The sequence below is a fragment of the Gastrolobium bilobum genome, unplaced genomic scaffold (assembly GCF_033153095.1).
Source record: "Gastrolobium bilobum isolate Gb01-03AN ecotype WA unplaced genomic scaffold, APGP_CSIRO_Gbil_v1 utg63717, whole genome shotgun sequence".
Classification (NCBI taxonomy): Eukaryota; Viridiplantae; Streptophyta; class Magnoliopsida; order Fabales; family Fabaceae; genus Gastrolobium; species Gastrolobium bilobum.
The window spans coordinates 8,340-80,428 of NW_026899875.1; the positions used below are offsets into that span (position 1 = coordinate 8,340).

At 33.2% G+C, this 72,089-nt stretch overlaps 4 protein-coding genes across 7 annotated transcripts; 2 read left to right on the plus strand and 2 right to left on the minus strand.

Moving 5' to 3' along the window:
- Positions 1–7,275: 7,275 nt before the first annotated feature.
- Positions 7,276–10,566, plus strand: LOC133294065 (uncharacterized). Its single transcript, XM_061492718.1, has 2 exons — positions 7,276–7,986; positions 10,001–10,566. Exons 1-2 carry the CDS (start codon positions 7,534–7,536, stop codon positions 10,358–10,360), a joined length of 813 nt encoding a protein of 270 aa, XP_061348702.1. The 5' UTR covers positions 7,276–7,533; the 3' UTR covers positions 10,361–10,566.
- Positions 10,567–11,572: 1,006 nt separating this feature from the next.
- On the minus strand, positions 11,573–19,061 carry LOC133294064 (diacylglycerol kinase 1-like). Its single transcript, XM_061492716.1, has 13 exons — positions 18,918–19,061; positions 17,998–18,205; positions 17,758–17,880; positions 17,479–17,607; positions 17,051–17,136; positions 15,878–16,001; positions 15,151–15,199; positions 14,856–14,938; positions 14,215–14,282; positions 13,498–13,572; positions 12,883–12,970; positions 12,643–12,759; positions 11,573–12,267 (listed from the first exon to the last, which is right to left on the minus strand). The coding sequence occupies exons 2-13, from the start codon at positions 18,190–18,192 to the stop codon at positions 11,944–11,946; spliced, it is 1,461 nt and encodes a 486-aa protein (XP_061348700.1). The 5' UTR covers positions 18,193–18,205; positions 18,918–19,061; the 3' UTR covers positions 11,573–11,943.
- A 21,924-nt stretch (positions 19,062–40,985) lies between these two features.
- Positions 40,986–53,734, plus strand: LOC133294063 (uncharacterized). 2 transcript variants are annotated; one of them, XM_061492714.1, is made up of 5 exons: positions 40,986–41,161; positions 41,750–43,067; positions 44,424–44,693; positions 45,638–45,793; positions 53,371–53,734. In XM_061492714.1, the coding sequence occupies exons 1-5, from the start codon at positions 41,154–41,156 to the stop codon at positions 53,488–53,490; spliced, it is 1,872 nt and encodes a 623-aa protein (XP_061348698.1). In that variant the 5' UTR covers positions 40,986–41,153; the 3' UTR covers positions 53,491–53,734. The 2 variants fall into 2 exon arrangements, with proteins under 2 accessions (XP_061348698.1, XP_061348699.1); XM_061492715.1 differs by having other exon boundaries at positions 41,774–43,067.
- Positions 53,735–56,482: 2,748 nt separating this feature from the next.
- LOC133294062 (ubiquitin carboxyl-terminal hydrolase 14-like) lies at positions 56,483–68,834 on the minus strand. Of its 3 annotated transcripts, none has more exons than XM_061492712.1 (20): positions 68,523–68,834; positions 67,910–68,081; positions 67,623–67,735; positions 67,170–67,506; positions 66,275–66,369; positions 65,350–65,483; positions 65,210–65,266; positions 64,868–64,945; positions 64,486–64,540; positions 64,358–64,399; positions 63,524–63,604; positions 61,790–61,988; positions 61,639–61,696; positions 61,437–61,559; positions 60,801–60,892; positions 60,613–60,702; positions 58,610–58,777; positions 58,385–58,488; positions 58,088–58,211; positions 56,483–56,984 (listed from the first exon to the last, which is right to left on the minus strand). In XM_061492712.1, the coding sequence occupies exons 1-20, from the start codon at positions 68,628–68,630 to the stop codon at positions 56,806–56,808; spliced, it is 2,409 nt and encodes an 802-aa protein (XP_061348696.1). In that variant the 5' UTR covers positions 68,631–68,834; the 3' UTR covers positions 56,483–56,805. The 3 variants fall into 3 exon arrangements, with proteins under 3 accessions (XP_061348696.1, XP_061348695.1, XP_061348697.1); XM_061492711.1 differs by having other exon boundaries at positions 58,385–58,512; XM_061492713.1 differs by lacking the exons at positions 56,483–56,984; positions 58,385–58,488 and having other exon boundaries at positions 58,087–58,211.
- Positions 68,835–72,089: the final 3,255 nt, after the last annotated feature.

A 72,089-nucleotide genomic window follows, 5' to 3' on the forward strand; every position in this document is an offset into this window, starting at 1 on the left:
GTTTGCAAAGCAGAAATTTCGTCGAAAATATGATCTTTTTTAGTATTGTAAAAAGTACATAAATAATTTTGTTAGAAATTTTAAGTTTAATTTAATTTGTAAAATATAATAATTATATTTATTTTAAAAATGGAATAAAATGGTAAAATTATCTCATTAACTCTCTATTTTTCTTCCTTACCATTTTTTTAACTTCCAAACAAGGGAAGGGAATACCCTTCAATTTTCTTCCCTTCCTTCCCCTCCCTCCTTGGATCCCCTTCCTTCCCTTCCCTTCCAAACTTCCAAACAAAGCCTTAGTGGTGCATGAGTAATTCTTTTTAGTGCTGTTATTATCCCTTTGTTTTTGTTGTTACCTATAGAATATAGATGGCTGTGGAGGATGAGAATTGGTAAAACGTAATGTACTATATGTACTAAATGGATTGAAATTTTGCACAAGCCTGATTTCTTTTTATGCAAGGTAGTTTATTGGACTAGCGAACAAATAAGTGAAAGGCATCATTTTATGAGAGTTTCTTCTATTATTAAAGTGCTCAGATAAATCTTTTTTAGTTATTGTACACTGAGATGGTTGAAGATCCTACAAAGAAGTAACATTTAATTCTCAAACTTGATGAGTTAGGACCAATAAACAAAGAAGGAATAGTTATTTCTTTCCTTCAAGTTTAATTATTAATTTTCCTTTGTTACTGTTCAATAATTAGTCATATTATGCTCTCAAATAGGAAAATCTATAATCGAGGCTGATTGTCTGTGTTTTATAAAGAAAATTTATAGCAGGCTAATTGTTCTTATCATTAACAGTAAAGTTTAAGAAATTAGTTTATATTTATTATTAACGTTAACACTTCTCTATTTAATTTCTTACTGTTTAAACATAAAAACAAAATATAGTTTAAAGAAGTCATGTAAAATTCTTTATAATAATTAAATTATAGAGGATGTTACACTTTGTATGTTAATTTTTCGAAATCTCTATAAATTAAAGGTCATTAAATTTATTTTCAAACCATGATAACTTGCTGATTATTTTTCATTTTGTTTCCTATTTATACGAAAAAGTACTGACATGTAAATAATTATTTTCAAAAATTGACATTTAATTAACCTTATCATTTTGAATTAAATATATAAAATCAATTACAGATAGTGCTTCTAGGGAAAATCCGGGGAATCGTTGCTTGTGGTGGGGAGCTACAAGACTCAATCTAGGGATTGATTAATTTCAAAGGTTTCGACAAAAAATGAATTTTGTCAAAAAGTTAACAAATATAATTTTGTATATGATTTATTTTTTATAAAGATTTTTGACGGAATTCATTTTCCATCGAAATTTTTCTACGGAATCTAATTTCCATTGAAAAGTTCATAAATATAATTTCTTTTTGAATTTATTTTATGATAAGGGTTTTCGACAAAATTTATTTTTCGTCGAAAAATTCAAAAATATATTTTCTTTTTTGATTTAATTTTTATAAGGATTTTCAACGGAATTCAATTTTCGTTGAAAATTTTCGACGGAATCTGATTTCATCAAAAAAATCATTAACATAATTTCTTTTTTGATTTACTTTTTTACAACATTTTTGACGAAATTCATTTTTCGTCGAAAATTTTTGACGAAATTTGATTTCCGTTGAAAAGTTCATAATTAGAATTCCTTTTTTGATTTATTTTTTATAATGGTTTTCGACGGAAATCATTTTTCGTAGAAAATTTTCGACGGAATTTGATTTCCGTCGAAAAGTTCATGATTCTAATTTCTTATTTGATTTAATTTTTATAATGGTTTTCGACGGACTTCGTTTTTCGTCGAAAATTTTCGATGAAATTTGATTTCCGTTGAAAAGTTCATGATTCTAATTTCTTATTTGATTTAATTTTTATAAGGGTTTTCGACGTAATTCCTTTTTCGTCGAAATTTTTTACGAAACTTGATTTCGGTCGAAAAGTTCATAATTCTAATTTCTGTTTTGATTTAATTTTTAAAGGGTTTTCGACGGAATTTGGTTTTCGTCAAAAAAATTTTACGAAATCTGATTTTCGTCAAAAAATTCATCATTATAATTTCTCTTGTGATTTATTTATTTATATCATTTTTGACGGAATTCCTTTTTCGTCAAAAATTTTCGACGGAACTTGATTTCTGTCAAAAAGTTCGTAATTCTAATTTCTCTTTTGATTTAATTTTTGTAAGGGTTTTCGACGGAATTTGTTTTCCATCGAAAATTTTCGATGGAATCTGATTTCCGTCGAAAAATTCATAAATATAATTTTTTTGGTGATTTATTTTTTTATAACATTTTTTACGGAATTCAATTTCCTTCAAATATTTTTGACGAAATTTGATTTCCGAAAGTTCATAATTATAATTTCTTTTTTGATTTAATTTATATAAGGGTTTTCGACGAAATTCATTTTTCGTCAAAAAACTTTGACGGAATCTGATTTTCGTCGAAATTTCATAAATATAGTTTCTTTTATGATTTATTTTTTCATAATATTTTCGACGGAATTCATGTTCAGTCGGTAATTTTCGACATAATCTATTTTTCGTCAAAAATTTTGGCCAGAATACATTTTTCGTCAAAATTCCCGTGGTTAATTTTGACGGAATTTTTTTCGTCGAAAAATGAGACTTTTCTAATAATGTACTTGTTAATGAAATTATTCATATGCTCAGAAGTTCAAAAGTCCAATAGCCAAGAGAGTGTTGAATAATGGTTTCTACTTTCTAGGAATCGAGTTAGTAATTTTATCTACGGAAACAATGGATAAAGACAACTGGCAAGGGGTAGTTCGGGTGGAAAGTGCAAATCAGAAATGTATATGTGAACAAGAAGGGGATAGAGTAAACTCAGGATTCTAAAGATTAACTTGTGCATAATAAATTAACTATGTATTCCGTTATAAAATACTGTTCAAGTCGTGATATGTTGTGTTCCATATTTTGTAACATTTTTCGATACTCAAATGTGCATTGAAAAGATTCAAAGATTGTGTTGTATTGCATTTTTAATTCCACCTATTAGATAATATAAATATTTGAAATATCTTATATTTCTTTGCAAATTTAATAAATATTATAAATTTAACTTTATTTTTTTATTAAATTATTAAATATTAAGTATATTATACACTATATATAGGGGTGATAAACGAACCAAAGGCTTTTGGCTCGGCTCGTGAAGGCTTGAGCTTACATGTCTAAAATTGGTTGTTAGAACCAGGCTTGGACTTGTATAAAAGCTCGTTTAATAAAAAGGCCTCAGGTCCCGATTCAAAAGTTCGGCCTTAGATCCTCTCGGGCTGTCATAGTATATTAATTTTTATTTTTATTATATTTTTTATACTACTTTTAGTAGCCCTCTCTCTCTCATCAATCTATTTTATCCCATTTTATTGGTTAAACAGACTTTTTGAAGATTTTGTTTTATATTATGCTATTTAAATGTACATTGAATTTATGAATATTTATGGAATTACTTGTACGGTTGATTGTATATTCTATTTGGATAAATTTTGTTATCTTATTTTTTTTAAACAGGTTAACCAGTTAACTAAGCTTTTACTTTTTGTAAATAAGTCAGGCCATAGGTTGATAATTATATTTATAACAGGTAACATGTTTGGGTCAGGCTGACACATTTAAACACAGGCTTAGTCTTTCAAGATCAAAGTTCGACTTGACTCGACCCGTTAAAACTCCTAACTATATAAATTAAAAATATTATTTAATGTCAAAACATATTCTAACATATTTAAATTTGATATTTTAAAAATTAACGTATCAATATCGTATCGTATCTGATTTCTACTCCGTAGGCATATATTGTTTCGGCCTTTTATCAAACCCAACGGCAATTGAGTGGAGTGTGAGACCATTTAGAGCAAACATTCTGCAAATCATGAGTGTAATGGTCATATCCAAGTGATCATGGGATGCAATCCCATTACCTAGGCTGGGGTACAATGTCCGGCGTACCGACTTGAATGCTTACAACTTCTCCAATCACGGTACCTGAGTGCCAAGTACTCCCAAAACTCATCTCGGTGGTCATCCAGGAGCTAACTCCGAAATAAAAAGAAATAAAAAAACATTGCGGTTTGCCTATTCGAAAGGTTCGGGGAGTGATATTCTTAAGAAAAAAATATCATATAATTATATTATTTAATCACAATTATTTATAGTGATGAGATAAAAAAGAGAAAAATATATAATTTTTAAATGAATGATTATATCCGCCATAGCCAAGCCAAGGCACCTGCTTGTTTTTTTTTACTTATTATAAAGCCGGCAAAACGGGCTCGGCTTGGTGGGCCAACCCGCCCCATCAGCTAAACGCGGCGGGGCGGGTAGAGTTTTTCAACCCATCTCAAAAGCGGGGCGGGCTCTTTTTTTGGCGGGTTGATGGCGGGCATAGGCGGGCCGAGGCGGGTCAGTGTAAAATAGGCTAGGGCTGGCGGGCCAACCCGCCAAACGGGGCGGCGCGGGCTGACTCTTTTTTTGGCGGGTTGATGGCGGGGGGGCGGGGCGCCCACTTTGCCACCTCTAACTTATTATATAATTAATTATAATTAACTAAGGAAAAAATTATAATTTGGCATCACCTAATTAAATAGAAAATCAAATATTCAATACAAAGTAACAACAAACCATCCGAGTGCAAACAAATAATAAAGAACATGTATAATATGGTTATTTTTATGTTTTGCCTTTTTTTATTTTTGATCTTGTATATTTGTTTTTCCTACTGCTTTATTGTAATCAGTTATGTTATTTATTTTTACTCTTATTATTTAAAAAAAGAAAGACTTCTAAACTTAATCACAAAAATGATTAGTTAACCTATTTCAAAACTTGGGCCCTTCTAAACCAAATAAACACATTTTAAAGTAGGAAAAAGGGTTTGTCCTTTTAAAGGACATGAGGTTGTATCCTTTTAATTTTTGACGCTATATCTTACTGATAAAACATAGTTATAATATGAAAAATAATTTTTTTTCACTATTTTCTCAGTTACTTCAACTGACTTGGAGAGAGAGAAAAAATAATTTTTCGTATTATAATTATGTCTTACCGGTAAGACATAATGTTAAAAACTAAAATGACACAATTTATGTCCTTTAAGAGGACAAACACTTAACCCTTGAAAGTAACAATCATGAAACCAAATGAATAACAGGATTATAATTATGGAATACGAAGGTACATTGAACTATTGTATTTTGGATTATTGCACACACAAAGAATAGTCAAAAACCTAATTCCAAAATGTGAGAATTTTTCATCGTGTTTATGGCTGTTGCAAACAAGTGCAATGTTCTCTAACGTGAGATATTAAAAATTTAAGGAATAAAGATAATGAAAGAGGAGACGAAGGACAACGCTTATCATACATATAATTATTATATTTGTGTGTTTTCATATCCTTAGGATAATGTTTGGTTCATTACTTATTATATTGTGGGAGGAAAGTGAAACTCTTATGTTTGAAATGTTTACCCAAAAAGTTAATGTATTTTTATATGTTTACTTTGATATATAATCAACGATAATTGTTCATTTGAATTTTCAATATCATGTGGCATTATTTAGTACATAATTTAGATAATTATATTAGAATTTATAGTAAATTATTTTCTGATAAATTTGTGACTAATTATCATACATATTTTGATATGTCAAAATTTTTGACACCACTTAAATTTTTGGATCGACTCCACCACTAGATTATAATCAAATAATATAGAAAATTACTTTTCTTGTGTTACATAAAAAAAATTATCTCCTACACTCATATTTTTCAAATGGGTCCCACAAGATTTTTTTTCTATAGGCTTCAATTTTTTTCTCTCTCATAATTATTGTTTGAGCATGACATAATACTTCTTTTATGCAACATAAGAGAAATATTACTCAATAATATAATCAAATAACCACTTTTTCAATTAGAAATATATTCCCTCTACTCTACACCGACTATAAAAAGGACAAGTTAGCGTTCCTTTTATTTTACTTTATAGAGGGAACAGAACAGGATTTCTTGCAAGACCTGCATTCTCTACTTCTGTTAAGTAGGTGATCTGTTACACCTGGAAACCACCACATTAATAATAAAAAGTACCCCCCAAATCTAACACTGACAACCCAACTCGCATCCCACCGACATCTTCTCCATAACGCAACGTTGCAAACGCGGAACGTGACAACATCGTTGTGCCAAGATTGTTATCTTGGTCTTATATCTTCCGGAGATGTATATCTCTGATTTTAATATATCTTATTTTAGTAAGATTATAAGTCATAATTATGATAATAAAAATAGAGAAGATGAAATTTGATTATAATTAATGGATATTCGTTAAACAGAAATTAGAAAATAATCATTTCAATTCTAATATAATTTTTATTACTAAGAAAATATAATTTGAATAAATTTTATATTCCATTCTTCTATTAATATTAATAATTATTATTAATATTTTTATTCTATATTTTACATTCTTTCTAAATTAAAACTATGTGTTTTTTCTATTATATATAAATATATATATATATTATAAAAAATATTAGTTATTTTAAATCACATAAATTTATATCATTTTAAGTTAAATTACTGTGTTTTGCTAATTTTTATCTTATCTCTCTTCTAAAAAATTAGGAGTAAAGAGATAAAAAAAGTACTGTGAAGGAGAAAGAAAGTAATATATAATAATTTCATTTAAAATGACATAAAATTATGTATTTTAAAATAATAAATATTTTTCTCGTATTTTATTAATCTATTAATACTCCATAAATAGTAAGTCTATAAACATAAATAATATTTTTATCGATATTAATAATATTTATAGAATATTTACCATATAATACGACAGGGAAGATCTATTACCATCTTTTCGTCTTGTAAAATTAAAACTTGAGTTCGATTCTAAAATAATTTATCAATGAAAAATATATTTACCTTGAAAGACATATAAACTTGAGTTTGAAAGATTCCTCAATATCATTTCATTGTATTTATTTATAATTTACAAAATTACAATCATTAATTATAAAAATTAAAAATTAAAAATCCTATTATTAAGAAAAATATGAATCAAATCCTCACTGGTTATATAATTCAAATCCACAAACAAAAAGAGATATACATATCTTCTTCTTTTTTATTGAAATCAATATTTTTTCTAACTTTACATGAAAATGAATCTTTCTTTATTTAAACTTTAAAAAAATAAAATAAATAATAATAGTAACTAACATTGAACGTTCTTCCGATCTGTATTCCCCATGAGACAACAAAACACAAACACAAATTCAATATTCTTCGCCATTCTTGTTTCTCCACAACCCTTTTTCATTCCCCTTCCCCTTCCCCCAACAATATAACACTTTCTCTCTTTCTCTCTTTCTCTCTCTCTCTTTCTGTTGCTTTTTTCTTTTTTCCTTTCTCATAATTCCCTCCTTTGCATCTCATAATCCCAACAACACTCATCTCCAACCGCCACCTCTCATTGGTTTGAGCGATGGCGCCCCGTCTCTTGTCCTGCTTCCGCAGCAAGGGCAGCCCCGGCAGCGACGCCGCCGTCGAGAGGCACGTGACGGCGGACCTGACGGCGGAAGAGCAGAAACGCGGGGGACCCGTGCTGGTGGAGATGTTCTCGTCGCAGGGATGCGCGACGTCGCTGGCGGCGGAGCTGGTGCTGTCAAGGCTGGGGAGGGGTGATTTTGAGCTGGAGGTGCCGGTGGTGGTGCTGGCATTCCACGTGGACTATTGGGATTACATGGGCTGGAAGGACCCATTTGGGTCGAGCCAATGGACCGTTAGGCAAAAGGCCTACGTTGAAGCCCTTGGGCTTGACACAATGTTCACGCCCCAGGTTGTGGTTCAGGGTAAGGCCCATTGTATTGGAAATGACGAGAATGCCCTCATCGATGCCATCACCAACGCTTCTAGATTCCCTGCTCCAACCTTCCAGGTTACCATTATTATTTTTTATTATTATTTTATTTTTTTTGTGCTTGCCCTTTTGTGTGGTTTAATCATTAGGAACATTTGTGGGAATCAATTATCTCATGTTAAAATTTAAAATATGTGAAAATTTTGTTAGGTTTTTATTAAAATTTGTGAATATTTATAAAGAGAAAGATATAAAATTTTCGACTGCACAAGAGAACGATAACTTTACCCTTTAGAGGATGTTTGGTATAAGTATTTTGATTGGAATAATGGGAAAGTGGGGTTGGGTTTATTTTTTTACCGTGTTTGATATCAGAAAACATAAGAAATTCCTAAGCAAATAATTTCCTCAGCATTTAAGTTTGTAACTACAGACTGTAAAAAAAAATCCCTCCCCTGCACATGATATTTTTTTTTCCCTTAAGTTCAGATTCTGATTTTTACGTTTTGGGACCAAAATGCCCTCTTGTTTCAAGAATGACATACAATATTTTCAAAAAATGATAGGGTAATTTGGAAAATTCAATTTACATTTCCATCAATATTTTACGATCAACCAAATATAGCATTAGTTAAATTAACCTAATTTTTTCGGCAATATTTTGAGCTATCAAACACCTTTTTGTTACTTTTTCGATAAAAATATTTTCCTACCATATTCCTATAAATCTTTTTTTTCCGATAAAAAAAATATCTCTAGTACCAAACGCAGTTAATGTGAGATTCTAATAATCAAGTTTCAAATTCACTCATCAATCATCATGTCCTATAAGTTTTATGGATCTAATGTAAAGTTAGCATTGGTAGCTAAGATAAAAGGGAATTTAAGCTTCAAATTACGGTGACGAAATCTCAATAAATTAAAATATTTTTTTATTCATTTCCAAGAACGTTTTCGGTAATATTTTTGTTTGTGTACATGTGCATGTGTGTGAGAGTTGAAATCTCTGTTAATGTTCTATTCTATAGATAGATCATATACTTTTAACAGAACTGAAACAATTACTTTAAGAGGAAATTTTTTAATTGAAGTTAATGAAGGGAAAAATTAATAGTGTTGTTCTATGCTCTCCGAGATCCCATTGTTTTACTAATATGGATGTCTATGCTTTACAGTTTACACCATTTTATGCTTTTTACTTTGATGAAGTTCGATTGTTAAAGCAGAAAGTTAGTAAACTGCTCTTAATTTCTATTATACCATAAAGTTAGATTTGGCAGGAAGGTTAGTTTCGCAGGAAGGTTAGTTTGGCCAAAAACAAAAGGAAGGAATCTTGGTGGAACAAAGAATTCCCAGCTTTATTATGAGTTGATTATAGGGTTTTTTTTTTTTTTTTTAATGTTTATGTTTATATACTTTTCTTTATTGTTGATTAGGCGAAGCATGTAGATTTTTAAGGGCCAAAAGTTTCATATTGATGTGATCTAAAATTTTCATTTTGTTTTTTCTAACGATAAAAGTAGTAATAATAATAATAATAAGGCATCCCTAAAGAAAATAATATTTGTAGCTTAAAAGCCACAACATCACTTGAGTCTAAAGTAAACTAGAACACTTTTTGTTATCAAAAAAAAAAAAACTAGAACACTTTTAGCCTGAGATCCAAAACAGACGTTCACATTTTATTTTTTTCTTTTGACACACACTTCTTTAATTCGGTTCGTTAAATCTATATTGGGGGTGGTTCTCCCAACATCATTCTCTCCATTCCCAATTCGAACGTGTGTGATTTTCAGTTACAATGGCACCATCCCACCCAACAACCCCAAGTGGGAGGAGGCCTATTGCTCACCTAATGCGAATTAAAGTGTTTTATTTTATGGGTTCAGGAAGTTATTTTGTTCTTTTTATTACCTTCCTTTTAATAGGAGTTGGATCAAAGGCATACATTTGCTTGTTTCTAGCCTTGAGTGATGTTATGCATGCCAACACCAATCATGTTTATGAAGAAGATATGTGTGTGTACAAGAAGTTTGTTTGTTTTTTTTTTAAAGACTAATTTTGTTAATCAAGCAAACTTGTGTCCAAGCAGGCAACTTTCTCAAGGCCTACACCAGATTCTTTGCAAGTGTCTCTAACAGGAGCATTGAGGACCAAGGTGGAAAATCATGGTGCCAATGTCATGGTAGCATTATATGAAAGTGGTTTGGTTACTGACTGTCCTAGAGGGGAGAACAAAGGGCGTGTTCTATCCAATGACTATGTTGTTAGAAAGCTTGAAAAGCTCTGCACTGTCAAAGATGTCTCTGCCAAGAAGACAGTAACAGGAACTGTTAATTTTTCCTTGTGGGAAGGATTTAACAGCAGCAAATGTGGTGTGGCTGTCTTTGTTCAGAGCAGCTCTCACCAGATTTTTGGTTCAATGAGTTTTCAGCTGCCGGATGATATATGATATTCATTCCTTAGTTTTATTTGTTCTGCATACTATCACATTCAGGTTCATTGTTATTTGTTAGGCTATATGTAAATAATTTGTTCTGGTTAAGGACAATGTTGGTTTCATTTTTCTTTATCTCTTTATTTTTTTACCCTTTGTGCTTTGTCCTTCTTTACTATTGATTCTATTATTACGAGATGGAGAGAAAAATTTAAAACTGTGGCGTGCACTATTTTATTATTTGGATTTGGGGCTTGGCTCTGACGTTGAATAAGTTGCCTTCTATCTAATTGTTGTTGCTATATTCGATTGTATTATTACTCATTTGACAATTCCGCTAGCATGTTGCAATGGCAACTTTTTGCATTGCTTCTTCTCCATCTGTTCCATCCACATTCGATCTATTTTATAGTTGCCTAAAGACACGTTTTGTTTAATTAACATAGAGTTTTATTAATCTATTGTTACGGTAGAGAAATAACTTCTCTTTCCTGTAACAGAAGAAAAATATTTCTCATTAACATATTATGTTGTCAATATTTTTTTGCACAACTCTATTAACAGGAATAAGAGCGTGTTTGGATTGGATTCTAAAAAAAGTTATTTTTATACTCTGCTTATTTTAAAAGTTCTTTTTATAGAAGTTAAGACTATTTAAATTTTTTAAAAAATTATTTTTTGAAAAAAAAAAATTTGGCTTTTGACTTTTGCTTTTTTTGAGAAGCTAAAATTTTTAGCTTCTGAGAAAAGTAGATTTTTGGCTTTTTTATGACTTATGCTTTTTTTAAAAGCAGCATCCAAATGCACTTTAAAATAAAAGTGCTTTTTTTTAAGAAAAAAAGTAACTTCTGACTGAAAAAAAGCTCATCCAAACGGACCCTAAACCACCCCCTTTTGTCCTTTTTATTTTCATTTAAAACTCATCAATTTCATCCCTAGACCACTAATTCAAAGAAAAAAAAGCCTCAAGACAAAACCAACTGTGCATTTGTATCAAGATATGATGCTATGTCAGCAAATGATGTATCATTTGTAATTGTGTTAGCGATTAGAACGGATTCGGTGTGTTAAGAGAAAAATTTAGGACCATAATCAAATATAATAATGGGAAAAAAGTACAAAACTTAATAGTTAAAGAGAGAAAGGCATATTTTAAATTGAATTTAATTAGTTAAACAATTTTTGTTTATGGTACGAAATCAAATGAACTATGAACATGAATATTTGTTTGGCTGGCGGAATCATTGGGTTTTCTGCACAAGGAACAAAACCTACGAGGATTTGAGGATATCACTTACAATAATACCTCCACTTCCCAAAACCTGAGCTAAGGTATGTGTAACTTCAATCACCAGAAATAAACCCCACCAGATCCGCAGCTTGTTTCAGTTGTAACTTCATTCGCACGTTTATTCTTGAAAGGAAAAATGGATTTTGTTATAATCAAAATGTACTCAAACCCAAAAGCCCTGTACACTATAATTAAGAGTAAGGAAAATTATATCAAGAAAACCAAATATTTCACTGCTTTTCCCTTTAATTCCTACCATTGTTGCCTTTTTACTACCACACATTGAGCAATGCTACTCCTCTGTACACTAACTTATATGAGCTATATCAATTCCATCAGGATATTTGAATGTATCAGCTGCCCCAAACTTGCGACGCTCTTCCCAATTTTCCGATGATTCTTCATCACTATTTTCTTCTTCTTCCTGGTCTGTGGTGGGTGAGGAGGGATCATGCACACTTTTAGAACGGCATAATGGAGTTGCAAGCATGCTCACTTGACCATGGTGAGATATCTCAACAACAATTGTGTCATCATATTTTGGGAGGGGTTGTTTCCATGGTTCTCCATCAATTCTCATATATGTACAGTCAGCTGCACCCTTATGGAACTCAAAACGGATTTTACTTGCCTGCATGACCATTGGAGCATAGAAACCAAAGTTTGAGCCAAAAGAAGAAAATAGCTTCTAACAAATGGTCATATCATTGGTTATACATTTCATATTATCTACAGAAAAATCCAATGCTAAACCCTAAACCTATATCTATTTTAGACTGAAGTTTGACCTCATCTCAACAGTTAATTTTCGTCAATGTAACGAAAGTAATTCATTGAGCATTACTAATTAATTAACGAGTGTAACTCAATAAATTACAACCATCAAATTGACTGAAATCAACTGTTTAGATGATGTGTCAAACTTCCAGTGTTGAAGTCATATATATATATATATATAAACAATAATAATAAATATTGGTATGATCACAAAACCGATATGTCCTACCTGTGCCAAACGAGTCCCGTGCCCATTTGGTGCGAGCAAAACAAGACCATGCCAAGCATCTCTAAAACCGACTACCTCAAATAGGCCATCATCCACAAAGGGAAGAGTCAGGTCCCTCTGAAAGGCAAAATTATATAAATATCCAGTCAAACCTATATCTGTCTAAGTTCTTAAAATAATATGCATCCCAAGCGGTACTTGGAACATCGACAAAAGGGAGAGATGAAATTCGACACTTACATAAATTGATTTCTTTCTATTAGGTTTTCCCCAAGGATTGAGTCCACCGGAAAAGCTGGGTAAGTTTAGGCAAACTATTGACCGTATGCTGTATATGAAGGTCAAACGTCTCAGTTATACAATAAGTACGAGGATCAATTGAATCATCATGAAAAATCATCACTAGGAATATATCTACATATATTGTAATTTACGTAATAAACTGAAATTATACCAGGGTTACAGGTCCTATTTACTTTCTTCTTTTCCATCATTTTCCTACATCTTTATGTTGCTTTATTTTCCCAGACATACTATAAATCTTTATATTCTACTAACAACAAAATGCTCAACATGGAATAGATATTTTCAGATCATGGCTGGTAAATCTAACTAGAAAAACCTAAGGAAACCGAAGTTTCCTAATGTATAAAATCTCAAGGATTGCACAATCAAACTAAATTGATTCAAAAGAAGAGCACACATACATACTCAGCCATCAAGATATCTGATTTCCGTAGAAGTACCAATAAGTTTCAATTATGCTTAATAGTATACAATATATTTATTGGATTTGTCCTATTGCAAGATGCTTCACAAAAATATATACTGAGATAATCCATGATTCCATGGTACCTGCGAGGTATGTGGAGGTCTTCCCACTGACCTTGCTTTTTCATTATCTTAACCTTTGTCAGCTGAGCAATATTCCTATGTTAAGATTTAAACATTCTGAATTAGATTTACACTGATAGAAGGCAAAACACCACATAATTCAGAAAGTAATACAAAGAAAATTAGAAATATCCCAACAGAAAATAGCATTTATTGTTTGCAACTTCAATCTGACTCCTGAGACATTATAAGCAGTGTATCACCATTACACCATAATATCATGTACAGGGATTCCTGTCTCAGTTTAGCTTCAAAGAATAATAATTAGTAAGTAAATATTTGACAGAATGTTCGCGTTTAGCATTGTTTTCAATTTCTTATATTCTATGGTGATAGGCTCATCTGGTACAGCAAACTTAAATGGATAAAAGAAAAGGAAATTTCATGCTGGATCAACATTATCACTTCTTAAAAATTTAGTTGCTCATTGTATCCTTTCACAACAACAATGGCGAGTGTGCAAAAAAGGCCATCAGTACACAGCATGTGAAAAAAACCAAGTTTCTTACACCAAATACATCTCAGCATTTCCAGTGGAACGGTTTGGACTGAGAAGAATAGACGCAATCCAAACTCAATAAAATACTATTATATGTTTTTTCCATATAGAAATTGTCCCTATTTTCTGCAAGAATGAACTCAAAAGTACTATAAATTGGTAGGTATATAATAACCAACCGTGAAGAAGATTGAAACAGGGAAGCTAAGAACCATCCTTGTGTACATCCAAGCTTCAGATAGGCACTCTGGTTACCAAAAGAAAGGCATGATGAAAAGGTCAACTATTGACAATAGTGCGATAAAAACAAGCAATTCAACCCTATCTTACTCCAAATATAACGGAATACAAAATTAATGGTAAAAACTAAATGATTCACCCCTGACTTGTAACAAATAAACCCCATATTGCATCAAAATCTAAAGATATATGGAATTCATCAAATGAGAAGTAACTGGTTTAAAGTACTGTAAGAAATCCACAAATTATTCAGCCACATGATAATTGAAATTTGTCTTGAATGAATAAATTCCAGGACATTTATTCAAACTAGACTGAAGTAACTGATAACTGAACTTTTCAAGTAACTTCAGATACAGAATATTTTGTCCATGGCTATCAGATAACGTATGCTCAACTAATTTCTAAACAACCAGGCAAGAAAAAAGCTATTGCCTATTAGATATAAAGATTATTCATGAACAGAAAGCCATTTTGTATTATCAGAAAAATGTTTTGTCCTTGCTTTTGGCTATAATAACTTCCAAATATCTTGTTATAGCTTCAACATATGATATGTTATATGAGAGGAATTTGGTACCTGATTATATAACTGGTTTTTAAACTTTTCTGGATGTAACTTCCTCTCAGAATGAAATGCATACGATACTTGGGCATCCATTCCTGCATTGAACACACACATTTTATGGCATACTTGCTGGTTGCACTAATCTAATAGCAAGATTTTTATTTAGTCCTTCTTCCTCAAACCTCATCTTGTCCCAGGGTCAACGCAATCGTTACCAAACTTCTGCAATTCAGACCTCTTTTCCCAATGTGTACAATATCAACCAACCCATACACAAACAATTTTAAGAAAGGTTTGATTTTCTTACCCATGCTAAAATAGTTCCAAAATCCCCCACGGTAAGTGTGATAACCTTCCTGAGAACAGACAGCAATTCACTGATAAGCATGAATGGAATGCCAACATTCCTAAGTAAATGAAAATATCAAGGACTTGCAAACAAGAAATGATAAAGAAAAAAAACTCGACACTGCATTTTCCTGATTCTGTTTAGAATCACTTTCACTTTTCCTACATCATAAAAACAACTTCTCTAATTATGGTTTTCTAATAATCAAGAAATATCAATTTCTGGTTACTTCTTTTATATTGATGTGATTCGCAGATAATCATTAAAATCATATGTCTATCTCATTAAGCTCTTCTGTTTGTATATTTAAGACATTCCCTAAAATTTCTATGAATGTCTACAAAAGATTTTGCGGTGTCCAAATCAGGAATGACAATTCTTTGATGGTGAATCAGAAGTCATATTCCTGAGAAAGACCAGAAATTTCAAACTAATCTTTTGGGAAACAGAAGTTAACACAAATTAATAATGGAAAAGATTAACTTATTTTCAGTAGAGACTATTGCTTCAAACAACTTCACAAGCATTTTTTATTTTTCTTAATCTTCTTCATGTCATTTCCAATAACAGCAATAAATATCTGTAAAAGAAGTTTTATTAAAACAAATAATTATGCACAGACATCAACAAATAAAAAGAAAAATATATGCTCACCAAAATATATATATATATATATAAATCTCACCAAGTTTAGTTTATCTGTTGAAGAGACACGCTGAAATGCATGCATAGCATGAGGCAGATCAAGGGGTGCAATAGGGTCACACGAACCTTCTTTAGGAGCCCTCATTCTCATTATAATATGCCAGCTGAAAAACATTTTCATCCTTTAGAAATAAAATTTCAGCAGAAAGTCAAAGAAATTTATCAGTTGCAAAATAACTAACAAAAGATTCCTACTATGTTATATTCTTTATCTTTGTACATGCATCATGTTCCTATTTGGAAATATTTAGAAATACCAGACATAGAGGAAAAGGGAATAGCAGATATGTTAGCAACTCTATTTCATTGGACTAAAAAATCTCATTGATGGGCAACAACAAGTAAACAAGGTTAGTGGATACAAAAATTGATATTACTCAAATTTAGAAAACTGACCAAAGATGTGGCCTTAAGAACTAAATTAGTATACCAATTGCATAACAAACCCAAGACATGATGCCTCTTATCCACATGATAAAAATATTCTGTTCAGTCCTATGTTATTCTGAAAGAAATCTAGAATGCTACACCAGGCAAAAAGTCTTAGATTTGTTTATATTAATGCATATCAGATCCTAAAAACTTAATGACGCATGGGTATATAACATAAGGGAAGACGGGAAGGAAAATATTTTGAATAAGAAACATTACCCTATTACACATGCAACAGTAGAACAAGATGTGAGTAAACAACCCAAATTAATTTAAGCAACTTATGTTAAAATGCTTCAAGCCTATTATCTATTACCAGACAAATAATTGTCTCTCACATGTCTCAAGACACATTTCTTACAATTGGATGCAACTTATGTAGCCATCACATTTCTGAACTGTTAAAGCAAAGTTCCACTGATGTTTATAACTATGATACATAAAACTTGTTTTCATTTTTGTGCATACATGAGAGGTTTCACTAATCTTGAAAATTCAAATAATGAATTAATGTTTCTCATGTTATAGACACACATAAAAATGTGTGGGGCCATGTGAAAAGAAGAGAGAGAAAAAGAATATATAGGTCCCACACACTTTTTTTTTTTTTTGATAACATAGGTCCCACACACTTTATATGTGTGTAGGAGATAAAATTATCTCATATTATAACATGAGAAACACTGATCCCTTCAAATAAAATGGCAGAAAATGGAAATACCTGTCTATTTTCATTTCTTTTGCATCTCTTACTTGATTCAGGAACCACGCCACTGATTGGAGGTCTGTGGCTGGATTTTTCTTTCCCTGTGAATGAAATAAAGCATACTGAGCACATAATATAAGACTCGTGCACTGCTTCCAGCACAGAGTAAAAACCTTACATTTGACCATGACTAAATAGGAATATAACTCCTTACACAAGAGCTTGTTTTAAAAATTCCAAGAAAAAACAACCAGACATATTTTTTGTACCATAGTAATCAAAATTATCTGCTTCACGCATCAAAAACTAGAATTTGATTACTATGGTTCATATTAGAAAATGACCATAAAAATGTAAACAAAATGATTATTACTGATCCAAGTGATCATGATTTTCTTATTTTTCAGCGAATTATGCGTAAAATAAAAAGCCAAATAAAATACCCATCCAAATGCAAAGGGGAGATTATTTCCCGTCCCCAATGGCACTGTCGCAATTGGTGGTGGCTGAGGTAATTTAAGGTCAGATACCACTCCAAGAAGCCAGCTAGCAGTACCATCTCCACCTGCAACCTGATTTCCAGTGAATATATTAATATTAATAATAATAATAATAGTAGATTATTAGAAACTACTTGAATCTTGTTTAATGCACTTGCACATGGTGTAGGAACCAAAAAGTGTATCAGAATTGGAAAGAACAGATTAGCGATATCAACATACAATTATTCTCAATCTATTCTGAATTTCAGCAGCGAAACTATCTCCATTGTGCTTGAGCTTTTCTAAAGTAGCATAAAGCTGATGCAGCACCTTATCAGGAGCTTTTTCTCCCAAATCAAAAACCTGTTTAGAAAATAAATTGCCTTGAAATCAATCTAATTGCAGAAAATGAGAAAAAAGGGAGGTTTTTGTGCCATCCAAATAGCGTGCGACCCATTTGCAAAACAAAAAACCTCGTACCTGGTTTTTGTTAAGGAGTGAAGTATAGGTAACAAGAAGCTCCCCTCCAAGCTGGCCACCACTTTTGGTGTTTATAAACACAATCACAGGACATGAAGGTATATGGGAAACATTTGTGATCTCAGTTCCTGGCACAAGTATATAATCCGGAATGGAGAATTCTTTCAAGCTTCTAATGTAACTATCATCTCCCATTCCTATTTCCCTTCTGCATAATTTCGTCCACAAAAACCCATCAAAATTTCAATTCAAGTGTCCTAAACATAAATTTTCAAGTCAAAAACAGCTTTCCTCACAGCACACCAGTTAAATATTAAAAATAATTATAAAAAAAAAAACGATAAATGAAAGGCGCGTCTGATTCTTTTTTTTTTCTTCATATTTTTTACAGAATAAAAATAAAAAGAGTGTGTAGAGAATGTATGAAAATTTTAAAAAAAATAATAATTAAAATGTATTTTTTATTTTTTTATTCTTAAAATAAACTACGTAGAATAAGTTCTGACAATGAAATAAAAACAGATAACCATGTTTTGTTTTGTGACAGAAAATCGTTTTTTAAGGAAAAAAAAACACGGTAATGACGATCCACCTCCAACAACTATCTCTGGCCACCATTTCCCCATAACAACACGAAAATTTGTTACGCGTGTTCATTGGTTCTGGCTGTTTTCACTTTCCACCAACTTTGGTGAACAATGAAGCCAAGCAAAATGAAAAACCTTTCAAAAAGTTCTCATAAGAGAACTCATCATCATGAAACAAAACCAACAGTCCTCATTATTCACAGAATCAGATTCGTTCCAAAAAAAAAAGATATATTTAACCGGAACTTTCCAATCAGGGCTTTGCTCCCATAGTTCAAACAAGTATCACTCAATAGAAAGAAAAAAAAAAAGAAGAAAAAGAAGATGCTTTACCCTAACGGTACAGCTTACTGTAGAGATAGATATTCAGGAATTATCCAAAACAAACAGTGTTTCTAGCTTACGAAGCAACAGAAGATTCCTTAGAAAAAAAGCTCACAGAATGTGCGTTGAGAAGAGAAGAAAAAAGAGTTAATCGTGAAGTTTCGAATTTGCTGTTTTTTTCAAATGGTTTTGTAACGGAAATGATATTTCGAATTATATAGATATAGAGAGAGTTGGAGTTGCAGATACGGACACGAAGGTTTATTAAAGGCTTTAGCTTTGAATGTGATAGAGATAGAGAAAGACGAAGCTGTGATACGATGACCGCGAGGTTCTGCCACGTCACGCGATGCTTTAAGCTGTAAACGCTCGCGGCTGTGATACCATCTCAATGCTTTTATCGTTTTTTATGTTCGTTGGTCATCAGCGTGGACCCCGCACTTCAACGTACATACGTGACGTGGAAATTTCCGAGCTCAGGACACCATTTTTTCTATGTATATATACTTTTCTTCCGTTTTTAGTTTGAGAAATTTGAAATATTTAAAGTGAAAAAACTCTTATTTTAATAAGAATGTTATTCTTATTATTATTTTAGTCTAACTTGTCTTATTGTGTTATTATCATTGGATCAATTTGAATCAATAGTTAAAAAATAGAAAAAATTAATAGTCGTTGATTTCAAATTGATTTAACAATAAATAAACTAGTAATAAGAGTAGTAAGGATAAAATAACAATAAGTATAGTATATATCATTTAATGTAAGGATTTTATATTTCTTATGTAACATGAGATAAATCTTCTTATATCATAGAGATAAAAGTCATATTAGTAAAAGTCATGTGAGATTCATATTAGCACGAAAATCAAAAGAAGTGTAAAAAATTCTTTTCTTATATTACATAAAATATAGAGTAAATACATTTTTAGGTCTTGACAAAAAACACAGTTCCCATTTTAGTCCTTTACAAAAAATAATTAGTTTCGGGGTCCCTAACAAATTCAAAGTAGACTCATTTAGTTGAAATCGTGGTTCCTCACAAATTCAAAAAAGACCCATATTAACCCTTAAAAAGACTAAAATGGGTCCATTTTGAATTTGTTAGGGACTTCGAGACTAATTATTTTTTATAAAAGACTAAAGTGGGGACTGTTTTTTCGTTAGGGGCCCAAAAGAGTATTTATTCTAAAATATACAGAGCTTAATGTAATATTATAAAATACATTAAATAATATGATGCAATAAATTTCTTTTAATATTTTTGTTCTCGGAAAGATTTTGGAGTTGTTATCAGATATTGACTCTATTTTTTTATTCGAAATTTTTGGAGAAATTTTTTATTTCCGTCTTTTATTTGCCAATATTATATTGGAAAGTTCAAAGAAGGATAAATGTGAGTGGGTTTGTTGGGGAAACGCCCGCGTATGGCTGCTTAACTGCTTCAGCAACCAAAATAGGCATTTAATATTAATTTTGGAAGATTCTTTTGACACGCCACTCAGTGCATGTTAAAGTGATATATCGAATATTTAAGGGTTTTTGTAAATAAAAATAATATTATTATTATTTATACAGAGAGGAATCTTTTGACGTTAGAGTAAGACTTATAACTCTTAATTCTCATCTCAACCGTTGATTGTTGTCCATCTAACTGTTATTATTTATAATAATTAATTAATTAATTATTTCAAATAAATAATAATAGTTAGATAGACGAAAATCAAAAATTGAGATGAAGAGTAAGAGTTCTAAGTCTTAGTCAAAAGATCCCTCTCATTATTTATTATCTATCAATAACATTTATTTATACAAAAATATGAACAATTTATAACAATAGTAAATTTTAACTGAAGTTATTAGTTGCTATAGCCTTAAGAGTAGGGAAAAACTTCACCCACCAAATTACGCAATTAACTGTTATTCAGGTAAAGATATTTTACTAAAAATACAGACAGTTTCTAAGAAAACACTATTTGATACAATATACGTATAGTCTGTTTGGGCAATTTTTTTTACTTTAAAAGTTATTTTTTAAGTTTAGATAAAAAAAAACTTAAAATTCTTAAAAGTGAATTGGTGATTATATAAAAAATTTAATTTAAAAAATAATTTTGAAGCTAAGATTAAAAATAAGTTATTAAGTAAAATAATTTTCATAAATTTTTTTTCTAATTAAAATTATGTAAAGCATATTATAAATCTTTATTATTTAGTAAACATAAATATGATACGAAACAAAAACAAAAAATTAAGGATACCAAAAAAACAATATTTTAAAGATGAGATTTTAAATAAGAAAATAGATACAAGAATAAATAAAACTTTTTTTATTTGAAGAGAGTTTCATCGTACACTAACACGCATGATTACTATCGCCGGGATAATGAACATTTTGTCATATTTGGTCAAAAAAATATTTATCAGACTGTCACGCTAACAGTAAATTTTCCTAGAATGTCACGCGGCATAATTTCTACACTGTGCAGCGAAATATATTTACAAATATTTTGCTACACAGTGTAGCGAATTATGTCATGTCAGGCTGCACAGTCAGCAAAAATGACACGTGTCAAGCAGGCAGTAATTCGCTATACTGTGTAGCGAATTATGCTAGGATTATTGGCTGCTTGACACATGTCATTACTGCTGACTGTGCAGCCTGACATGGCATAATTCGCTACACTGTGTAGCGAATTATTTGCAAGCATATTTCACTGCACAGTGTAGCAAATTATGTCGCATGACATTATGAGAAAATTTACTGTTGATGTGGCAGTCTGATAAATATTTTGACCAGACGTGACAAAATGATCACTATTCCACTATCCACGCATCCATTGATAATTCACATTGAAAATTTTGCAAGAGAATCAGTCAAATAGCATATAGGAATGGATTTGGTCGTGCTTTTTCTTTTTCACATGTCTGCCTCAAGATTTGGAAATGAATATGGAGGCTAATTGTATGGACGGTTTCTTGCATGTGAACAATGTAAGAGGAAGCAACGAGTTAGGACATTTCATTGCACTGTATTTGAACTGTACAAAATTGACTTGATGCATGGGTATACTTTATTTGAATTTGATCAGATTTTTTATCTGAAGAAAATTGTAGTCACATTTATGCAAATGTTTACAAGTACACGATTAAATTATTTTTAATTTAACCTTGTGTATTTAAACTGATTTTATTTATAATTGTTCAAAATTAATAATTAGAACATATAAAATTGAATTTTAAAATCAAATCCCATTATGATTTCAAGTACCGACTAAGTGAAGCTCATCTGTTAGTTTCAAAAGTTATATCCCAAATATTAAGGGATTAATTTTTTTTATGTTGTAGGATATCATTTTATTTCTTATACACATAAAAATATATAAGATTCATATTTTTTTTTCTATATATTCTATTCACATGGCCTCTCATATTTTAATATATATGTAGGAGATAAAAGTTTTTTCCCCATCCATTTTAGTATTTGCCGCCAAATTAAATTCTTCTTGACCATAATTAAGTTGGGAGGTTGGCTCCACCACTGATCTATGGCATTTGGACATCCATAATACTTGTTTTAGAATTATAAATTTTATGTTAAAATGTTATAAACTTACTGACTTTAAAAATTACAAAATTAATAATAGAAGTCTATACTTTTTATTACTCATTTTGTAATTTTTTTTTTGAAAAATAGTACAGTAATATTTCTTTTAAATAGGAGTAATGAAGTGGACCCTGGAATTTGATAATTTAATTAATTTCATTAGTCGACATGACATTGACACTTTGGCCTCTTGTATGCAAACTATTTCAACAAAGAATTACTTTGCTTAAATTTCCCCAAAAAAAAAAAAAAAAATACTTTGCTTAAGCTATAAGGTGTAGTGTTGGTAAGTAATTTCAAATGAGGTAATTCCGAAGGAGCACGAATGGGAAAGAGGAAAGAAAGCAGCTTAGGCAGGTATCATATGGGAAGCTTCCTTTATCTTTTTCCATGTTCTGTCTAGATTATATAGTAAGTTAAATAACCTAAATAAAACTTTTATTAATAGTGCTTTTTTTAGCTAAAGGAGGAAAAAAGAGAGGAGAATTTGCTACCCAAAAAAAAAAGGATAAACTAAATTAAAAGAAATAACAACCACAATCACATACAAATGGTGCTTCTTCCGTGCCCATATGCACTAGCTGAAATAATCACGGACCGACATTGTAAGACACGGTTTTACTTGTACATGTGAATGTTATACCGAAAATGGTCTTTAAGATTTGTCTTAAACTTTTTTAAAAGTTTAATCGTCTGAAAATCTATTTGAATTATTGTCTCACTATTCAACAAGGGAAGAGGTAGAAATTTAATAAAAGAAAATCAAACTAAATATATATAACATGGAAAAAAAATTCAAATTTTTTTATTTTTATTTTACTTTTTATATATAATTTTTTTTTATACGTAAATCTTATATGATAATAAAATTATATTACTTGTACAAAAACTTTTGAGGCAAAAAATTTAAAACATTATTATTTAAATAAAAATTACGAAAATACAATATTTTGAAACAAATTTACGGATCTATAGCAATCAGTCATGTCCAAAATAGGCGAGACTGGTCGCGCCCAAATAAGGCACATTAGGGTGTTTGGTCGCGCTCAATCCAAGCGAGACCCAGCACCATTCACGCCTTACTGGGGCACGACCAAGCCCCTCACCTGCCCAATTTAGGCGCGATTAGCCAAGTTATCCCTTATTTAAGCCCCTCTCATCTTCATACTCTTCATAACTATTCTCCATTATAAACCCCTACTCTTAGATATATTATCACTTGCTTATTCATACTCTCTTTTGTGTTTTTTGTTTATATATTCAAAAATGAGTTCACCTACGGATTGGGTTCGTGTTGTTCTATATTATAACGGTACAAAAGTAAATGGTCGACATGGTATAGTTTTTTAGGCGAGAAAAGGCCAACATGTAACAAGCGCAACTCAACAATTGATGAATTGCATCGAAAAATCCGTCAAAAATTAAGTCTCGAAGGTAACCAATCTACCACTCTGGTCATGACAAGATGATGGTCCGAAGAACAATACATTAGTTTGTAAGTTATGGATGATGAAGACGTAGATATGGTAATGGGAGAATTCTTCAACCATTCAAGGAAAGATTTCTTAGAGTTGCACGTGGATATTGCCGGAGCAGAGGATGTTGTTTTACGCATGAGGTTAGTTGCTTTCAATACTCCATATAATGCATCATCATCTACTGCTCTAGTTGTTAACATGTCTGAGGAAGATGAAAATGACCCTACTTGGGTTATGGATGACGATGATGATAATGACGATGACGAAAATATCGCAATGGAAGATCGTCTTCTTGCCGAGGATGCTAGTGCTTCGAACAGTGATGAGGATCATAGTCTGCTCACGACTCAAATCCAAGAATATCATGATCAGGGGGAGTCTCAATTCCCGGAACATCATGACATATGCTCGACTCAATTACCACAACATTCTGAAGGTATGTTTGTAAACAACACATATATACATATATTGTTTTGTTTATGTAAATTTTTTTTGTTATTGGTATTAATTTGTACATGCAGCTGATGTTGTTACTCCTTTTTGGGATGGAATTCTACATTACACATACATTGATTGGGATCATCCGAGCGAACAAGAATCTTATACCGAGGGTTTGGGTTTAGTTCAAGGTCCATGACTATTAGGGAATAAGTTGTTTGTTAAGCAGGAATTTGCATAAAAAAGAGAGGTGCATATGGCTATCAAGTGAAACCTCATGAAAGAGCATCAAACAAAGTTAAGCATGAAATGTCGCGCGCATGAGCAGGGTTGCTCGTGGAGGGTTAGGGTAATAAAATCAACGCATGGTGAAAAGTGGATGGTTACGAAATGGGGTGGAGATCAGTGTTAACTCTCCCAAAAGATAGTTAATTTGGTGTTTTTATGATGAATTAGCTACATACATTCCATATTTGTTGTCATGTTTGCATGATATTTAAGCTAGTTATTGCATATTCATGATTAAGTGTTGTGAGATGACTAAGTATGGAAAATGTGATAAATATCCTTGATTTTGCGTAAGAATAGATAACTTGTTAAGTGAGTTTACTTTGCTGGAAAAGTTGATGCCCGAGTGCTGTAGTAGAAAAGCTGACGAGTGAAATAATGATATAGCAATCGGGACAGCATGACAGCAAGGACGAGGGAACAATTCAAATTCAAATTCCAAAAGTTAGTTAAAATTCCCAACAATGGATAACTCACAACGAAGCAAGGGATAAAGACAATTTTGAAGAATTAAAACAACATTTCAAATCCCATAATCAAGGACGATAAGCTCTTAACCTCAAAGTAACAATATTTTCAAATTAGTTCAAAAGGATAAGACATTATCCAATCAAGTGTTAACAACCCAAGATAATTAGATAAGAGATAAGGATAAGATAAGGCATAAGATAAGGCTACAACAACATAATTCACAGGCTTTCACTCTAAAACTTGAGGCCCAAGTAACCCATCATTTTTCTTGTTTAAGGAAGCCTTCACCACGAATTCAAATATGCTGGAAAAAGGTAGTACCACATCACGTTTAGAGAGAGAAGGACAAGCCCTCAGAAGTTGAAGTCAGAAAGCAGTGTCTTGTTATAGCATTGCTGAGGAGGAACTTGGTCGCTACAGAGTTTTGATGCATCATTGTTTAGTTTTAGAATTGTCTTAATGTTTTCTCTTCTTTTTCTTTCTTTCTTTATTTCCATCATGAGCAGAATAACTTTTAGGTTGTGTGATAGAGTACCTATGTTGTAATGTTGTAATGGATGCCTAAGTGTAGACTTTTGTTGATTTTCAATTAGTTATTCAATGAGTATGTTTATTTCATTCATGTATGCTTGTCGAGAGTCGTATACATGATATTTAGGAGGCTAGGGCCGAGAGGTTTTCGAATCCAGACCCTTCTTGAATTGTGTTGATCAATAAGGTAAAAAGAAAGTAACTTAATTGGATTAATTAGATAAAAAAGAAAGTAACTTAATTAAGTTGTGGGTAGAGAGATAATTCACATCACATAACCTTAGAACTTGAACTTAATGAATTCAGTAATTGATTTGGCCATAGAGATATGAGAATTAGTTATTGGTATATATGTTAGGTTGGCAAGAGTCCCAGGATACATTAGTGTTCAGTTACTAATTGAAAATTGATAGAGTCTACATTATAACATCATTACAGAATTATTGTATTAGGGAAATAGATCCTAACCTGTTTCACATCCATCACTTTAATACCTTAGATTAGTTACTTGTCTCTTTATTTTATAAAATCATCCATAAAGATTATTCCTTTTCAAATTTCTTTGATTAAGTAATCTACGCTTTATAAATCATCTTCGTGGGAATTGGGAACGATACTTGGACTCACACGTCCCTTTATTATTTGTGACATGTGCACTTGCGTATTTGTATGATTATTATTTGATTGCAAATTGCACAAGAATCATAATTGTTTGAATGATCACATTTCTTAATATCACAGACAATACAATGCTGATGTTATTGCTTCACTTGTACTAGGTATGTTATTGAAGAATTTTGTAATTATGAAAAATTTATGGTTTTTTGTTTGTCTTGATGTATATTTTACAATTTGAATGTTAGAGATGATAAATGAGGAACCATCAGTCTCAATTGCACTGGTTCATGAGAGGATCATCCATTACTATGGATTCAAAGTTTCATATAAAAAGGCATGGTATATGAAGCAGAGAGAAATTGCAATGATGTGTGGTGATTAGGAGGAATCTTATGCATTTTTTCCCCAGGTGGTGTGACTATATGCTTCACTTTTCATAAGGTTCTGTTTATCATCTTCAAACAAATGATTATTTTGTGGTTCATCGATGAATTCTTGGAAAATGCGTATTTCATCGCATTTTCTGGACTTTTAGACAGTGTTGTGAGGCTTTCAATTTTTGCAAACCAGAAATTCAAGTTGATGAGACTCATTTATATGGCAAGTACAAAAGGAAATTGTTGATTGCCTTGGCTCAAAATGGAAATAATGAACGTTTGCATCTTGTATTTGTCGTTGTTGAGGGCGAGACCTTAGAAGCTTGAGAATATTTTCTCGCTAACATTTGTTTTCATGTTACGCAGAGGTCAAATATATGTCACATTTTGAATCGGTACTAAAGTATATTATTTGCTGTGGAGAGTCACCGTGGTTGGCAGCCACCACATGTGTATCATGTGTTTTGCCTTCGTCATATTGCTAGCAATTTTAATCAAAAGTTCATAAATGAAAAATTGGAGAAAGTGGTGATGAATTTAGGTATGGTTAACAACCCATATCTCTAATTTGAATGTATTAATGAATTTTAAATTCTAATATTATTTTTTAATGTTAATAATTATCATTATGTGCAAGTTGTACTCCTTCTATGGTGGATTTTGAGATAGCCCTTGCATGATTCGTGATACTAGTCTTGAGTTTGCAAACTGGATTGATAGCATCCCCAAGGAAAACTGGACACGTGCATATGATGTAGAGGGACAAAGATATAGGTATATGACAACAAACTTGTCTGAATTAATAAATAGGGTGTTAAAGGGGGGCCATAAACATGCCAATAACTGCTCTGATTAAGCATACATGTAGCAGATTGGATCATTATTTTATTACCAGGGGTCAACATGCTGCCTCGCAACTTCAATCTTCTCAGCGTCATTGCAAAAATGTGGTTGATGCATTGAAGCATAATGAGTTTCTTGCTACAAGATATCATATTCATACATATAATGTTGGTGAGACATTATTTTAGGTGGATGAGGGTTATGAGAGATCGTATTCTATCAACCTTCCAGAGTCATTTAGTCAATGTGGGAAGTTTACGGCCTTCAAATACTCATGTAGTCATACCGCAATAGCTACTTTACATGTTCGTCAGAATCCGTTCCAATGTATGGATGATGTATTCCTGGAAACTAACCTGGTTCAGGTGTACTTAGTTCCATGGTAGCCAATTGGTAATGAACAAGTTATTCCATCAAGTGTAGTTTAAGTGCTTATACCTGACAAGTTTCTATGTTGCGTTCAAAGGGTCGTCCAAATTCAACTAGAATATGTAACGAGATGGATGAAGTTAAACTAGTCAAAGTTGCATTAAGTGTGGTATTTGCAAGAAACCTGGTCATAATCGCATAAATTCATTTTAATCGTGGAGCTAACCAGTGTTTGTTTTTGGGAATTGGTTTAACTACTTTTCTGCTAATGTGTCTCATTTCTGTCTATATTGCATTACCCATGTCTTTGGTTATTAATGTATTAATTTGCTGGTTACTATGTTAAATTACTAATGCCAAATGATTTAATGGAAAAAATATGAAAAAAAGTCATAAATATTAGATAGTAAAGAAAGTGATAAAAATATATAATAGGTCCAAAAATATAATATAGTCCATCATATATAAAATGACCATCACATAATAAGAAATACAAATAAATTCTACGACGGAGGAGGCCACTGCTGATGGCACACCAGATGATCTAGTAATCTGTGTCTACCCTCTGTGCACGAAAACTCTACTGGCAGGTCTAGAGCTGGAGTTGGAGCTTGAATGTCAAAATCTAGCGTCGCAGCCTGTAAAAAACATATGCGGATGTACCTGCATGCATGGGAGATGATGTAGGCACATGGTACGAAGTTGGGGTGGCCTTTACCGGTTGTTATGGCTGATAATCTCCTAGGTCATTGTCAAAATTCAAATGGTTGCACATGTCATCAAAATATGCTTGAAACCACGACTGATGCGTGGCTCTCTGCAGCCTAACAGGTCTGCCTATGCTCGGATACCATGGCTACTAGACTTGCTGATACACCGGCTGGCTCTGCGAGGCAATCAGTGGATGCCTACCGGCCTGGCTAGGATAATCTAGCTTGTCCTCCTATTGAATGGGCTCATAATATGTCGGCTTGTATGCATGACCTATCACTAGAGGCATGTACCATCTATATATGCGTGGCTTAGGCCCTTGAATAGGCTCAACAACTAGCCAAATGGGTCGCCGATGATGTCCTATCTAGTGTCCCTATTTTGGACGCTTCCCAATGTCAATCGACAACTGGGGCTCATCCAGAAGCTGGGTCGGGGTGCCCAATGTTGTAAAACCTGGCCCGGTCATTGAGTCGGTTGGGATGATGGGTCACGGGTTACTGGTTCAACCGCTTAAACAAGATAAATAAATATAAATTCATATTTTAAACTTAAAATTTTAAAAAATCATAATATAACTTAATATAATGAAGCATGTTTTAGGAGGAGCCGAGGAAAAGATGGAGTAAAGTGAAAAATATACTAAATCATTGCAATATTGTGGACCCACCATCTTATTCATTGAGTGACATACGCTTATAATTCAAGACATACGAGGCATCTATCTTAGGCAAATCAATTGATATAAAGATAAATGCAAAACTTCGAAACGAGACAAACAACATATATATATATATATATATATATATATATATCCAGTGTTCTCTGTTGTTCGGTTGGCAATGCTTTTTAAAAATTTTAAATTCTTTCAATTTGATTACATATATATGTTTGTTTCTTTATTTGTAGGAGAGAAGAGCTTTTGTTTTTTGTCAGCAAGATAGTGTGATTCTGTGCAAACTTCAAAGAGTGTGACTTTCCAATTCATTCTTCCAACGAGCACACAAAGAAACATAATGGGTTTCTTCTCAGTGGGATTAAGCTCTCTGATTCTACAACACTTCATTCATCATCGCCACCTTCTATGGACAAGACTTGTTCTCGTTCAAAAACATTATAGTCTTCTACAAATGAAGAAGCTGGTTTCACAAGAAGCATATCTGAGTGCTTGATTTATACTATCTCGGGTTGGCAGTTCGAAGATTTCCTCGATTCATCATCACCTCCTATTCTGTTTGATATCTCCAATGGTTTTTTTGTAATGAACCTCGTCTTAGTTTCATTTGATTAAACTTTTTGGGATCCAAGATTTTGATTAATATGTTGATGAATTGCAGAATGATGATGATGATGTGTTGCCACCGCTTGGTGCTAGTAATGAGAGAAATATGGGAGGGATCTGGGTTCCTCAAGCACCATCTTATGTATATTATGTGCAAATGGATCAACAATTTTCAATATATGTAATCAAATTGTAAAAATTTAAAATTTATAAACCTGGTAATCTTTTGTAGATCTCTTATTTCGTTAATAGAAACAAAATCACGTCGTTGTACTTGTACCCTCCATCATCATCTCTCTTGTTCTTGGCTGTTTTCATTAGCAGGTACCACATCGACCAAATTAATAAACAATACATTCTTTATAAAGTTGTCTTCAAAGGCTTTGTAACACAGCGACAATGTGGACCGCACAAAGCTTGTGCGTAAACCGATTATGAGCGAATCGTCGTTTCTCCGAGTTTTTATAGACTCGACCGAGTCAATCCGGTTGGTACCAGTTCATGACGGGTTGTATGCACGTCCGATACAACGCGTAACTCAAACCGACCATATGATCGGTTCACCGATTTTTGGGTCAAATCGGTCGGTTCGAGCCGATTTTTATAACATTAGGGGTGCCTGTGGACCTGCCTCCTCCACCCTAGATGTCTCTCTGAAAATCGCTATAATGTGACCAATCTCCTTGTGGACCCACTCTAAAGTGTAGCTCGAGAATTGCTTAGGAGTGGTAATGAAATACAACATCTCCAAGCCATCAACCTATATAACTCACAACATAAATATATAAGGCAAACAAAAAAACAAAAAATAACAATAATAAATAAAATAATAGACATAAATAACTTACACAGTGTCCAATATTCGCAACCCTCTTCATCATGTATCGCTTGCCTTTATGCCTGTACTATTCTATGTACTCATGGTTGGGTGACATCAGGCTCTCCAATGGAGGGGGCACCTTTATATGTTGCTACATATTTATAAATTTCCTTAGCTTACGACCTTAATTATCACCATTTTTACCTCGAAGTGTATAAACATGGACAACTGCCAAACTGCCGCATACATCTATCAGGCTAGGAATATTCAACAATATGGAAACAGATAACTGGTGTCCTAGCCATCCACAAATGTTGTGTATGATCAAAGTCAAAGCCCAGGAGCTCCTTCCACATAGGGGCAGTCATGACCTATGATGCACGGACACAGACATGGGACACGACACGACATGACACTCTGACACGTTAATTCTAAAAAATACTAAATTTCGACATGGTGGGACACGTTTTGATATTAAATAATATTTTTAATATATATATATAATATAGTTTACATTTAATACATATAGCAACTCATAATAAGTCATATAATAATCAAATATTCAAATTTCATAACATAAATATTAAGCAAAAATAATAGAACATCCCAATAGTGTAGAGTGTAGCCCACTCACAAGTTCAATTATTTTCATCTCCATCTTGAATAATCATGGCCTCTATCTCTGGCTCATCAAGTGAAAGGCTAGCAAATTGAAGATCTCCAACATCATCAAGTAAATCGAACGTATCTCCAGCAATATCCCACATTTGATTTGCTTCTTGTGCATAACTAGGAGTCTTTCTTGATAAGAGTCGAAGATTGCTATGCACATAAACCAAGTCTTCAGCACGTTTTGGAGTGATTTTATTCCTCTTGATGGAATGCATAAAAGAATAAGTACTCCAATTGCGTTCAACACAAGATGAAGATGAGGGTTGTTGCACAAGTATCAATGCTAATTTTTGAATCATCGGTGTAAAAGTACCATAAAGTAGCCACCAAGATTTCGGATCCATAGTGTATTGAGTATTGATGGCATCAAAATCGCCAAAGGTTCCACTATTGCTAATAAAATCTGCATACTCCAAACTAATCCGGCTTCGGTCCTCCATGCTAGGAAAGAATCTCCTTAAACATTTTTGTCGCTCTTGAGTAAGCTCTAAATCCATGTTTGGAGGAACTCGACTAGAATCTTCCTGAAGCCATTGTTGACTATAGTATCTAAAAGAAAAGCAAAAAAAAAAATCAACAAATTGTCAAATTATATTAAGAGTAGTATTAATTTTAAACTGAATCATATTTAAAAAATTACTTGGGATTCAAAGCATGTGCCAAACAGTGTAGTGGAGTTGAATTTTTTGTCCAGAGATCCACAAGAATGCGATGCACCACATCATAAAAATAGGAGCTCTCTTCCATCCTCATCCCCTCTTTATGGTATATAGCTTTCTTCACTTTCACAATCATTGAATCCCATATATCATATATCAAGTGAAGACAAGCTCTATCAGTGTCACAAGCTTTGATCATATCATAAATAGGAGCAGTGAAGGCAAGTATGTAATCAACTGAATCTCAAAAACAATCATCTAATAATTTTTCCTTCACAAGTCTGGCCCTCCCAAGATTATCATCTCTATAAATATTCCATTTTTCAGTTATCACCATATTTTGGAGACCGCTCTATGTTAACTTGAACCTCTTCAGCATCACAATCATTGAAGCAAAATGAGTATCAGCAATAGAAAGCAACTTCAAACTCACAAACTCATTAAAGATGGCCAATCTCATAGAATGATTCATAATGAAATGCTTTATTGCAGCAACATCACCTACAATATCAGAAATCCAGCTGCATTCCTCATACGTTATTTGATTGCTCTCCACATGCTTTGCAGCACAAATATTTTTCACAGCCAAATTCAATGTGTGAACAACACACGGTATCCAGGTAATAGATGGGAATTCATGCTCAATCAGTTGCCCTGCTCCCTTATAATTTGCAGCATTATCTGTGATTACTTGAACCACATTCGCCTCTCCTACTTCTTGAATAACTTCATTTAGCAACCTGAAAATGAAAATTTTATCATTAGTCTCCCTCGAGCAAACAAACACTTAAATAGAATACAAAAGTTCAAAAAAGCAACCTGAAAATGAAATTTTTATCCTTAATCTCCCCCGTGCAATCAACTGATTTTAAAAACATTGCTTTACCATCAGATACTGCCATGAAATTAATGAGTGGCCTCCTTTTGAATCACTCCACCCATCACTTACAATACTCACCCCTTTATGAGTCCAAGCCTCTCGAATAGGTTCACATAACTTGTCAATATTTTCTTTCTCCTTTTGCAACAGAGTGGTTCGCAGTGTGTTATATCCCGGTGGCAAATAACCTCCAATATTATGATTCGCTGCATAAGTATACGAAGCTTGGAAGTAAGGATTCTTTTCCAAATTGAATGGCAATCCTGCTGAATAAAACATTCTAGCAATCAGGTAATTTAATTCTTCTCGCTCCCCAACATTAAATGCCATCTCAAGAGAACCTGTAGTTTTTCTTTTTTTTGGGCACGTGGAAGAGCTAGAAGGAGGTAAAGGTACATTTCTGGGTGCATTAGATTATTTTCTCTGGTCAACTTCTTGTTCTAATTTCTCCATCTCTATCAGATCTTTGTTTTGCACCATTAAGCATTTCCCAATTCTTTTGCCTGATAGTTTCAACAAATGAGCCCACACTCTAGTATATGAACTTTTATAATCTTTTTTACAAAAGTTGCACATCCAAGATAAATTCCCTCCTGCTTCCACTCTAGCATCTATTTTGGCAACATATTTCCATAGGGGTTTATCTAGTAATTGATTGACATCAGAAGCACTAGTAGCAGCAGTGGCACTATTACTCGCACTAGTGGAGGCAAAACTCGAATGATCCATCTTGTAATTCTATAAATGTGTCAAACAAAAATAAAATTAATGAGATTGATTTAGTGTATAAAAATTCCAAATGACACGGGCATAGCAAAAAGAAATAGCTAAACATGATAATTTAGTTAGGCAATGTTTATGTACTGAGATTCCATCATTTTTCCTTTCACTTATAATGTAACAAAAACAAAAATAATAATAATAATAATTATAACTATGTTTACATGTACAACACTCTCCACCTAGCAGCTATAACTTAGCTACTTATTTGTTAATGAAGATGCTCTTTAATGCATTGCCAGCTTCTTCTAGATTATATTTATTAAGAAATTCCACCATAGCCACATATTCCTTTTGGGTTCTCCTAGTTCAAATCTCTATGATACCAGTAAACATTTTGGTTTTAAATGCATTTGAATACCAAAAAGAGAATGCCAAGTCATATTACTCGGTCTAATGAAGAAATGCACATATTACTCGGTCTCCACATATTACTCGATTTTATATGCATTTGAATCCCAATTTAGTTGATTGTTGTCTCTTTTAATGAAGAAATGAAGAGAATGCCAAGTCATATTACTCGGTCTACTTGGGGAAGTGAACAATGAGTTTCCAATTTTTTTATCCACCCAAGAAGCTCACCTTAAATTGCGTTTGGGAAGACAATGACTAGGTCCTAATATTTCATCTCCACTAATTTATAAACTAATTAGGTTGAGATGGTGGCAGAAAAAAAGAGTCAACATTCAAATAATCAATGAGTAGGCTTACACAGATATGTTCTGTTATCTTTACTTGGATGTACTCCTCACCCTCATGGTCCATAATTTTAAATTGCTTTTAAGATTACTTAGTAGGCTTACACAGATATGTTTTGTTATCTTTATTTGGATGTACTCCTCACCCTCATGGTCCATAATTTTAAATTGCTTTTAAGATTACTTAGTAGGCTTACACAGATATGTTCTGTTATCTTTTTCTCAGCCAACTATGTAAACTAATAAATCAATGAGTTTTCATTGTTTAATGCTTTGATGATTATGGTTTGCTGCTTCAGTCCTGTAGCTTATAGTATGTTTGTCAAAATTTATGTCCATTATTCATGCTCGGAGAAATATTATGTATGTATATCTGTATTTGTGTTAGGAAAGAGGGAGGGAAGGGTTCCTAATTTTTTCTCTAAGCACTAATAGATTTGGTGTCATTTTCCAGTATTGGAAACAAACAAGTATTGTGACCAAGTGCATGGTGATTTTCAAAACAAACAAATGCAATATTTTGTTATACAGGAAAAAAATAGTGAAATTGAACACGAAAAATGAACAGTAGAGAGCATCAACAACTTCAAAACATCCATTTGCTGGACATGAAATTCACAAAATAAAAGGAATAAAAAAACAAAAAATAGTACAGTATCACAGTATCAGCAATATTCAAGATTGGAAAATGGAAAATTGAAAGAACCATAACCATTCACACTTCACAGTATCAGCAATATATGGCATCCCATAAAGCAAAATAGATGGCATCCCATAGCCATTCACACTTCACGACAGCAAAACATCACGTTAATGCATCCAATCATATGAGAATCGAAAGAGACTTACCGGGTTTCTGATTAGGACCGGAGATGTAGAGGACGAGCCTAGGAAGAAGAGACGAGAAGCAAAGATGAAAGGAGAGGCGACGACCGACGACGAAGAAGAGATGAGGCAGCGTCCAACGTGAACGATATAGGATAGGGTTCTCTTTTCTTTACGTTTTAATTTTTATTAAATATTTTTTGATTTTTTTAATTGAAATTTTATTTCTTTTTTTACAAAAAAATGCCAAAACGTGTCCACATACGTTGACCGCGTGTCGGATTCGGTCAAAATCGCGTGTCCCACTAGTCAACTTGTCCCAAAAAGTTGACCGCGTGTCGAAACATGTCGGTGTCCGACACGCATTTTCCCCCAAAAATCTCGTGTCCATGCTTTAGAGGTCATGACAATACCAATGCCGCAAACGCGGGAAGTCAACTTGCCTTGTGAGTAGTAGAGGTTCTAGTAAAACGCCCTCACCATAACCTCTGAATACTCGCACTGCATCTCCGTAAAAACTGGGAGATGTGTATATCCAAGCAATGTGACAATGTTGAACCCCTCCATCTTAAACAACGTCGAATCCAGTTATTTCGGCTCACATATGGCGCTGCTCATGAAAGACTTCACAAACTGATCGTGTGCTGCGATGTCATTCTCAAACAAATATTCAAATGGCATGTAAGGAGCCTTCTCAATAGCTAGCTCTGCCTGATAGGATAAGGACGTGTCATGTTGGCATTTTGTCCACCGCTCGGTTCTTACAGCATTCTTCGAACCACGTCAGCCAGTCATTTTTCACAAATTTAACCTAAAAAAACACAAATGCACCCGTATTAATAATAATTCTAGCATTTGTAAATTTGACCTCAATTACTTTAAATGTTCCTATAGATACAAGAAGCCCTGCAAATATATCAATTGGTACCAAATAAGGAATGCAACATCATCATGTACATTCCAATATCATCAATTGGTAACAAAATAGATTAGGCTTGGCAAAAATGAGCCAACCCGTCGGGTTGGCTCGTAACCTGGCTAAAATGAGACGGGTTGGGTTAGAAAAAATGAGTTAGTAAATCGAGTCATCCTGACTCGTTTCAGCTCAAAAAAAATCGAGCCAACCCACGAGTCAAACAGGTTGGCTCGCGGGTTATGATTTTTTTTATTTTATAAAATCCCAATTCCAAAGACCCAAACGAAAAATACCCTGCAGTTGCCAAGAAGTTCAAAATCGTGCATTAAGGACCTTTTTTATAGTATGTGTGACAGTGTGAATGTGGTGCCAACTGCCAATAAGTTCAAGTCCAAATGCAAAATTTTCTATTGTTTATTTGTATAATGTCTTTGTATTGAATGAATTAATAATTTAGGAAAAAAATTTAGAAGTTATAGCAGCAATGAAACTTTATTTTTTTCCATTCTTTCAAGCCAACCCACGAGGCAACCCTAACCCGACTCGGCTCAGGTTGGGTTGAGTTTTCTGGTTCGTTTATTTTTCAAGTCAACCCTAACCCGGCTCGTTTTTTTTGGGTTGAACGCGGGTTGGGTCGGGTTGGCCCGTTTTGCCAACCCTAAAATAGATATAAGAAGCCCAACAAGCAAAATGGTTCAATCAAACATATGCATAGCGTACAAGGAGTGCAATTTCATCAAACACCTAGCATGCAATATTATCAAGAAATGTAAAAAAAAAATGAAATGAAAGGAGCTAGGTCGAAATGGTTGTGGAAGTATAAAATATGGTTGTAACAAAATGGAAAAATGTGAGAATCTACGCGAGCGAGAGGAGCTTGGGATACCTGAGACGATGCAACGACAATAGAGGAAGAAAATACAGATGGAGATGACGGCGGTGGAAGAAAAAGCAGACAAAGATGATAGTGGTGGAAGTCAATGACGAAGAATATGTGAGAAAGAAAGAGAACTATATGGTTGAAGATCGATTGCAATCAATGACAGTGGTTTGGGTGATTCCCCGTTCAAGGTTTATCCCTTATTCGCGTGACACCCTGGTATGTGATGTGTGAGGGAAAGAATGTGAGACATAGGGTTTTAAAAAAAACCCAGCAGCAATGCATACTCGGGTATCCCCCCGATACTCGAGTACATAATTCAAGAAATGCCCAAAAAGAAGAATAATGCCCGGGTAGTCACCAGTGTGCTCAAGTATATATATATTTTTTTGCAGAATACTCGAGTATTAGGCCATATACTCGAGTATATAACTAAGTCAACGGTCAAACAAGGGAAAATGAATTATATGTTTTGATATGAGGGCAAAATGGTAATTTTTTGAATAAGGGGCATAATGGTCAAAAAGCCTTCTAAACTAGATTGAATGATGATAACTTGACCTCCTTATTTTGTTCCCTCTTGTGCTTTTTCTTCAAAGGCATTGATAGAGGCGATAAATAAGAGGGAGGTGATCTACTTATAAAGCACTCTCAAGAGGAATAATGTATCTACTTAGTGAAGTTTTTGCTCTTTATATAATGTTTAGATCGCTTAGTACCCAAATTGTTTATTAAAGGACTAAATCCATCTATATGATTTTCTATATAAACCTTGACAAATAAGGATAAAATCTAGTAGCTTTTGTTACACATACCCGTTTGGATGAGCTTTTTTTAGCCAAAAGTAATTTTTTTTTCATAAAAAAGAAGCACTTCTACTAAAAATTATGTTTGGATGTATGCTTTAAAAAAAAGGAGAAGTCACAAAAAAAGTCAAAAACCTATTTTTTTTAAAGCTAAAAATTTTAGCTTTTAAAAAAAGCAGAAGTCAAAAGTTAAATATTTTTTAAAAAAACTAAATATTTTTTCTAAAACCTAAACAACTTTAACTTTTATAAAAAAACACTTCTAAAATAAAGAAAGCATAAAAGCAACTTTTTTAAGAAGGCAGTCCAAACACCTGATTGACAATTTTTTTTTCATAAATTAAAAGTTATTTTAAGCTAAAGTTAAAAGAGAGAGCTGAAAAAGTAAAGCTAAAAGCTCTTTGATGATTATGTAAAATTGTTCAAAGAATTTTGAAGGAGGGAAGATGAAATAATTCTTTATTAGGATAATGTCACAAATCCCACATTAGTTGTATAGACAACTAATGTGAGGTTTATAAGGCATTGGATACTATCATCATTTGAGCTAGCTTTTGGAGTGATGATCGCAAGATCCGTAAGGGTAAATAGCTAAATTGCTATTTAGAATAAGAGTAAAACTAAAAAATAATTATGAGAACTCTAAAAGCTAGTATATATCTTAAAAAATCCATATTGAGAGCTTTTAGCTTTTGCTTTTTTATTATAAAAAAGCTCTTTTTATAATAAATACTTTTTATTAAATTATATTTGACTAAATTTCTACTTATAAAAAGAAGAGAAACTAAAAATAAAAACTCTCAAACTCGCACTTAGCTCCCCTAACATGATTATGCAAGAAATTTGAAATAAGAAAATTCCTCCCAAACTGGCACTGTTTGTTTGTTTGTTTTTTGTGTTTTTTTAAGATTAAATTCTCGCACAGCTAAGATTGCTTCTGGACCCAAGTTTCTCACTTGATCCTGGACCTAAATTCCAGTTCAGAAGAGTTCCACTGAGTATGAAAAAAATTGAAGTTGATCCTGAAAAATTAGTAGAAGAAATTTAATTTGGTGATTTTTTACCGCAACGAGCCGCCAATTTACATTGATCCACCGTTTAAATATTTAATCATGGGACAAAATTCTTTGACACCGGTGTCAAATTTTTGACACTAAATTCTATCCTTTAATTTTCGTTAATCAACCGTTATCATTTATTGAGAATTAATATTAATTAATAAATTTAATTTCCAATAAATGATAATCGTTGATTGACAGAAAAATTAAGAGATACAAACTTCAAAATTTGACACCAGTGTAAAAGATCTTATCTCTTCAAATATATCTCATTTTCATTTACAAATAATTAATGAAGATTTTAAGGACTGAAATCAACTGTCTTTTGGGTTGGTGAAAATAAATTACACCTATCTGTAATTAATGATCATGCAACTTCGCTTTTACTTCACTCAAATTCTTAATCACATTTTCTGTTATCGTCCCCTGTGCTGCATTTTTTTACCTGCACCCCTGTATGCTGTATAGTAGCTTTATTGTGTCAACACTAATTATAAGTAATTGATATTATATATTTCTCATGTCATTATGTATTTAACTGTTTATCGTTTTAGAATATACATAATTTTTAATTTTCTTTTAGACAGTTACTGTTAATTATATATTTCATTCATCGTGAAATAATTATATTTTGAGTGTATTTATTGTTCTTAATTTGTCAGTTGAATTGAGTTTTATTAAATCTATTTAATTCAAAGTTGATGAACAATAGAAAATCAATGGTAGAAAGCCAGCATCAAATACTTAGCCATGATAGTGGTGAATGGTGATGAACTTGAGAATTTTTTTTTTGAAGAGATGCATATTAAAGACGAAAATGGTGATTTTAATTCCTTTATACAACCATTAAAGAGTAAAATTTAAAGGAACAGCCGTTATGTTTACCACAAAAAAAGAGAGTAAATACTCTTTTTGGTCCTCAGCAAATTTCATGATGTCCGCTTTAGTCCCTAGCAAATAAAAAGGCTCATCGTGGTCCCTAAAGAATTTAAAATGGACTCATTTTAGTCCTTTTAGGGACTAATACGAGTCTTTTTTGAATTTGTGAGGGACTACGATTTCAACTAAATAGATCCATTTTGAATTTCTTAGGCACTACGACGGGCCTTTTTATTTGCCAGGGACTAAAACGGACATCGTAAAATTTACTGAAGACCAAAAAAGGTATTTACTCAAAAAAAAAACAGCCGTTACAATAAAAAATGATTTTCAGTTTTCATTTAAAAAAATGTTTGTCATTTTAAATAACATAAAGTTTGTTAGGAGAGAGATAGACACAAATTTTTTATTATTTAAAATTTAAATTAAAAAAAACGATCCACTTTCTCTCTCCTATGATTTCTATTTTTTGTGTCTATCTCTCTCCTAAAATGACATAACTTATGTCATTTAAAATGATAAACACCAAACTCTTTCACATATTATCGAAAAGGGATTATGGTCTTAAAAATGACAGAGACATGAGTTTTATGTAAAAAACACTGCTCATATATTTTTTTTTTTAAGAAAATAATTACCCCTCAAAATATTATTCTAATTTTTTTATATATATTAAACTAGAGTTCACCTTCTTAAGAATATTAAATCTTATAATATATTTTCTCTTCAAAATGATATTTCTCATTCTTAAAATACGTTTGGATAACTAACAAAGCGCGATACAGTCGGTAGATAATTGAATCTTTTAAACATGCTGAGATGAGTTTAGTACTTGGCTTTCTACTGATAGATACTATTGGAACAATTTCAAATTACTTTGGGATAAACACCTAATATTTCATTTTAGTAAGATAAGGGCCAAAGCCCAAGGAAAAAAATTATATTTTAACAGTTAGGACTTCTTTTTGGATTCCATGTTCTCTTATTTTAACAGTTAGAAAGAAAGAAAAATATTTCATTAAAATTATACTTTAAAACTTTCTATGTCAAAATTTATAATTGAATGAAATGTTGAATATTCTTATTAAAAATTGTTTACGTATAAAATTAATTTTCTATACTCAACCCAAAAAATTAAAATAAAAATAAAATCGTACATTTTGTGGTTTGAAGCATAGGCCCAAAGGCAAACCAGGCCGAACCGAATAAGGTCGTAAACTCGTAGCACCCAGCCACCACCACGTTGACTATCTGCGGTACCTCCGACACAGACACATGTTAACGCCACCGTGCGCAGCCCAAGCTCCACCGACCTAGGGCGAGGATGTTCTATGCAACGTTGGAACAATCCACGTCACCATGTCAAGGTTCATGTTTTGGCTTTCAATAAGACCCTGTTTCTGAATTTAAACCCCATATATTTCATTCACTGTATAATTCATAATAATCTCAGTAATGTCACTCATTCAACTTTTTTAAATCATTCAGAAATGTAAAAAGTACTAATTTTAATACTAATTGGCATATGGTTCTTGTTTGTTGTTTCTGTTTTTTTTTTTTTTTTTAAATAAAAAATTTGTGGTTCTTCACTCCAAATAGTAATACCCCTAACTTCAATGTGGATTTATCTTTGTTTCAGTAGTGTTGTAAGGCCCTAAATAAAGTGGTTCCGGAGCTACATAAAAACTTTGCTATAGAAAGTTCCATTTTTTGTGGAAACTAATTTACATTGAAAGCTTAAGCCCCATCTTTTTTTTTTTTTTTTTTTTTTTTTAATTTCTGGATTATTTATATTTATTTATTATTATTATTTGTATGACTGGCTTTATGCTGTTTTGATCAATTTGAATTTGTGATTGTGCAGTTTTCTGCTGATATATGATTCTAGTTTTTCTATATCTTAGCTTTATTTGGGTTTGAGAATGTGTAGAATATTTGTATAATCTAATGTGCAGGCTTTTTGCTTGTGGAAATGTTAGAAGGGTTGCAAGTTCTGTTCACCTGAAACACAAGACTGGGTGCTTGGAGGAAGTAGTTTATCCAATGGGGTTTCCTTACTCCACATACAAATTTTTCTCATACTATAGACTTGTACACAAAGGACAAACTCCATTTATGCTATTTAAATCAAAGGTTAACTTGTTGATTAATAACAGAGTGAGGAACTGGTATACCCTTCCTGCAAATAATGCAAAATACCAGCATGGACAAGTTTTTTGGAACAGGATGTGTTTCCATAAAGGGCCAGCTCTACAGCCAATAGTTCAAATTGCCCGTGCAGTAAGTTTGGCTATATTCAAATCAAATTTTGTTGCTCATGGTGTGGTTGCCTTCATAGTAGGAGAGCTTGCTTGGACACAAGAGACATGGGCAAGAGCAGAATCCATCCCAACAAGGGATTCACTGTGTTTTAGTGCACAAGATGGACGTGTGTATTTAACCTCAGCTCTTTTGGAAGCACTTGAGATTCTTTTCTTGTTTCTCAGGGCTATCTATTTAGTAATTTTGTTCTCTCCTTGCATAGCTATGGCTCCTTTAGTTGACTTCTTTGGCACTCAATTTAGAAAAACATGGATTCATGTTGTACGCCTTACTCTTGAAAAAGCTGGCCCGGCATTCATTAAATGGGGTCAATGGGCTGCGACTAGACCGGATCTCTTTCCTAGAGATCTCTGTGGTGAACTTGCAGAATTTTACACCCAGGCACCATCACATAAATTTACGTATAGCAGAAAATGTATTGAAAAAGCATTTGGTCGCAAGTTGAATGAAATATTTGAAACTTTTGATGAGGAACCAATAGCTTCAGGTAGCATCGCTCAAGTTCATCGAGCTACACTAAAATATAAATACCCTGGTCAGCAAATCAAGCCTGTGGTTGTAGCAGTGAAGGTAAGACATCCAGGGGTTACTGAAGCAATTAGAAGGGATTTTGTCATTATTAATCTTGTAGCCAAGATTTCATGTTTCTTCCCTAATTTGAAGTGGTTGAGATTAGATGAAAGCATACAGCAATTTTCTGTTTTCATGATGTCTCAAGTTGATCTTTCAAGGGAAGCAGCACATCTTAGTCGCTTTATCTATAATTTCCGGAGATGGAAAGATGTTTCCTTTCCGATCCCGCTGTATCCCCTTGTGCATCCATCTGTTTTGGTGGAAACCTATGAACAAGGTGAAAATGTTTTGCACTTTGTTGATGAGCTTCAAGGACATGAGCATATCAAAAGTTCCCTCGCTCATATTGGAACACATGCTCTTTTAAAGATGCTTTTGGTAAAATATTCTGAATTCTCTTGCTATTTATTTTGTTTTCCCTTCCTCAGTAACTTGGTTGTGGATTTTGCGTTTCTCAGATTCTGTTGAGTGTTATCTAGTTCATGAAAATATGATATTGTACCCAATATTTAATCCGGTTGATTTAGATTGCATTACATATTTGGTGTTTGTCATTTTAAATGACATAAGTTATGTCATTTTAGGAGAGAGATAGACACAGAAAAGTGGAAATTATGGGAGAGAGAGAGTGAGTAGTTTTTTTTAATTTTAAAATTTAAATAAAAAAAGATTTCTGTGTCTATCTCTCTCTTAAAATGACATAACTTTATGTCATTTAAAATGACAAACACTTTTCCCATATATATATGTATATATATTGAGAGAGAGAGAGAGAGAGAGAGAGAGAGAGAGAGAGGATCTTTTGACTTTCGTGTAAGATTAACAAATCTTACTCCCCATCTCAACTATTGATTTATGTCCATCTTACGGCTGTAATTTATTGAGTTATATTTATTAATTAATTATTAATTCCAAATAAACTATAATCGTCAAATGGGTGGAAAATTGACGGTTGAGATGGGAAGTAAGACTTGTTAATCTTACATATAAATGAGAGAAGTTCAAGGCTTTATTACTTCACAAACTGTTTAATCTCTCAGTAACATCCAAAAACTGGTTACAAATTACAACCTTTTATATTATGTATGGTTCTCAGCATAATACTATGTCTATTAACAAAATTAAATAAATACAAAATAAAGAAGGGGAATTAGCAGGAGAAGTAGAAAGAAGAAAGAAAGAAATAAAGAAAGATTGGAAAACAAACCTATTATTGAACAAAACTCTTGTTAACATTCTGAAATTCCTAATTGTAATATGCATTCCTTTGCGGATTTTAGGACAAGAGGAAGAATTAGTAAGAGAGGAAATGATGAATTCTTCGAGGATTTTGTGAAAATATTCATAATCTTCAATGAATGTTTTGTTAATATTTTTTTTATCTTAAATGCATGTGATAAAGCATCACAGAGACCCACAATGTTTCTCCTTTTCTCGTGTAGTAAAATGTTATTACTAATTTGTTATCTTATAGATAATTAGACAAAAGGGGAGCCTTGGCACAACGATTAGTGTTGTTGCCATGTGACCTGTAAGTCACTGGTTCAGTTCATGTAATCAGCCTCTTATAAATACAAGATAAGGTTGTTTACTATAGATCCATATGGGTCTGCTCTTTCCCTGAATCCTGCACATAGCAGGAATTTCATAGCATCAAGTTGCCCTTTTTATGGATAATTAGACATTTGAGTGAAATAATTAATTGCCTTAACTTAGATATGTCTCTTCTTCCAGGTGGATAATTTTATCCATGCAGACATGCACCCTGGAAATATTCTTGTCCGTGTAGCAAAACGCAAATCATCACCTAAGTGGCTCTTTAAGTCAAGGCCTCATGTCATTTTCCTCGATGTAGGCATGACTACTGAACTTTCTAAGAGGGAACGAGAAAATTTACTGGAATTCTTTAAGGCTGTTGCACTTCTAAATGGCCGCTCTGCAGCAGAGTGCGCACTTATGTTATCTACACAACAAAATTGCTCAGACCCAAAATCTTTCATTGAGGTAAATAATTACTGTTTTGTGTTTTCCATGTACGGTTTGTATTAATATCCTGATAACTTACTAACACATAACCTGCTTAATATTATTTTGAATTTACATTTGTGACAAATTTTATCCTTCACATTCAGTCCTATATCTGAAACACATCCATTCATTTGACCTCTGATCACCAGTTGTGGGTTGAAGATCCTTAATTGATTGATGCTATGAAGTTTTAGACATTCTCAAGTTCTATATTTAAATAGGCTCTAGAGTTTTCAAAATTATCAGAAAACTTAAGAAAAACCCTTGTTTAATGGTCAAACCTGTTTTTTGTGGGAATTGCATACCACTTTTGACTTCAAAACAAAAATTCATGTTAAATGGATGCTCCTAGTTTGTGCTGCAAGTGTGAGTCTAAACATTCATACACATTATATTATGACTTCAACGTTTGTACACATATTATACTACTTTTGACTTGAAAACAAAAATTCACATTAACTGGATGCTCCTAGTTTGTGTCTGTAAAGAACCAATTCAACCTAAAATCTTAAGGTGTTGGGTAAAGGCCTTTTTAATGGTTTTATATTATTCTCTAACACACCCCCTCATGCAAGAGCCCTTTTGGGCTTGAAGCGTGGATATTGCTCAGGCCTAATTTTTTATTTACCTTGTGCTTATTTTTAATTTCACCTCAAAGTGGTTTTATATTATTCTCTATCAGTGTTAGCAAGTGTGAGTCTAAACACTTCTACATATATTATATTATGCATCATCTCGAGACCATATGATGAAAGATTATGATTTTTTTAATAGATTTTCTATTCTATTGCATCTCCATAACTGCTATACAGTTGACAAATGGTTTAGAGTTGTTTTTATTGACATATATCAATGTGTCATATACTTATTTCAGCATCAGCACATACCTTTGGTGAATAAATTTTTTTAGCATTTAACAGGAGGTGGATAAATCATTTAAATTTTGGAGGTCCTCAGAAGGTGAAACTGTCTCCACATCTGACCGAATGCAACAATTGCTTGAGCATGTTAGGCGCCATAAAGTCAATATAGATGGCAACATTTGCGCTGTAATAGTGACCACATTGGTGCTGGAGGTAATTTCTGCCTCAGGATCGCCCTTTTAAGCATTCTTCACACCCTTATAAATGAAATGAATGTTGACACAGTAATATTTAGCTTTTGTGCATTGCTATTGGTATATGGTTGAAAATTCATCTTGTTTTCTTGGCTGTGACACATTACTAATCTGGATATACTTTTCAATTTTTAAATAATTGATTATTTTAAAAATCTAAAAAATGTGGTGGAATATTTGTTTAGAAATGCACAACTTTTCATTACCACCTGAGGTGTAAACCATTATTGTGCCTCATGTCCATCTTCGCAATGTTTTTAGTAGAATTGGAGTGTTGATGGTCTTCTAAATAAACTTGAATATGGATCTTACTTTTTCACCTTGTTGGCATGACATGGTTAGAATGCTTTGTTGTTTCTTAGAATAATTTTTTGTATTAAAATACAACAGAGAACAAAAGCAGTAGTTGTTGGTTTTTAGTTTCAGGATGAATACAACAACAATAAAACCTTATTCCGCCAGGTCGGTTCAGCTACATGGATCAATTGATGCCATTGGTATATTAAAAATAAAGATTTCTATAAATCCATTTAGAGTACATTTAATCAGACTCAAACTATCCTCCATTCGATTTACTTTTTCCATTGGAGCTTCTATTGGTCTTCTCCTTGCCTGACCAAATCACCCTAGTTTCTGCATGTTCTCCATTTCAGAATGTATAAAGCATGAAGAATTAGGTGATAATAATTTCGTTTAATTTACGGTAATATGAATAATTAGGAGCTGCATTTAAAATGTAACAAGCAAATTGATGTACATGCTCTAGTTTATCTAGATTAGATTCTCAATGAAATGGTTACAATTTAAACTATGTAAGCAGGACTAGGCTTGAAAGTTTAGAGCCAAAACTGTTATTTTTGAATAAATTTCCAGTACTTCGGTAGTACTACTAAAGACTCAATATTACAAAATACCAAAAAAAATAAAATAAAGACTCAATATTACACACTAAAATTAAAAATCTTTTATTCAGTTAATTGCATTTATTCCACTTCTTTTTTTATTTTTGATTTCACGAGTCCGATTATTTCTAATTTTAGCAGTGGAGTATATAGTACTACAACAATTTTGAAAATTTATTTGTTATTTGTCATAGTTAAATAGGGCTAGCCTTGAAACAGCAGTGAGGTTGTTTCTTATGTATTACAGAATAATATAAATCATTAGAAAAGTCCTCACTGGTGAAAAATGATCAAACGATGGGTTAGACGCGTGACTTTACGCACGCGAAATTTTCTTGTCTGCAAGGGTTTTTTTTTTTCCTTCTGTTTTGCTGAATTGTTCCAATGGGAGAGGTGAGGGATTGTGCGAATGATTCTCTGATGATAATGAGAAAGAGTACAAAGAGATCGAAGAGTGGTGAAATTATTCCAACGGAGGTGGTGATGCGTGAAGCGATCAAGGAATTTCAGGCTGGGTCTTCCGTGCATGAGAAGCTGAGGTCCTTTGCAGAGGTGACGGGTGTTGAGAACGGTGTGTCAGGCGACAACGTTCCATGGCTGATTGAGGAGGACGAACCCGATCTGGAACCCCTAGACCCTAATTTGGGGGAGATTTCAGAATGGGGATTTCAGACCATTGTTCGCGAAGATGGTTCTGTTGAAATAAGGAGTAACATGGAAGCGAGAGCTAGAATGCGCCAGAGGTGGAAGAATGCTTTGATTGTGAAGCTATTGGGTAGGAAAATAGGTGTTGGGTTTATGAAGAAGAGGCTGGAGGTGATGTGGGCGAAGGCTGGCAGCATCACCGTTGCTGATCTGGGCAACGAGTTCTTCTCGGTACGGTTTAGCAGTCTGGAGGATATGAATCTTGCCATAACAGGTGGCCCGTGGGTTATCTTAGGGCATTATCTGGCCACAAGGAAGTGGGAACCATGTTTTGACCCTGATAAAGCTAATATTCATAAGGTTGCAGCATGGATCCGTCTCCCAGGTATCCCACAGGAGTATTGTGAATTTCCTTTTTTAAATCATTTAGGGTCGGTGCTTGGGAAAGTTATTAAAGTTGATCGAACTACTTCCACTGGAGACAGGGCCAGATTTGCCAGAGTTTGTATAGAAATTGACCTGTCTAAGCCATTGAGGGGTGAATATGTGCTGGATGGTTGTAGGAAAAGGGTGGAGTATGAAGGTCTCTTCTTAATTTGTCTTAGGTGTGGAAGGTATGGGCATATCTCTGACTCTTGCCCAGATTACGCCAAACCAACCCATGTGCATCAACCGGATGAGGCTCCTGTACAGCCAATGGAGGATCTTGGCACTCCAGGATTAGGGCCATGGATGGTGGTAAATCGCAGGAAGAAAAATCAGCAGCCCCAACAGAAGCAAGGTTCTGGAAATAGTAGAGCATTTGGTGAGGATATTTCCAACAGGAAAAATTTGGTAGATTCAAAGAATGGTGGTGTCAAGGAAAGGAATATCCCAAGAGGGATTAATACAAAGCAAACTATGATTGTCTCAGCTAGTCCTTTGGTTAACAAGGAGAATTCCTCTCTGAGCAGCAAACAGGATTCTCCAGTGCTTGGAATGATGTTCACAACTGTGGCTCCTAATGCTGGTAGAAGAAGTGCCTGAAATAAAGCAGTGGGAATGAGTTCCAAGAAGTATGTGATTAAGACTTCTTCGGGTAAAGGCAAAGGAGCTGCTCCAGTAGAAGTATGTGATCCTAGGAATTCTGAAGTGCTTTTTTCACCCTTTCAGAAGAAGGATGGCTTGGAGGTAGAAATTAGCAAGACTGGGGAGTCTATTATGGAACAGGATAGCTATACTCATATTGTAAACACCTCCTCTGTTGATGATGTGACTGCTGCTGGCTCGAGAATAGAAGATGTGCAGTCTGATCAAATCATGGGTGAGTCTACAAAGGTGGGAGATGCTAATCCAGGTATGGAAGTAGATCTAGCTCTTAAAAATGATTTAGGCATTGGTATGAATATTAACAATGAACATGTTTGTGTGAATGGACTTCCTGGAAGTCAGAATCAAGGGGTTGTTTGTCATGATGAAAGCAGCAAGAGCTTTGTGATCTTGCAAAAAAATCATAACTCATCATGAATATTCTCACGTGGAATTGTAGAGGTGCTGTAAAGAAACAGTTCAGGAGCACCTTTAGTAGGTTTAGGAGAAAATATAAAGTTGGTGTGGCTGCTATTCTGGAGCCTAGGGTGAGTGGGAAAAAGGCTGATAGTATTATTAGAAGGTTGGGGTTTTCCAATCATATTATTGTTGAGGCTCAAGGCTTTTATGGAGGCATTTGGCTTATGTGGAATGCTAATGATGTTAAAATCTCTTTTATTTCAAAGAATGATCAGATGATTCATTGTTGGGTGGAGTTTGATGGTATGAAGGGATTCTTTTTTACGGCTGTCTATGCTAGCCCGTATGAGGGGAAACGAAGGATTTTGTGGGAAGAGCTGCAGCATCTTGGGAGGACTATGGATGAGCCTTGGCTAATCTCAGGTGACTTTAATGAGATCACTTGTGCTGAGGAGAAGAGAGGAGGGGGCCCTGTTGATTATAGGAGATGTAATCAGTTTTTAAATGTTTTAAATGCTTGTGGTGTATTTGATTTGGGAGGAGGTGGTAATAGGTTTACTTGGAGGGGGCCAAAATTCATGCATTTGAACAGGGTCTTTAAGAGACTTGATAGAGCTGTTGCCAAAACTTGGAGAGCTAGTTTTGAGGGTGCTGATATCCTAACTCTTCCAAGGCTGTTCTCTAATCACTTTCCTATCCTTGTTAGATTGGAAAAGGAGGAAACTGAGTGGAGAGAGAGGCCTTTCCGTTTTCTTGCAACTTGGCAGCAAGATTCTAGATTTGGTAACTTCATGAAAGCTAATTGGAATCAATCTTCCAATATTTCAGATAGCCTGAGAGCCTTCACTCCAACTCTAAAGACTGGAATAAGAATGTTTTTGGATTTGTTCAACACAAGAAAAATAGAATTATTGCTAGATTGGATGGCATTCAAAAACATAGCAGCAGCAATAATAGTAGGCAGCTTGAGCAGCTGGAGGCTAAGCTGAAGGATGAGCTCTCGGTTATTCTTAACCAGGAGGAACAACTTTGGTATAAAAAATCTAGGGGAGAATGGATAAAGGATGGGGATAGAAATACTAGGTTCTATCATACTAGTACCTTGATTCGAAGGAAGAAGAATAAAATTATTAAGCTGCAAGATGAAGCTGGACATTGGGTTTGTGGGGAAGAGGAACTGATTTCTTTAGCAAGGAATTTTTTTGTGAAACTCTTCAAGGAAGATAATGCTGAACCTATCTGGCTGCAAACTGGTAATAATTGGCCAGAAATAAAGGATGATCAGTTGGCTTTGCTATCCTTAAATGTTGACATGGAGGAGGTGAAAACAACTTTCTTCCAAATGGCTCCTTTGAAGGATCCAGGCTCAGATGGATACCCTGCCTTGTTTTTTCAAAGGAATTGGGATTTGCTGAAAGCTCAAATTTTAAGGAGTATGCAGAAGTATCTTGGTCAACCGAATCTGATTAAGGAGATAAATCATACCCTCTTAGCTCTCATTCCCAAAATTGAGAGGCCCTGTTTAATAAAGCAATTTAGACCTATTGCCCTTTGTAACTCTATCTACAAGGGCCTTAGCAAGATTCTTGCTAATAAAATTAAACCTCTTTTGGGAAATCTCATTTCTCCCAATCAGGTTAGTTTTGTTCCTAGAAGGCAGATCCAAGATAACATAATCATTGCTCAGGAGATGGTTCGTGCTATGCATAGAATGAAGGGTAGGAAGAGTTTCTTGTCAATTAAAATTGACTTGGAGAAAGCCTATGATAAGCTTAGTTGGAGGTTCATCAGATCAGTCTTGGAGGAAGTGAAGCTACCAGGGGATTTGATTGAAGCTATCTTGGGATGTGTGACTAGTCCTTCCATGGAGGTGTTGTGGAATGGTGCTAGGACTTCTGGATTTAGTATTCAACGTGGGATTAGGCAAGGGGATCCATTATCCCCTTATCTTTTTGTCCTATGTATGGAGAAATTAACTCATCTAATTATGGATGAGGTGGAAGCTGGAAGATGGAGACCAATGAGGGCTGGTAGGTCTGGACCAGCAATATCTCACTTGATGTTTGCAGATGATGTCATTTTATTTGCTGAAGCTTCTATATCTCAGCTGGAATCAATCACCAACTGCTTGGAAAAATTCTCAGTAATGTCAGGACAAAGTGTTAGTGTAGAGAAGTCCTGCATATACTTCTCTAAGAATGTACCTCATGAGATTATGAGTTCTGTTACTGCTGTTAGTGGTTTTAAAAAAGTCAGCAAGCTTGGTTGCTATCTGGGATCCTTGATGAGACATGGAAGAGTCAAAAGGGATCATTATGCTGATGCTATAGCAAGAGTGCAAGGCAAATTGCAAGGGTGGAAATCAAAGTGCCTTTCCTTGGCAGGTAGGATTACCTTAGCCAAGAGTATTATTTCTGCCATTCCCTCTTTCCATATGCAAAACAGTATGCTGCCAGTGCATGTGTGTCAGGAGATTGAGAGACTACAGAGGAATTTCATCTGGGGGGACTCTGAAGGTAAAAGAAGAGCTCACTATGTTTCTTGGGAGCAGATGTGCCTTTCTAAGGAGTGTGGTGGGTTAGGCATTATAAATTTGAGAAGGCAGAATTCAGCTTTTATGCAGAAATTAGCCTGGAAGGTCATGAATGATCATAGAAGTCTATGGGTTCAGGTTATGCTAGGCAAGTATGGCAGGAAATTAAAGCCTAACCGAAGTGTAATCTCGAAAGCTACTGACTCTCCTCTGTGGAAGAATATCTGCATAGCTAGAGAGAGTCTGATCCAACATCTCGAGTGGGTGGTTGGAAATGGAAGGGAGATATGTTTTTGGACTGATGTGTGGGGAGGTTGGGATGTGAGTGTTTATGACCTTGCTGTGTGTAAGCCTCCTGACTCACAGATTCATTTGAAATTTTTTGATTATGTTGATCCTGATACAGGGGATTGGAAATGGAACTGTCTTCAGCAGTGGTTAGATTTTGATACCATAAATAAACTTAAAGGTATTAGACCTCCTGTCAATGATGACCCAGATGACTATTTAAATTGGAAGTGGTATAGCCCAAGCAAGTCCTTTGTAAGGAATGCATATTGTCACTTATCCGAACCTTCTGTTGGAAAGGATAAAATTTGGACTGCTATTTGGAGATGGAGAGGCCCCTATAGGATAGCAGTTTTCATTTGGCTTGCATGCTTAGAGAAAATTCCTGTGAGGTCTTTGACAGGTCAGTGGAATGGAGGGGAAGTTGGATGTCCCAATTGCTATGAAGGCCAAGAAACAGTTTTGCATGTGTTGAGAGATTGTAGGGTGGCTAGACAAATTTGGGAAAGATGGTTCTCTGGTAATGTTCCAATTAATTTTGTATCTTCTACAGGAATAGACTGGTTTAAGCTAAACCTATTTCAGCAATTTTCCAGTCAGTTTTGGCAATCCTGGAAGGAGATCTTTTTTGTTACTTGTTAGTTTCTTTGGCAGTGGAGAAATTCTAGTGTTCATGAAGAGGCTTTCTTATTTCCCTAAGACCATATCCATACAATCATAGCCTACTTATCTGATATGAAGAGAACCAGTAGCCCTATAGATGTTAATATTAGTGGGACTGGTTCTGAAGCCCCTTGGTCTGGCTCTGATGTTAGTATTTTTTCTGGAAATATAGGACAGCCTAATTCTCAATGTCAGGCTAGAATTTTTGTTGATGGTGCATGTACCTTAGCTTCAAGTAAAGGAGCTAGTGGGGGTTTGATTTGTTCCCCTAGTGGAGAGTGGAAAGGTGGATTCTCACATAATATAGGTAAGTGCTCTGCATTGGAAGCAGAATTATGGGGCCTATACTATGGCATTAAGATGGCTGGGGATTTGAAATACACTAAGATTTGGATAGGTTGTGATAGCAAAGAGGCTATTCTTTGCGTGGAAAATGAGACTACTTCTTGCGGGTTTTCATCTCTGATTCATAAGATCCGCCTAGCTGCTCAAGATTTTGAAGATGTGCAGCTAGAGTTTATCCCTAGAGAGTCCAATAATTGTGCAGATTTTTTAGCTAAGAATGGTTTTAGTCTCAAGGGTGAAGAGCTGATGTTTTATACCTCTCCCCCTGATAGTAGTTTGCCTTTTTGGTTGAGTTTGAGTTCCAACTTGTTGTTGGAGCAGTTGAGTTTGTACCTGAGTAGTCTGTCTGTCTAGTTTTCTGGGCTTGGCCCTCCACTTTTATCAAAAAAAAAAAAAGTCCTCACTGGTGTGTTAGAAAATAATATAAACCATTAAAAAGGTTTTCACCCAGCACTTTAAGATTTTGGGTTGAAATAGTTCTTTACATTATGATTGAAAAATTACGCATTCAAATTTGGAAAATAGCTTTTTGTTTACAAAAATAGCATTAAAAAGGCCTTCCTCCCTATTCTTGCAAGTTGGAGAGCTTGTGCTTATACATGGGTTTGCTCTATTTGTGTTGGTTAAGTATGAACTAATTTCTGTTGCATTTTATTTTTGACTCCTCTATAGGGGTGGCAGCGGAGACTTGATCCAGAATATGACGTATTGAACGCTTTGCAGACGCTGCTATTTGAAGCTAACTGGGAAAACTCTATGTCTTACGCCATTGAAGGAATTGTGGCCCCGTAAAAGGAGACCATTTTGTTTGGGTGAAATTTCAAAAACGGTGGTGCAGAAGGATTAATGGTAAATTACTTAACTATTGTTGATGGTTTTCAATTTTCAATGCCGTTTTTTCTTTCTGCTGTTCTTATTGAGTTTCTAATAACACTTGGGAACTTAACATTGTAAAATTTCTTGAAATAATTTCTGATTCTGATATTAACTCATGATGTACAATGAACCTAATAATTTGCCATTTGAACCCTTAAATTCTGAGAACTGCTAAATAGACCTTTTCATCCGTGTAATAATTTTCGCTGATCATGTGACGACTAGACGACTAATATACTTGTTATTACCTAATTTGTTTTTTTCAATGTCATTGCCCTCAGCAAGTAAAATTGATTGAATGTAACCAACCGTTTGTGTTTTAAAGTGTGAAATAGTAAATGTTTCCTAAATTATTTTCTCATCGATACTGACACGAGACACGATACGATATGACACTCTAACACGTTAATTCTAAAAAATGTTAGATTTTAACATGTTAGGACACATTTTGATATTAAATATTATTTTTAATTTATGTAATGTATATTATATTTAATACTCAATAATTTAACAAAAAAAAATAAAGTTAAACTTATTATATCCATTAATTTTGTAAAGAAACATAAGATATTCTAAATATTTATATTAAACTCAATAAAATGATAATTATAATTCAATGAATCTAATAATTGAAACTAAAAACACAACGCAATTCAAATTTTGAATCTTTTTTTGACTCTCTACAACGTGTCGGAGAGTGTCGAAGTGTGTTGAGAAGTATCGGACACGACATATCAATATTTTTAAAGTGTCGGTGTTTCATAGGTGACACCTAATGAAAATACAAGGAATGAATTTTCTGATATCTCATATTAATATTATTATATTATATAAAAAAATTAATCAATTATTGATAGATAAATGACTACTTTTTCTCAATGACATGATATTAAAATGAAATATTGATCGGGGTCAAAGAGATTCATTCCTAGCGTTCTCTTTTTCCTTATATTATATTCATTATCGTTGTTACAAAAATTGGACCGGATGGGCCGGTTCGAACCGAAAACCAGTCAACAAGTCCGTGTAACATAATGAGTTCTACATGCTAATGAACCGGTGTAACCTGCTATGAATTGGAGTGAATCTACTGGTTTTACCTTATCTTGGCATCAACCGGAACATTATTACCAATTCTGCTCACGTTCGCTACTAACAAGAAGAGCAATAATAGACTGATAGTTATAAGAAGAGAGATAGTAGACTGATACAAGAAAAGTGAAATGAGATATACAATCATACAAGTATCAAAACAACATAAAGAAGCGAAGAAAAGGTGGATTTTAATTTTTAGAAATTTCAATCACAATGCATGCCCAAATTGAAAAGTGGAAGCTAGAAGGGTTTTCTCTTTTTCAAAATAATAATAATAATTAAATAATTAATTAATGGATTGAAATTGCATTGCGCCGTAAACTGAAACATTTTCTTTTTTATTAAAAAAATAATTTATAAATTATATTTGCATTACTTGCTATTTTCCAAATTTCCCTTTTTGTTCTCTATTAATTTATTTATTCATAATAAATATATTCCTTTCATTAATTTTCATATTATATATTAATTTAAAAATTTGTATTCTTTTATCTTTATAGCCCTCTTAATTTAAAACAAATAAAATTATTTTTTCTTAGTTTTACAATTATATATATATGACTTTAATGTTTCTAAAGTGAATGTAGATAAGTTATCTGCATTTGCTCTCAAAATCACGTCATTTTGTATTGAAAAATTAAAAAATTATAATGAATAAGACTATTATAACTCTGAAATAAATTATAATTACAAAAATACCTTGATTTCTGCTTCAAAATGACGTCGTTTTGAGCTCAATGTCTACATTGACTGTAGAAAAAAAGATTCATATATATATATATATATATATATATATATATATATATATATATATATCACAATCTAATATTGAGATAAAAATTAATGGGTTTTTTAATTTAAATATTAAATGAAAGATATTAGTTTTAACTAAAATAACTATTGCTTAAAATGAAAAATATTTCTTCCAAAATTATTGGTTTCATATTGGTCAGTTTTTAAATAAAGAAACAATATTCTTCTTATTTGATATGTATACTATTTTTCTTCTCATTTTGGAACTTTCATTAATTGTGTTTTGTATGTTATTTATATTTTAAACTCACAAAAACATGTTAAATACTTGCCTATTGTGTAATAGCTTTTGTAATTTATAACTCAAATTCTGAATTGTCATATTGAATATGAACCGTGAATTCATGTAAGCGTTCAGTTCAATCAATTGACTCGTTCATTAAACCAATAACTCAGACCCACTATCCTAATTTAATCAATAACGGATCAGATTTTATAACACTATTCATCACACTAAAAAACATATTTTCCCTCTATTAGCTGTATGAATTGGAAAAAATAGTTCAATTCAAGATTTATTTTTTTGAACCAGCTCTGAATACAAATAAAAAATATGAAAAGATTATAAAAAAAATAATGAAAAATATAAATATAAATGATACTATAACTTTGTTTTTAAAAAAGCTAAATAATTAAAAATAAAATAAAGTAAAATAAAATAAAGTAAAATAAAATAAAAATAAAAATAAAGATTAATAAGAGAAAAAATAAAAATAAAACTAAAGAAATAAAATAATTAAAAAAAAGAAGGCGTCAAATAAATAAATAAGAGAAAAAAAAATCAGTTCATAAACTGATTTTTTAAGCAGTTCAATTCAAAACTAATTTTTCAAAAATCAATTCAGATCATAAACTCATTTTAAAAATCAATTCTTATAATTGCAGTGGAATTTAATTCACAGTACAATTCAATTCTTTTGCACACCCCTAATTAACAGCCATCTAAAAAAGAATAAGCTATAAGTAACTTCTCATGGAAACCGGATTTAGAAAACATACAAAAACTGCAAGAACATTCTCACTCAAAATGATCATTTGTTGCTTCCATTGTTATTTGAATTCCAAAACATCAGGAAGGGCAATATCTAAAAGATAAAAAAAAAATAGTCTATGTTCCAGAATTCTTGATTACTGGCGACCGTGAACCAAGAAAAAATGATTCAGCCAATTGGAGCACTGTTTACCATGCTAACCAAGAAAAGGGTATCAAATATGTATCACATCAGGAGAAGTAGGTGGCATGTTGCGCTATATTCTAAAACGTCCTGCGCCACTTACAGTTGAAATATTCACCTTGTCCAATGCCTAACACTGTATCTTAATTCAACCATCAAGCCTCTCGAAGAAATAAAGATAGCCCATATCCTTGGGAGGATTAATAGAAGCCCCAACCTTGTTGTCGTTGAAAATAACCCATCTATCATTTTTAAAAACGTGAGCAACATAGTGACCACACTGCGTCGAGGTTCCACTGTGGCTAACAATTCCAATAAGTCGATATCCTGTAGAATAATGACAAAAGTTATTTTTTTAAAAAAAATCAGATTGTCAAAATAATAAAAAATAATGAGCATAACAAAAGGCCAGACAACAAAGTTTTGTCTTGGCAGATACAACCATTAAAAATAGCATTAAAACCTAAGACTACAAATTTAGGGCACAGATTTAGAGAGCTACTTTGACATTTTCTTTTCATTCAATCTTGCAAATTAAAAATGGGTTTGAATATGATGCATATTATATAAAAGTGCACACCGATCGTGGTTTACAAGTTCTCTTCAGATTTCTTACAAATTTATGAGATAAAAGCCATTTTTTTTCAACTTTATCCTATGTCTTGACTCTCAATTTTTGCGAGAAATGTTTTATGTAAGTAGTATTTTGACCCTTTTTAAACATACGTACGTTGCATATTTTGCCCAAAAAGTTGTCATAAAAGTATTGCCTAATAGATAGATGTTGTAACTTCTTAAAATGTGGTAAATCCATCAGGATACACTGTTCAGAGATGCGCACTATAGAACACCCCGTTGAAGGAGATTATTTATTGTGAACCGGGACCATTTTTTAGGTGGTCCCTTAGTGTAAATAGGAGGGTAAAATTGGAAAAGTGAGAAAATAACAGGGATAAAAAGGGAAAGAAAAAATTAATGTTGTGAGAGAGAGCACCAAAAGATTCAGTAGTCCTGGAGCATATAAAATATTTCCCCGTTGAAGATATACTAAACTTAGAAATTTGAGAGAGAAAAAAGAAAGTATCCATCGACAATTTGAAACTTTTTCCCCTCAACAAAAAAATGCCACATCAAGTACTTAAACCCTTCAATTGTGTTTTAAACATGTGGCATCATATGGTTCTTATAAGTAAATCAAAATTAAATTAAATCCTAGGGAGAAAATGTTACCACTTATCAGTTACATGGAAGGAAAAATATAAGCAACACAAAAATGAAATCAGAATAGCAAGATCAAAATTCAGGTTGCGGTGAAAGGGGAAGTAGAATTAAATGAGTATCATGATTAAATACCATCCTTTTTTTTCTTTCTCATTAAGGATCAATGCAATCAACAGCAAGGTACACCAGAAGAAGTAAAAGAAACTTACTCCCTCCTCCATCAGGTAGGTCAACATCATTGAGAATGGCGTTTGATGTGGAAGCATCCATAGAGGAGATTGATGCATCAGGATTGCTAAATATCCAATCTGTTGCTTTTTCAATGTTACCACCCTGCAGAACAATAATTTCCATTTAGACAGTCAAAAATAATTCCTGCACATTTTATCCAAAACCTAATCCTACAGTCATAAGAGAGGGGAATATATATATAAAAAATAAAACTCCCCAATTAAACCCGACTAGCGAGTGTGGGGAGAGGGGAATATATAAAAGGAGAAAATTACCGATGCCTTAAGTGCCTTTCTAGCAATATCTTCTTGAAATCCAAATGAAATTAGAGTATCAACTTTTGATTGGTCAACAATTGCAAAAGTTTCAGAGCCATGGCCTTTTAAAGTAGGAATGTCAATATCTAAGTAAAACAGATTTATCCAGCATTATGTCCTGCATTAAGTGGTACCTTGCTAACCAGGTTGTTCTACATAACCAGAAAACTCAATTTCAGATACCTGGATCATCCATGTGAGATAGTAACCAAGTCATTGCCTCTTCTACCCCAGCATTTGATGTATTTATAACGGCTTTCTGGCAATGGAGATGGTTAAAGCCCATGGAAACCAGCTGTGAGACAATTTCTTCATTGACCCAAGGTTTGTCTGAATCTTCCTCATCAGGTACTGCAAATCACAGATAATGAAAGCCAATAGATAAAAAATTGTCAGATTTACTCCAGTAAACAGTAATTAGGTTATTTAGCTGAAAGAGGCACTTCTATGACAATAAGAGTTGCAAAACAGATGAGAAGCAAAAATTGCTAGTTAACTAGGGAAATCTAGGGTGTGAATGACAACATTTCCAGAAATTTTTTTTCTCTATTTTTAGTCCGAGGAACAGAAATGATTAGAAATAACGTTTGATAAAGCCAGTTTATTTTTCTACTATAGAGAATGAACTGGTTGCCTGGGAACACAAATCGACAGAAATAAAGAACAAAACTTGTTTTTCATTTTTATTCCCTGGCACACTATTTATAAATACACAAGTAGTGGAATGTGCCAATAGCATTAAATACACACTATTTATTAAAAATATTATTTATTAAATACACACTCTTTGGGAATAAAAAAGTTATGTAGACAAACCTTTTTTTGCCCAAACTTTTCTTAAGCACAAAAATAAGATTTTTTTTTTCCCAAGAAACAATGTCAGCAAACAGAATCATTGTCATGCATAACCCTAATCCGTCCAGATATGGGCTTTTAAGTATCCGAATATTGGGATTCTAGTATCCAGATAAAGCTCGACATTTATCCAGATATCAATTTCCGAATATCCGGATACCACCTCCAAAATGAAAATACTAAATGTTCAGATTTCTTCGCATAATTTTTTTCTACTCTTCTTTTCTTTTATTGTCTTTTTTTTTCCTCTATTTTTTTCTAGTTATTTTTATTTTCTTTTATTTATTTGTTTTCTTTTATTTTCCTCTATTTTTATTTTTCTCTCTTATTTATCTTTATTTTCAATTTGTTTTATTTTATTTTTCTTTTTAATTGTTTATTGCTTTTCTAAGTTCTATGTCATTCATAAATTTTTATTTTATTTTCTTTTATTCTGTCTTTTATTCTCAAACTTTTCATAGTATTTCATAGTATTTATTTGGGTTCACGTGCCACTAAGCTCAACTAGTTTGGGATAAAGGTATTGTTGATGTTAATTTTTTAATATTGGCCTTAATGGTGAGCTTCCTTAAGTTATGCAGCATTTTTTCGTGTTTGTGGAAGAGTTTGAAGGAAGAAAGTTTCTCTCGCATAACATCAGGTCCTATAAAGGAGATAGAAATTTTCCGCTGCCTGTGATTTGTTAAGTCTGTTTGAGAACTTTGTTCAGGCTGTTTGCCTTTTCTTTGACACTGTTATAAGTGGTTAAGCTGTATGGTAAATGGTTGGATGTACAAAAAAAAATAAAAAATGTAACCAGATAGATGTCGCTAGACTCGATATGTTATCAGATTTTACCGCTCAGAAATCAGTGTAATAAGCCAGGTCAACACGGGCATTACACTTTATGATATAGTCAGATTCAGCACATTCATTTAGTATAAAATTGCAGCTTGAGAGATATAGTGTTAGTGACAGACCAACTATATTCTATATTTATTAATATACGAAATGAACAGGTTAAGTTGAAAACTAGTAAAAAAAGAGAGTATTAAAAAACTCATTTATCTGGACTAAAAGCATATGTGGAATCATAAGCAAGGGAAGGGAAAATGATATTATCAATGTAAGCCACCAAATCTATAAACTTGATCTCTTGACATCAAATTCTACTTATGACATAGCAGTGGGACCTTAAACATATAAAAAAGAAAGGTGACACATATGCGAGCATTAGCACACAATTTAGTTTTGACAATTTTTGTGTGCTTGATTTCTACGAAACAAATTATCTGTTTTTTGCCATTTAAATCTCTACAAGATATCACCTGAACAGAAAAATTCTCACATACCCCCATCAGGTAACAGTTCTTCCCCGGCCTGGTGACCTTTGCTGCGCATGTGACTGATATCTATGATATCAGGAACATCAATATACACATCTGAAAGAAGAAAAATGCTTATAAAAATATATAGATCAGAAAATTTTTCAAGGAACATTACTTTGTAGCAAAAATAGGCATATAGAGACAAAGCATACCAAGCTTTTTGGGTACCCATCCTCCTGTCTCCATAACAAATTTCCGCATATGTAACACCAGGTAATCAGGAAATGAGGTCAGACCTGCAGTCCTATAGAATAAATGATGTTTTAGCATCAAGATGATTTTCAAATGATCTGTAACACACATTCTGCCATATTTGTATTTAATAGAGTGATTCCTTCATTTTAATTTTCAAATTCTGAGAACACATTCTATGATATATGTATTTCATAAAGAATGTGCCGGGGAACAAAGAAACAAACAATTGTTGTCTCTTTTTTCTTTTCTTTTTTTCAATTTTTGTTCTTGAGCTTTGGTTCATTCTCTCGAACAGAAAAATAAACCAGTATTATGAAACACAATTTCTCACCACTTTTTGTTCCCAGACTAAATATTTTTTTTTTAAAAATGACTATGTTTGGAAACATTGTCAATTGTCATGCACACCCTATATTAGCTTGGCGAAGTAACTCCTAACCAAATGGGATTGTCTTCCACTTACCAAAGACAATGACATTAATAGACAATGCTTGTCATGGAACTAAAATGATAGCCTATATAACTTCTATCCAATGTGGAGCAACAAGCATGGCAATGTAATTTAATACATTTAGAAACTTCAGAATGCTTACTTCAGTGCTGTCGTCTTTGTTTTCAAAGCAGTGCTGTAAAAATCATGTATCTCCTCAGGAGCCATCAAATTAGCAAGGCAAGCTTCTAAAGGAACCCTTGGACGCACAATCTCATTGCCAGTTCTATTAGAATAAATATGCTCAGCATCGTCAAAAAAAGCATCGGAAGAAAATAATAGGATTTCTAAGCATATGTACTTACATTTCCTTTCCTTCTGCAAGTTTCTCTGCTTTCTGTTTGGGAAAGGATTCTAATTCTTCTGAGATTTCTCAAACAATACAAGTATGAGCTTTAAGATCCCGAACACATCTCAGTTCTCAGTTCAGTCAAGGTTGGTGACTTAAAAACTCACCTTTGTTAGTAGCTTCATATAACGGGATATTGAGAGAAAGAATGCAGTCATGCCTTCTATTATATGTAACTTTTCCAGATGAACACAAAATTCTATCTTCAATACCAAACTTGAAACTCCTCCCAGGATCCAGTTCAGTTTTTCCAGCATTATCTCGTTCAACTTGGTCAAGAAAATGTAGGAAAAATTCTAAAGCATCCTAGCATCAAGTTGGAATCATGCAGTCAAGAGATAGAAAAGTAAGATGACTTTAAATAGAACAATATACTACATGTTAAAGTAAGGATGGAAGAAATTTCTGAAGAATCAAAACACCTTATATTTATATGTTATATACTTTAGGCATACAAGGACTCTCCTCACCCCATCCTCGCATGTTGAGTTTTAATGGGGAGTGCTTTTTATCTACTTTAGGCTTATTAAAAGTCAAAATAAACACAGTAAGGCCTAACCATAAGTAAATCCAACTAAGCTGTTTTAAACAGCTATGACTGTTGTGAGATATATAAAACCATTAATGTAGCCTCACCCGAAAGCTTAAGCTTTTGGGTTGAATTGGTTCTTTACATGGTATCAGAGCCTCGTGTCCCGGGTTCGAACCTCGCCGTCCCCCACTTTATTTCTAGTGGAATTTCTTTCTTCGCACAGGTAGGTAGGCCTGTGCATTGTCCACCCTTCAAGCCCAGTGGGCTCTCGTGTGAGGGGCCGTGTTGTGAGATATATAAAACCATTAATGTAGCCTTACCCGAAAGCTTAAGCTTTTGGGTTGAATTGGTTCTTTACAATGACAAAGAAGATAATATTACTCATGGACTCTTAGCTTTGTTGCTAGACTACAAGTTCACTTTAAAAAAACATAACTTTGCATATATACATATACATAAAACAATCTTCTAATTTTATCAAGCATTAGCATATGCTTCCAATTAACTGTAAAAAACTCACTTCCTTGCAAGAGAAATGTGTTGCCCTCTATTTCAAAATAGCCTATCTCATATTTATATGAGGTAGGCTATTATACTTTAGGCATACAAGGATTCTCCTCACCCCATCCTCGCATGTTGAGTTTTAATGGGGAGTACTTTGTTTATCTACTTTAGGTTTATCAAAAGCCAAAATAAACACAGTAAGGCCTAACCATAAGTAAATCCAACTAAGCTGTTTTAAACAGTTATGACAAAGAAGATAATATTATTCATGGACTCTTAGCTTTGTTGCTCGACTACAAGTTCACTTTAAAAAAATATAACTTTTGGATATATATATATATATACATACATATATATATATATATATATATATATGTATGTATATATACATATACATACATATATATACATATACATAAAACAATCTTGTAATTTTATCAAGCATTAGCATATGCTTCCAATTAACTGTAAAAAACTCACACTTCCTTGCAAGAGAAATGTGTTGCCCTCTATTTCAAAATAGCCTACCTCATAAGCTCATACGGATTTATTTTTTAATGATTACCATACAGAAATCAATAACTGACATGATTCCAAGCTTCAAAGAATATTTTCTCTGCACCTTCCACTGGCTTATGTGGTGTTAACATACGAAGGTTCAAGAAACAGATGTAATTTCATATATGCTCAAGTTTCCTTTCCAAATTAAATTCATAAATAACTGTTGACATACAAAACAGAAGAATATTAAATGCTTCTTATGCCACTAATTCATGTTCAGAAAAAAATAAGTTGCTAAACATACCTGTTGCCGCATAGATGAAAACTCAGGATGGCTGGCAGCAATTACAGCTTTGAACATACGTGGGCGTATCCCTTTTTGTTTCTAATAAGTGGACCGGGACAGACAGAGGAAATGGGTAAAGACAAATAATCAAGATAGGAAACAATAACATTAAAGAGGATATATGAGAACATTCATTAACATGAATCTTTCATTTCCAATTGGGACTTCAACCAAAAGCCATAACAACACGTTCAACCCCATCCTAACTAAAATTCATTCCATGGAAAAAAATAGTCCATCCCAAAAGCTAGTAAAGTATATAACCACACACACACACACACTGTTAAGTACCAAGGATAAGACAATGGAAAACAGAGAGAAAAAACCCACAAAAGCAACACAGCTCCTTAATATTGATTAAAATGGAACTAGTTACAAGCTTGTAAAAACCAAGCGAAATGCAGGAAACCATAACTGTATTAAAAAAGAAAAAGATGACAGAAACAAGATAAAACTCCCGCGCCGTTCGAGAGGCTCAGGTTTCCCTCCCAAAGGTCCCAATAATTCCCCAGAAATCCAAGATACACACACACTTCGCATTCCCCATCTTATACTCAGCCTAACCTCCTAGAATATTCTATTCTCCCTCCAAAAGTTAGTTATGCCACCTCATTGGTAGAACATACACCTTCATGAGTACATTCCTTTAACACACAAAAATTAAGAAAAAGAAAACAAACAAACAAATGAGCATGTTTCTTGCAGAAGAACTTATCAAATTATAAAACTTCAATAGTCATGAAGGTGTATATAGGCTAAGAATTTCAATCACCAAGGAGCCAGAAAGCTTACAGCAGTCGTAGTTGAGGTAGCCACATTTTCTTTTTCATCATTCTGGATAACAGACAAAGGTAACATATATATTAGCTAAGACTCTAAACAAATATTCAAATGAAGTTTATTGAGCTAGGAGGACATACCTCAAATGCTGGAACAGAATATTTACCAGAAAGTAAACCATGTGCCAATTTTGTCCTGTCAACAAACAGAACTATTGTTATACTTCTTTGAATTATAATAAAAAAAAGGATCTGTGCCTTGAAGTACCTCCTCTTGTAAACATTTTCTTTTATGGAGGAAACAGAATGTTCTCCTAGAATATACAAGTAATGTTATACACATGGATTATTTGCACAAATGACCTACCAAATCCATCTTTGACATGGAAAAAGTATAATAAAATAAAACAACCATGTATGATGTGGCACAGATGCTCTTATTATACAAAAACGGCAAGTAACAAATCAGAGATGGTGACAGTAATCTTAATCTAACAAAATCAGTATCCAAACATGCACTTACAACTGCATATTCAGGTCTACAGTTGGATCAGCAGGAGACACCTCAAATGCCTTCTTTAGACTTTGGTTCAAGTAGTACCTAAATATGAAATAATAACAGAAATTGAAGTAAATGCAAACATGTTTTGAACAGTTTAAAAAAAAAAAAAGTGTAGAAACCCTTGTATCTTTTAGGATTATGTCCAGTCCCTAATTCATAGGGATATGATTTTTTCCTTAATTAGGATCAAATTAGAATCAATATGTATTTATTTTTTTCCATAGAAAAGTTTTATAATTGTAATCTCTATTCATTGAGAAATACGAGTCAATACAAACTTTCTATAAAAAGACATGAACTGACCGTGATATGAAGGATCTCGTTGAAAACACAACTTGCATAGTTGCAGCCATGTAACAACTGAATGAAAACAAAATGAAGAAATAAGAAAGTATCAAACTAATACTTTATAATAAGCAGCAAATCATAGGGATCAACGCTACCTGTTTCCAATATTGACCAATCCTGTATATCCAGGTCCAAAAATTGGATCTACATCTTGTCCACTCTCTTGGATTCGATTCCAGTCAAAATTGGTATTTTGGTCAAGTTCTCTTTCAGCAGTCGTCATTTCAGTCTAAATATAAGAAAGTGGGTAACTTAAAAAAAATTGAGTCACTTGATATTTAATTTATGGTAAGTACACTCTTAGACCATGCCCGTTAGAGCAACAAGACAAAAATAATTCTCAAACCTCCAAATGAATCTTCTTCAACCTCGGAAGCTACCTATGCTTAAACATCCATCAAAAGAATATCACATCCAAACAATATGATATCACCAGTCATCGGAAGTCTAACCTCTCATACCGGAGAAATGTTACAATTTGAATTTTGCTGTTTGGATGTGATATAGCAAATATCACAGTAAAGTTAAATGCAGACACCGAAAACCCAAACACTTGATTTCATAGATATCCTACTACCAAATAAATGCTTTCGCCATCTCAAATAGCAAGCCCTGGATCTATGCGACATGCAACCTTTCTAAGCTCAACACCATCAATAGTAGGTGAAGAAAATAATGCAATCCTGCAACAGTGCAAGGTTCCAACATAGGACTTTTTCATTTGAACAATGTCTTCATGGACCTCATGACAGGCAGATACATAAGGAAAATATAGTAACTTTTCAAATGCACCATTAAGCAGTGAACTATTAAGATGTCTTTCTATTTCAAAAGTAAAAACTGAAGGGGTGTATCAAGAAATATCCTCCATTTCTCCCATCTCGTGAAGGAAGGCAATTTGATAAATAATACTGTTTTGAGTTTTAACAGACATAAAGTCAACAAGGGCAGTCTCAGAGAAGCCATGAGTAATTAAATACTGTCTCAAAAAAATGTATCATTTAAAGATAAATGATTAACCTTTTGTAGTGATGAAAAGTCAATGCCAAAAAATGCCAGATGCTGCGCTAATTGTGGATCCAACACACTCTCATCCTCTGGATAGGAGAAAACATCTGAACTCCCACAATACATTACCCATAATTAGTATGCAGTGCAGAAGAGAAAACTATTCATCATCTACCCCGCAGAACATATTTAAGTAAATAATTTAAATAATTAGTTCAGGCTAAAAAAATAAAACTATTTAAAGAAAAACAGTGCTTTATCCCAGTGTCACAGAAGTACTTAATTAATGATCTTTAACACTTAATTGAAAAAATAATAAAAAATTGTAATTTAGCTCTTTCAACATGACGTCATGCAAAAGTGCAAGTTGGAATCTAAATCTCAACGTAAACACTTATATCTTTATAAAAACCCCACCACATAAAAATCACCTAGTGTTTGGGATGGATCAAACATCAATAAACAACATATTGTTCTTTAAAATGGTTAAACTTTTCACACAGAATGCATGGTGAACCCAAGCTTAAAACTACTAAAAAGCAGTTCCAGATCATTTTATCCCCACCCCCATCCCTTCCCCCTGAATAATGTAAGAGAATCTGCCTAGCTTTATATTCCCAAATATTTTTCAATTTCTTCCTCTATTTCGTAAGAGAATAATCAGCATTGAGATCTTGAAAGTGATAATTAAATTTCTATTTAATTAGTATTTAAAACCCAGTGCCACAGAAGCAAAAATATGACCAGACCATGATAAAATTAATAGTTAAATAAAACCTCGTAATTGTAACCCAAAAACAATCAGAAGGGCATAATAGTAACACTTCATGATTACAATTTGGATGCCATAAAAGCAAACCAATGATATTAATTCGCAAAAACACAATATACAGCAATGGGGCATCACCTGCTGCCTCGAGATCAGCAGTGATAGTCCCAAGCTTTACAGCAAGAGGGTAGGCTGTCTGCATGTAATGCTCAAAAGCATGATTGTTTCCACCACTTCCATCCCAATTTTTCCTCCCGCAAAGAATCATTCCATCAGTCAGATTTAGCCAAAGATTGTCCATCTTCTCACACTTAGCACATTTCCATCCAAATGGCGGAATAACAACACCATTGTCAATCTGTAGTAAATTCATTGCATGGACACTAACTTGTTTCTTATCAGCAGTCCAAGCTGCAAGTTGCTCCTTTCGTTCAGCACCCTCAGCTAGTAAGATTGCATCAGCTGCCAACCTTACCTAAATATTTTTAACAAATGAGATAACTAAATTAAACTCCTATGAGGCATACAACTTCTCTTTAATCAATAAAAGGGGGAATAAATAGAGAAAACTAAAAATAGCGCAATAAGTACCTTCTCTGGCAATTCCACAGACGGAAATGGAAGAGAAACATACTTGGGTAATATAACTATACTATGAGTTTCCTCATATTCAACCTCATCATTTTCAAATCCGCCATCAACACCTGTAGTTAATAAGATGCATAAAATTATGGTATCCAAAAAAGAATAGCCAAGATTGTCAAAAACTCAAAAAAAGAGTAATGTAAGAAATGAACAAAGCACATAATTTAAAAGGAATGTTTTATTTTATGAGATTCATGGACATAATGCGGCCACGAATGACCTGACTCACATACCAATTGCTAAGAGTGTTGGTTTCTTTGCAGGCCTATCTTCAGGAACTACCTTTTTTGTCTGCTTAATATTCAAATAGACAGGATTTCCAGTCTTCTCATAATTCCAACCCACAAAATCCTTCCCAAAAGCAAGAAAAGCGTGCAAGTCGATGAACAGCCCACCTTCTGACCTCTGAAATTCATCAAAAGAAACCGTCACCAGTAGAAAAATTGATTTCCAATCAGATTCACTGACTAAGAGAGAATCATATAAATCAGAAACCGTTTTTGCAATAATATCTGAAATTCTTAATGCTTAGAAACCATAAATTCCTAATTGCCAATCTCTAATTAAGAAAAACTAAAAATTAAAAGATTAAATAAAAAAAAACACTATACTAGTATGTTCATCATTATATTCTCATGCATTTCCAAGCTTTCTCAGCAACCAAGCAATAATCAACTCAAAAAAAAAAAAAATTTCAAGAAATACTAGCCAACGTTCGCCAAGAATTGAAAAGATAAAACCTAATGCGTTCAAATAATAGGAAGAAAAATGAAATTAAAAAAGAAGAAGAAGAAGTTGCTTTAAACTAAAATTCATCATTTGAAAAGAAGAAGAAAAAATAATTACCGGTGTGTCGAATGATACGCAGCATTCGTGCTTGTAGATGCGATTGGTTGGTTCCGGGATCCGAACCCGGGAGAGATTGGACCGGAGCAAATCCAAGGGTTCGGTCATCGTCGTCAATTTGCTCTTAACAGAGAAAAACAAGAAACCTTTCCGAGTCACAAGTAAGAAGAACGAGGGATTTAGAAATGAATCAGTGTTTTGCCTTAACCCCAATGCCAAAGTATCAGAAAGAGCTGCGATTAAAAGAAAGAAAGAAAGCAAAGAAAAGAGGCGTTTCGTGAAGCACGTACTTGTTCGTCAAACAAGTCTAGAACAGTCTTTTTTAAGTCTAGCACAATACTGAAAACTCACTTGGGCTTTAATGGAGTATGATAGATTTGAAAACTGGACCGGAACCGGTTCTCAATCTGTCTTTGAACCGTTTTGTAAATGGGTTGAAGTAATTTAGATCAAATTCGTCTGAATTTTTTTTGAGTAAATAAAGTGAAGTTAGATAAAGGGAAATGTATGTATCCATATAAACTTAAATTTTTGTAAGAAAAAGATAGTGTTATGGACCAATTAAATAGTTCTTATTTTTATTCTCACTATATGAAGCATTTTACTCCTTTACTTTCTTTCAACTTCCATCGACTATATATAATATAACCACTCATTGTGTGCACAATTTCTCTAATTACTAATGCACTTCATCTATATATAATTAGGGTTTTATAAGAGTTATGTTGTAGGAAAAGTGATTGTGTTATGTTATAGAGATTCGTTTTGCGTGCCGAAGTTTTTTTTTTTTTTTTGCTGCGGGCCCCACAAAATGTTGTGTGTGTAGGAAACTTTTTGTGGTCATGTTAAATAATAGATGATAAACCCATATAATTATCTATAGTAAAGGATAAGGGGGTTCTTCAGCATAGGTATCTATAGTAAAGGATAAAGGGGGGTTTTCAGCACCTTTAACACATATTAATGTTCACTCCATGATATTTGACGCTGTCTGTGCGGATTGGTAAATTTTGATTCCCACTCTATTACCATTTGAGCATAAAGAAGACAACCTCATCAATGTCCCCGCATTGGACGAGCAACACTGCTGGTCCACCATACCATTGTAGAAGCCAAATGACTTCAAGTAGAAAAAGCAGAGTTGTTGTCACTTTATCTCATTTTTTTTTATCCGATCAGTGGGTTGACGTCCATGCAAGGATTATAAGCTAAGTATCTTCTACTTTTCATCATTTTTATCTCACAACTCCAACTTCATATGTTTTTCATATTTCACCCTTGTTTTTGGTTCTCTCTCTTCAATATGTGATAAAATGCTACTTATTAAATCAAATACTGCACTTAAAATGAGATAGTATTTTATTCTTTAAAAAAGACAAATAATTTTCAAAATAATTTTGTCTAAAAGAACTATAAGTGGTAGTCATTAGGGTGAAAGTGGGTTGAGCTAGGCTGGGCTGAACTTTGTCCTGAAAAGTCCAAGTCTATGTCAAAAAATTCCAATTTGATCTGACCCAAGCCTAGTACGAGTCTAACTGTTAGCCTGACTTGACCCGTTTATAAAAAACAAATGGTCTAGCTTGACCCGTTAGCCTGTTAATTTTTAACTTCCAAACATAACCATGAATCAACTTCACAAAATACTCAAATTATGTTGCTAAAACAAAAATCACAATTTCAACGTCCAAACAGAATCATGAATCATAACAAAACTTATCACAATCTGCAATTAAGTCACTTTCACAAGTAAAATACTCAAACTAAATAACATATATTTTATCAGATCCAACAAACAAATCTATATTATATAAATTAAAATAACTACATAAATTCAACAAACACATCATGATACTCGTAGTAGCCAAAAACTTCTTTTTCGTACAAATACAACTCCTAGATTACATAAGTTGGCAAACAATTTGTAAATGTAGAAAATAAAAAATACGAGTCAAGAATAGAAACAAAAAAGATAAGATTAAGAAACAAAAAATCTTTTAATAGATTCATATAGACAATCTCACATAATGAGATATTGGTTCCTCTTGTATAAAAAAATATAGCCAAATTTCTATTAAAATTTAATCGAATATAATAAATTATAAAATAATTTCAATTGATTAAATTTATACCTTTTGTTCTTTCTTCAAGTCATACCTAATACGTAGCCAATCTCCGTCGTATATTAATGCTTGCATGGTATCTTCAGTCAAGTTAGAACTATAGGCATCAATAATGTTGATTTTTATGGTATTGTAGAGATTTGTACAGATCTTATGCAACTCTCAAAGATAGTATTGGTGAGGGAAGGAACTTAGGTCCTTTCACCACCTACTTAGCTCACATGCACCAATTGAACTATCACCATTTGGTACAACTATAAATAATATTATTTTAATATGATGTCGGTCGGCCTGTATGCTTATAGGCCCAGCATATAAAAAAAAGTCTACCACCTACTTTCTAAATAGACTTTTTTAAAAGCCTGAACCTGTTCCATTTGACTATATGTAATAGGCCAAGCCCAGCCTGATATAGACTAGGCCATAAGCTCTTGTAGGCCAACCCTGCCCACTTTTACCCCTAATAGTCATTATCTCTTTCTCATTTTTTCCGTTGACGTTATGAGCACTGTTCACGTCTAAAGTTTAAAAATATCTGCAAAACAAAAAAAAAATATACGATATTTCCTTTAAATATTATTTTTCTTTAGTTAATGAATAATATAATATATAAATAATATGAATATTTTGAATTCATCATTTACATCCTTAAAAAAAATTATTGACAAATAGCATAATAATATTCGATTCAACCAAATAAAAATAATAAATAAATAAAATAAAAGAAAAGTTTTCTTTGGATTTCATATTTATATAATGTCGGTGACTCTAGTATTTGAAGTAACCTAGTTAGAGTTTTAACTATTTTTAACTACATGTAGCAGAGGTTACTATAGGTTATATATGTTGATAGTTTATTTCAAACATATTGTTGTCTGTTGCTTTTTTAGAATTTATTCACGTGTTAGTCATTTGATGTTAAGAACTGATAATACCTTATCAAATTGACCTTTTCTATTTTATTTTTTATTTTATTTTTTGGTAAAAAATAAAATAAAGTTATCCAGCAGTTTAAAGTAAAAAAAATAAAATAATAAAAAATGAAGTGCAATTATCCCACTAAGTGCAATAAGCACTCCTTGATCTTGATCTTCATTTATTTGTTTTTAATTCACATCACTAAAGGCAGGGGTTAATGTACTTCTTTTTTATCTTACTAACTTTTGTTTTCTAGGGATGGATGCTTTTAGACAAGTCATCAAATATAGATGATGTCAGATGTAACATCAAGAAAGAAATTTTATTAAAGCTACAATGGCCGCCCTTAAGAACCCAGACCAACGCGACGGTGGAGACAGTGCACCCACAGAATGATCAGCTAGGAGATGTGACCACTAGGGCCATGAATGCAATCCTTCAAAGGATGCAAGAAATAGAAAACAGATTCTTGGCTCAACAAAGGTTAGATGCCCAGAGGATGGAGGCATTGGAGGTTGAGATACGAAAC

What these genes read in the sequence shown, in the direction of transcription:
- LOC133294063 (XM_061492714.1), top strand. An exon ending in CTCTTTTAAAGATGCTTTTG is followed by an intron (nt 43,068 to 44,423) that starts GTAAAATATTCT and finishes CTCTTCTTCCAG; the next exon opens with GTGGATAATTTTATCCATGC. An exon ending in ACCCAAAATCTTTCATTGAG is followed by an intron (nt 44,694 to 45,637) that starts GTAAATAATTAC and finishes AGCATTTAACAG; the next exon opens with GAGGTGGATAAATCATTTAA.
- LOC133294065 (XM_061492718.1), top strand. Translation starts at nt 7,534, where the DNA reads ATGGCGCCCCGTCTCTTGTCCTGCTTCCGCAGCAAGGGCAGCCCCGGC. An exon ending in TCCCTGCTCCAACCTTCCAG is followed by an intron (nt 7,987 to 10,000) that starts GTTACCATTATT and finishes GTGTCCAAGCAG; the next exon opens with GCAACTTTCTCAAGGCCTAC.
- LOC133294062 (XM_061492711.1), bottom strand. Translation starts at nt 68,630, where the DNA reads ATGACCGAACCCTTGGATTTGCTCCGGTCCAATCTCTCCCGGGTTCGG. An exon ending in CTGTGGAATTGCCAGAGAAG is followed by an intron (nt 67,507 to 67,622) that starts GTACTTATTGCG and finishes AAAAATATTTAG; the next exon opens with GTAAGGTTGGCAGCTGATGC. An exon ending in CTACCTCAACTACGACTGCT is followed by an intron (nt 63,605 to 64,357) that starts GTAAGCTTTCTG and finishes TCCACTTATTAG; the next exon opens with AAACAAAAAGGGATACGCCC.
- LOC133294064 (XM_061492716.1), bottom strand. Translation starts at nt 18,192, where the DNA reads ATGGGAGATGATAGTTACATTAGAAGCTTGAAAGAATTCTCCATTCCG. An exon ending in TTGGAACTATTTTAGCATGG is followed by an intron (nt 14,939 to 15,150) that starts GTAAGAAAATCA and finishes TGTTCAATGCAG; the next exon opens with GAATGGATGCCCAAGTATCG. An exon ending in CTGTTTCAATCTTCTTCACG is followed by an intron (nt 13,573 to 14,214) that starts GTTGGTTATTAT and finishes ATCTTAACATAG; the next exon opens with GAATATTGCTCAGCTGACAA.